Genomic DNA, 55,348 nt, shown 5'->3' with positions numbered 1-55,348 from the left:
GGGGGCTGGGGGTGTGTAGGGGTGCAGGAGTTAGGGCTGGGGATTTGGGAGGGGAATGCAGGGGTCAGGACAGAGGACTGGATGTGTGTGAGGTAGTGCAGGGGGCTGGGTGTGTGTGGGGGTGCAGGAGTCAGGGCACAGGGCTCAGGGTATGTGAGGGGGTGCAGGGGTTAGGGTGGGCAGGGGATTGGGGGGTGGGCTGGGGCAATGGGGGTGCTCACGCAGGGGGCTGGAGGGGGTATGCCCCAATTCCAGACCCTTCCCCAAGGCCTCACCCTGCCTCGTCTTCTCCTCCTCCCCGGAGTGGTGTGCTGCGGCTCGCTCCTCCTTGCCCCCCTCCTGCCTGCAAGGCTGATCCAACTGACCAGTGGGGGGGGGGGAATGTAGCACGCTAGGGAAAGAGGCGGGTGAGAGGCCTCATCCCTGCCTCTTCTTCTCCTCCTCCTCCCCCCCGGAGCAGCGTGCTGCGGCTCCCTCCTCCCCCCTCCTGCAGGCTAGCAGCTGATCCAGCTGATCGGCGGGGGGCGGGGACGTATGTAGCATGCTGGGGAAAGGGGCGGGGCAGGAACTAGGCTGCCAGCAGAGGCTGCCACGGAGCCACAGCAGCCCGCAGTGTCAAGCTCTGACCCCACAGGAGAGAGTGGGGGGGGGAGAGGAGGCGAAGGAGAGTGTGCCTTTTGACCGTGGGCCCGGTGCCATGGCACCACTGGCGCCGTTATAAATCCGGTATTGCATATAAACACAGATGAGTCACAGTCTTATGTTCCAAAAAGTGACAGAGATGTAGTAGTCTGTCCACTGAATGTCTTTTAGGGCTAACCCAGGCTGATCCTCAAGAACTCTTCTTTTGTTTCTTAGTTCCAGCCTTTGTGAGAGTCCAAACAGCAAAGAGAGAACCATTTCTTCTTGTCAAGTATCAGAGGGGTACCCGTGTTAGTCTGGATCTGTAAAAAGCAACAAAGAGTCCTGTGGCACCTTAAAGACTAACAGATGTATTGGAGCATAAGCTTTCAGACTAACAGATGTATTGGAGCATAAGCTTTCATGGGTGAATGCCCACTTCGTCAGATGCATGTGACATGCGTCTTACGAAGCGGGCATTCACCCACAAAAGCTTATGCTCCAATACATCTGTTAGTCTTTAAGGTGCCACAGGACTCTTTGTTGATTTCTTCTTGTGAGCATCTTTATATGCCCTTCCCCCAGAGTTCAAACTGATGGAACGAGAGCTCCTGCCCATAACTTCATGGGTGGATGGGGCAATCAACAAAAGTTTTTGTTCTACAATTGCTCATTTAGTTTTGATAGTCCTTCTTGATGGGAGGGGGAGAACCACTCTTCCTGCCTAGGTTCATAAGCTCAGAGGAGGCATTTTTACAATTATAAAGCAAAACGTTCATATTACCTTATAGCATGGGATACAGACATTACAAGTAAGATTAATGCATGCAGCAACTTACAAGCATTTTATAGAGTCTACACACATCTTTACGAGTCTAACGCCTAGCTTGAACAATATTAACACAGGTGAGCTGGTCTGGTTTCCAGCTATGAATTTGTCAGTGTTCAGCTAACACCCTGAGCCTTGGCAAGAACTGACTCCTTATTTACCAGAATCACAATATAAATATCAAATTAAGTGCATTTCAATTTCCATTTTTGTTTTGGAATTTGGTTTGGTGTTTCTTTTTTAATCAGTGTTTGGAAAATAGAAAAAATACATACATAAAAAGATTCCTTTATAATTACAAAGGGTATTTAGGACCTATTATCCCAAATTAAAAGATACTAATTTTGCATAGTGTTCAGACTTCATTGTTTTAAATCCTTCTTAACATACATATTGTCCACCATTACTTGGGAAGGTAAGGTAAAGATTAGTACTTCTGTAGCATAATAAATATCCTTCAAGACCAGAAAAACAAAGAAAAAATAATAAATAAGCATATTTGGTTTAGGTATTTTACATATCAGCGTAATTTCAAAGCAACATTGTCAATTTTTTTTTAAACAGGAAATCGTGAAAGTGCATGATTATTAAATAAACATGATTATTACAAAAAAGTACATAACATAGGAAATAAAGTATAAACAGATCAAGATGCAAGACAAAAAACTCAGGAAATGAAAGTAAAATCTTATTTCACATTCTATAAATTTGCACAAAAAGTAGCACTCTTAGCTTGTCTGCAAAGACTTACTAGCAGTGAGTTGCAGCAAACTCAGATTACAAAGATTTTTTTTCATTATAAAATATACTACACTCTGTTTACTGTTTATAGTACTTCACAATATACTAAATGAGAACTTGAATTGGCAAAATAAATCAGCAAGATTAATTTTGCAGTGTCCTCTTCTTTCTTTCTTTTTTTCTTTCTTTCACTTAGGTCCAGATTCAGATACCAATAATCATGTCAAACAGTACCTTGCTCCACAAATAATACCATTGACTCCGGAGTAAACTGTTACCCAACAGCATTAAAGGTATGAGAATTGGGCCCTTATTTTGTAATTTGCAATGGGGATCAGCAAAGATTCTGCTGTATTATATGATATTTAGGGCCTGATCCTGCAAACCCTGTCATCTCTACTTGGCTTCAATACCAATAATCAGGCAAAAAATGTTTTCAGGTTCTGCCCCTCAGGCCCTGATCCCACAATCATTTCTGTGATTTGTGTCAATCAAGGGCAATGGAACAACTCAAATGAACAAATGTTCCCAGGACAAGTTTTTTAGTTTATACCCTTTTCCTCAATAATGTTATTATTATGTTTTAGTTTGGTTTTATTTTCTTTCTATTATCTGCTTAAAGGAAAAGGAGGGGGAAATACAGGGAGCTGTTGAAATGATTAATACTGTGAGCCTGCTGTTTTCAAGATTTAATGTGTTCTAAGAACAGTTCCCAGATACCTACAAATGTATTTATTTTCATTGCTTTGTAAACAGCAGTCTGCTTTTTCATGTGAGATTACTTCTGTCAGTGCGGAGCTCACTCATTTTCTGAGAGTTTTAATTTATTTTTAATGTCTGAGTAAGATTAATTTGGCTCTCACAAATGATGCTGGAAACACTCTGGCCCCATTGTGAAACACTGAGGCGGCAAGTACACTGCTGGCATGGCAAACTTGATGGTTCCCATTACAAAACATTTATTTAAAAATGCTATATACCTTGCGGGTAAAATACTTAGTCTCACACATCACTAGCGGGCCTGATTCAGCTCCACAGAAACAAATGGGAATACTTAAATTTTCTGATGTAAGTTTGAATCAGGCCCTTCATCCAGGGCCGGCTCCAGGGTTTTGGCTGCCCCAAGCAGCCAAAAAAACCCCCCCAAAAAACGTGATTGCGATCTGCGATGGCAATTCGGCGGAAGGTCCTTTGCTCCGAGCCGGAGTGAGGGACCGTCCGCCGAATTGCTGGACATGCCGCCCCTCTCTGGTGTGATCGCCCCAAGCACCTGCTTGACAAGCTGGTGCCTGGAGCCGGCCCTACCTTCATCTGCTCTTGGGTAAGAGCAGCACCAGCATTTAAATTACTCCCATTGCAATATAAATGGTGTCTATATCAATTCTGCAATAATTGACTGTATTAGCTTTAGATATGTCTTGGACTACACAGAGAGTCAGGTCCCAAGCAGTGATGGAATAGTATCTTTGGAAATACAAACACTGTATACCCACCTCTTGAAATATATTAAATAAGGGAGGGGAAGATAATGATGGCTGCTTGGGTCTCAGTGGAGTCCAGTAATCTATACAAATTGTGTTTAGACAAACATCTTGTGTTTTTATTTTTCATAGTTTTTCTACCTTCGTTGATCCTGGAATCAGCAGTTCTTAAGGCAACATTTTCCATTTGTGGATGCCCACACTGGAGACATTTTAGTCTGAACCAAACCTATAAGAAGTTTGCAATAAGGTGTTAAGGGGTTGGCCACAGATCTCCTCTTACTCCATAGACACAGGGAGTGAGCTGCATTTGCACTCTGGACTCTGAGGGGATGGGATCTGTGCTGCATTAATTGTTCTATGCGCCTTCCCTTTTAGTGTGTGTGTGTGTGGTCTGAGGCTGCGTTAAGTGTTCTGTGCTCCTTCCCTTTTACAGAGAGTGTGTGTGCGCGCACGTGCACACTGCAGGGAAAGCCATCCTGCCAGAGAGGAGGAGGATTCAGAGGGGCGGGGAACTCACCATCAAACTAAACAATCTGGGAAAAACTCTGCAACCAAGCCTCCACATGGATTCTTCCATGGGCTAAGCACAACACACAAAGCAATATTCAAAAGACAAATGTTTATTAGATACACTGAACTTAATTTTTAAAAAAAAGAATTATGCAAGAAATACATTTAAATATAACAAGTACATAACATGTTATTGAAATTCTGTGCTACATTACAAAAAGGCATCTTTTTTTCCACTGCCAACATAAAGTGAAGATCTCTAAAACTGGCTTTGTGCAAGGTAATATTCAGCTGATTCTGGTACATGTTAAGTGGTCTGCACTTTTGTTCAGATCTGATTTGTGCTGTACCAATTTGTTCCTGAAAATGACATTAGCTCTTGGTGGAACAAAATGTTTTAATGTTCTGTACATAAGGAAACTGGCCAACACCTTCCCCTCCCCCCCAAAACAAAACCCAACAACAACAATGAACTGCTTCCAAAAAGGAAAACACAAAACATAACCCCAGGTGAGGAAAGTCTATCTGTTGTTCAGTGGGTGTATTCTCTTTCGCTGGAGAGGTAACGCCTATTAATGTGACTCAAAGTTATTATGTGGGTGTGCACTGAAAGGAGAATAGACCCTTGTGTCATGTGCTCACCCATATGAAATGAATACCAAATACATTGTATTCAAGTCTCTTAGTCTCACTTATTGCCAGGCTGCATTATACAGTTGCTTCATATTATGTACTTCAGGGTGGGAGGGGTGGGAAGGGGGCGGAGAGGGAAATGTATTGTCCTAAACAAAATATTTCTGACAGAAATTTCAGACAATGTCCTGAACTAAGATACTAACAAAAAATGCACTGTACACATTAAGGACAGTTGGCTAAAAACGGCAACATTACTCTCCTTTGTCACAGTGGGAGTTCTGGAAACAGAAAATAGAGAATGGAAAAAGCACACTATTACATCCCCCCATCAATTAAATCCCCCATCACTTTAATCCCCCCCAATTTACATATTCTTCATAAATTGATTTAATTGTGCTTTAAATTAATGAATGTAGAGATTACTGTCATTGACAAGGACATTATTGTTCTGGGCAGTAAAACTGACCTTCACAAAATATTTGGGAGGAACAATACAAGCTCATACTGAAAGTAGATGAAATATTAGTGAGTTCAAGGCACACATATTTTGGCAACTTTAAACACATTCTTTTCTTTGGAACCAGTGGTACAAAAGAAGCTGCAATTACACATCTGCCACCATCACTTAAGTACAGCTACCTACATGCTGCACACAGTGGCTTTACCTATTTATCATTTTTGTAAACGATCGTCATAAGCACTATCATAAAATTATCAGAAAATCTAATCACACACACATAATACATACACACAAATAATTAAAAATATTGACTGAAGCATTATGATATGATTAAGAGGAGAATTTCCTGTAAATAAAACTCTCAGGCAACATTATCTATGGATACACACTCCTAAGTTACCTGGACTCTTGTACATAACATCAGTTATGAAAAACTGCTGCCATGTGTTGTCAGTGCCTTGAGAACTCATGACTGACAAATCTGGCCTGGAGGGACAATGGAAGGCTGGCTTCTATTTTCGCAATAGTATTGATTGAATCTAGACGTTCAGAAAAAGCTAAGATTGCAGTGGATTTTTACTGAGGCTACCTGAAGGCTAGATTATGTGAAAAAACAAACAAACAAACAAACTTCTATGCAAGATATGTGAATATAAATATTTGGCTCCATTCCAGATATCAAACTTCTACCTGAAATTATACCTTGCCTAACAGATTCTCTTTCAGTACTTAGGACAGAGACTTTTTAATCAGGCACATTAACCAATTTAATTTGTACCTTCTCATGTGCAAAAGAATAAGTTCAAATGAAAACATCTGCTTTGCTTCTGAGTGACAAAGTCTAGCAATTTTTATAATCTGCTTGAATTGGCGATTGCCACCTTCAACAGTAAAAAAAACGTTGTCCAAATTGAGCAAGTAAGAAAACTGAACCCTCCTGTCTTTCCTGAGCTTCATCACTAGAAGGACTACAAGCATATCAACATGTGCATCTTTTTCTCTGAAGCTGAAGACAATGAATTGCCAAACATGATGTCGTTTTGTTAAATGAGTCAATATCTGAGATCATGAACTGTAAGAGTGTCTAGAAACTCCTGGTTAGAGCAACCTCAACTACCAAATGAATGCACTGGAATTTAACTGCTCCTCTTCCACCCATCTATTCAGATTCTTTCTATTAATTTTCTTCTGAACTGGAATGAGAATTAGTTTATAACTCCATCACCTCCCCTTTATGGTAGGGAACAATGAAGGTCCAGTGCACCATCAACACACTGTGGAGGAGGATAAGAGTCTTAAATAGCAAGAAATTGATTATTTCTCATCTTGTGTCCTGGCATCTTATCAATTTAAGCAGGATAACCTGATTAATCACACAAGATAAGGCAGTGAACTCAGTCTGTCTTATAGAGAATAGCTAACAATCATCAGTGTCTCCTGCTTTCAAGCACAGATGTCCAAAGTTTCCTCTCTGAACTTCTTCTCTGTGAAGATGAACACTTCCTTTTCCTCCATTATCAGCCTTTCCCTGAAGCTTGCAGAGTGTTGAAAATCCTATAAAAATTCTGGGTGAATTAATATAGGAGGAGTCCATATCAACATCTCCTGAATTAAAGGTATCTGCGCCATGGAGTAAGAATATCAAAACAATTTTTAATGCTGTTGTATTAGTGCATGAGTCAAAAATCAGTAATATGTTGAACTCCCACTGTTAGGAGAGAAAACACAGTGCTTAATCCTTGGATCATATAGGATGCATACACTGCAAGATGAACTATCCAATGGTACAAATGGAAGAGGTCCCACAAGTTCAGCCTACTCTGAAGGCATATGGGATATGAGGGAACTGACCAGAAAATGAGCAACTTCTAGACTCTAGGAAACGTAACCTGCTGATGACTATAAAACTGATGTCATGCATGGTGTGTTTAAAAGTAAAAGGTTGTAGACCTCTCTAGGATGCACTACTTAAATTATTTAGATGGTACCTTCTTGACAGTCAAGTTGCAATTAAGTACCAATGTTCTTTTCAGTCAATGCCAAGATTCCGAAGAGTGGAGTGACAAAGCTCATGAACATCAAAACTCAGAAGGAAAACATTTAATCTAGCTTCTTTTAAAGATATGAGATTTAAGGAAATTACTTTTCTCTGTTAGCTAAATATTAGATAAACTCTTAACAGTGAGTTTTTAAATGGGTGGAACACCTAGAACAGATTTTGCTCTGCTTCCCAAACATAGCTATTTTTAAGTTATATCCTTGAGAAGATCTCATTCCCTGGGAGTTAACACAAGTTGTGACTTTTCGTCATGAAGCTCTTTTGATTATACTGAAAGGTACTTCCGTATTTTCTCTCAAGGAATGCAAGTAGATTTTTTTTTTTTGTCCATCAGGGCACGTAAGATCCAATCAAATGGGTTGGCATCATGGTGAATCTTTGAATCCATCTGTCCCTAAATGAAATGTCTTGGAGAACAAGTGACCCAAGAAAGTGGCTCAATATATAATAGATCCCTCTAAACTGTGTTAGATTTTCAATAACAAGTAGTTTTCTTTTACATTCTAAAAATTATTATTTTGACAGAATGGGTGATAACTTCAACTATATATGTACTGAATCAAAAATATTAAATATTTACTGTTCACTTAAAAAGGAATTACTGCATAAATAACTTCTGCCATTTTAGCTATACTCAACACACTAACTCTTCCATTACTGGTACAGGGTCTAAAAAGCTGCATGCAAAAAAGTTTCTTCTACATCTAAATGTCTGCAATTACTGGTACAGTAAATAGCTACTTTCAAAATTAATATGTAACAGTAATAAGATACATGTAAACAGTTAACATAGAAAAAACAACATTCTAGACTATAAACTGAATCTTCAGACACAAGGAAAACAATGTGTTTGTATTTACAGAGTCTTATGAACACAAATCAAAAGTAATCGCCACACAAATAACATTATAATATAGCTACAAAATAAAAAACATTTCAGAATAGCTTACTATAAGAATCAACAGTCAGTATCTTAATACAAAAAGGAAGGAAGTTGGGGGAAATGGAAATCTATCTTAATATCTTATTTCTAATCAGGTGCTCCTTCCATAATTACATTTTCACTTACAATGATGGCAAAAACTATTTACCATGTTACTACAAAACAGTTACTGTGCAACTACCATTGCTGTCAATGGACCTTATTCACGGGTGCTGGAATTATATGTTCAAAGTCAGGCTTGGTGAACAGGGACCCAAGAAATCCAGAAAAGGATTAATTTATCTGATTCACTTTTCTTACACTACTCCATTTCTTCCAATTTAGGTCCACCTGGGTGTATACACTCAGGGACTGATTCACTAGTTACCTCAGTAATATGCATATAATTTTATTTCATCAATATACCTAATATACTGTACCAATGTTTGGTATTTTGCTAGCAATTGAAATCTGCATACATTCCTGAGGTTACAAATGAAAAGGCACAATGCGCAGTTAATGCTCAGTGCTCCTTTATAATGTCATCAGTAACTCAGTACTGAAAACGATGACCCTCTAAATGAGTCATTTCCACACCAAGAGCCAGAATACCTATTTCATGGGAAAACTTGTGGGAAGGAGATGGAGAAGAAATTCCAAGGAGAACAGATTATGTTCCGGACATGTGGTTTGTTCCTATTCCCTACAGACTGAACAAAGAGTTCAGAACCCATATCTCCTGGGTCTGCTGGAGATTATGGTTGTCCTTGAAGAGGCCCTTTGCGTTCATCTGCTCCAGTACTGTCTGCTTTCCTGGATGACAGCTATCCTCAGAATTCCTCATAAAGGGAGTTCAAAGGGAATGGTGTCCCTAGCCTCTGTTTGTCAGAGGGTGGGGATGGATGGTAGGAAAGAGATCACTTGATCATTGACCTTTAGGTTCACTACCTCTGGGGCACCTGGCATTGGCCACTGTCGGCAGACAGGATGCTGGGCTGGATGGACCCTTGTTCTGACCCAGTATGGACATTCTTATGTTCTTAAAGTAAGGAGAGGCTTCATGGGGATAGAGGATATGGTGTCACTCCCTGCCTTCTGGTGGGAAATTGGTGCGGGGAGCGAGCGTCCCTTCCACGTGCAAACTCCAAAGCACTATGTACAGTTGCATGAATTTGTGCCCCAATTATCTGAGCATATAGTTCTGTTACAGAGATCTAAGCAGGAATGGGAGGAATATCTTCAGCACGATTTTCAGTTTCATTGAAAAGCAATGGGCCAAAATTTGGGAGGATACTTTGGAAGTCTCTAAGCCTTCAAAATTAAACAAGTTAAAATATACTCCTCACACAGTCACATGGCTAAATGGACGGGTCCCTGGGTAGTGTTCTGGTGATGTGGGGAAATTTTCAGGTTTACACATGCCCCCTGTAGGGTTTATGGGAGCTCAATAGCACTGGAAAAGGTGATTGTCTGAAGAAATCTGTAGAAACAGAGTTGGCAGATATCCTGGAACTTCGCATAACGAGGTACCGCAAAGATCAATTTATAAAACAGCAGAGTTAGGCCTGTAGTCTCTAGCTCTTTCTATCAACAGAGAGTTTACACTGTGGAATTCATGAAGACCCCCTTGACTAGGGGTCGATTCATGCAGTAGAATGATGAAAGGTACCTTGCAGTTAGCAAAGAATGATACCAGGAACTAGCAGACTTCAGCTCTACAACTTAAGGAGGTCAGAACTGTGATACAAAACTGCTTCACAGAAGTGTGCCTGTGCTGCAAGGATCATTATTTTTCCATATGCATGTAGTCCAGTATTTGTAAGACTTATAATAAATTATTAGCAACACTCAGGTTTGTTACTATGAAAACAATAGTTACTGCAACTTTTTGCAGTAGCTCAGAGAACAACCATGATGCCACTCTATTCCCTATCCATTTACAGAGGAACATTATTTCTCAAAGGTTTTAATATTTATTTCCTATGAAGCATTGCATTTAAAAAAATCTATAGTAGTGGGTGATCATGAAATAAAGTGTATTTGGTACGCCAAGCAATTTTCTGATAAAAGAACATCATACTGACAAGGTGGGTGAGATAATATCTTCTATTGGACCAACTTCTTCTGGTGAGAGAGACAAGCTTTTGAACTTACACAGAACTCTTCTTCAGCTCTATATAATCTCAAAAGCTCTCACCAACAGAAGTTGGCCCAATAAAAGATATTACCCTCACCCACTCTGTCTCCCTAATATCCTGGGACCAGCATGGCTACAACAACACTGCATCATGCCTGTTAATCAGAATGATATGCTCTCTTTTAAACCAACACATTTTTTGTAGGTCAATTTGGTTAAATATTTTCAATTAACTGACTCTGAAATAACTGAAAAAATAATACAGACATCAGTCCTTAAGATATAGGCACAGCTATTTGTGAAGGCACATTCCCTACACAACATCCCAAATTTTAATTACTGATCACAAAGAAGGGGAAAACTATGTAAATATTAGTTCACTGCTATCATGCCAGAAATGGCTGAACGGGTCCTGGATATGTTTGTAGATTTTTTTTTACCTTTTAATTAATTGAAAACATTTTGTTTTAAAAGGCACATGGATATTTAGTTTCATATGGCACTGAGGGAAAAGTCAGTTTCCCATTTTATGAATCTTTGAAATTCTGTCCTGTACCAAGGCACTGCATTCTTTCTTAAGATTTCCTTTCTTTACAGTTTAAAGCCTTTTTCATTGTATCTATGAATAGTCACACAGCCATGATACGATACTGGCCTGGGCATGGCTGCTACTCCCGTGATGATGCCCGTTGCAGGATCATAACAAAGAATAGTGTCTGTGGCTTCTCCATTTTCTCGTCTTCCACCAAGGATATAGATTTTGCCGTTACACACAGACATGCCACAGTTTTCCTGTTTATCAAATACACAAACAAATACATGACTATTTACAAAACCCAAACCCTATTCAAGGTTGGAGAGATAGTCCAGCATTTTGACTACCAAAAGGAGATAGCTTGGTGCTATATTATTTCCTTCTGATGCTGCCCACTGGAGAAAGCAGGATACTGCTCCTCTGGGTCAACCCGGGGGAAGTAGCAGCATGATAATCCTGAAGACTTGAGCTATTCAGGCATCAGGCTACGAGGTGTTGAAGCAGCTAAGTATGGCTGATTCAGACACTATACATGAGATATCCAGCGTTGGGGGATAATACAATTAAGCAGCTAAGATAAGAAAACAGGGGAGAGAATGGAGGGATTGAAAGAAGAGAGAAAAGTGGAAAGACTAAATGTAACAAATGTGGACTGGGAACAGGGAGAGAGGTTAAGGGAACAGAAGTAGGTAACAATTAGTGGTTAGAAAAAAGGAAAGGAAGACAGAGCCAGGGATAGAGTAAATAAGAGACAAAGAAAAGAGATGCTGGGTTCTAGAGGAAAAAAGGGAGGCTAGGAGTTATTTTGTCCTAAAGGAGAGACAGAAAGAGGGAGCCAAAGCGAAAACACTATGCAGAAAATGGTAAAAGGAAGAGATGGAAAGTGGGGAGAAAGGGCAGAAGCAGATCTCTTCGAGGGCATTTTCCCCTCCATTTTATAGTGTTTCATTAGTAGATTTTCAAAAAACATGGTGAAATTTATTGCTATAGGATGACATACAAATAGTATCCCAAGGGGAAGGGCACACACAGAAATTCTGTTCAGAAGGCTCATTCACACATTGCTGTGACACTGCTCTCTGCTGCTTTTAGTTCTACACAGACCAGTTTATTGCTCTGTTTAAAACATTTTCCTACAACATTTTGTAGTTCTAATCAATTTCAAGGAAACAATATTTTGACTAAACAAAAGGATCCAATTGAATTTAGTATAAATCCATGTTTGAATGTGTTACATTGGGGTAGTGGTTTCCAATAAGTAGACTGCCCATTCTAACATATTGGCGCTCACCTGAAGTGTTACTTTTAGATGTTTCATGGTTTGTTTTTGAGTGTCTAGACTATAAAGAGTAAGGAAATGATTTTATCATGGAGGTCATGAATTCTGTGACTTTATCAGACCTCCGTGACTTCCTTGGCTTCAGCCCCCACCAGAGCAGCAGGGCTGAAGCAGCTATCTGGCCCTGCTGCAGGAACCGCGCTAGGGCTGGAGCAGCAGCCAGGGTGGACTTCAGGGCTGGAGCAGCCACAGGGGCTGGAGCAGTGGCTGGGTGTGGAACAGAGGCCAGGACTGGGTCCTGGGCTGAAGCAGTCACCTGGACTGAAGGAGCAGCTGGGGCTGGAGCAGCTGCCCAGACTAGAGCAGTGGCCAGGGCTGGTTCAGCCCCCAGGGGCCAGAGCAGTGGCCGGGGCTGGAGCTGTGGCCGGTGTTGGAAAGTCAAGGTCAGGTTGTGGGCTTCCCTGACTTTTTGTTTATTGCCCACGACCTGTCCATGATTTTTACTAAAAATACCCAAGGCAAAAATCTTAACCTTAATAAATGAAAAGCTAAAACTAGTGGATCTGAGAGATGTACTTTAACAGAGTTTCATATCAAACTCATTTCATATCAAATTATTAATACAAGGAAAATAAAATACATTTTTAGATGTTTCAAGTATTTTTAGTGTTTATTACCTGTCTGCTGAATGTATTCTGTACATGCATCCAATAATCTTCAATTGGATCATAGCAGTAAATTGCCTTGGTGAGCCCTCCCGCGACATAGATTAGATTATTTAGAGATACAGCTGTTATGCATCTCTTTGCAATGGGGATAGTTGCACGGAGCAACCAAGAATTAGTATCGGGATCATATGATTGAACCTGAAAACAAGTAAACACATTTTAGGTTTAACACCACAATTGAACAAAAATCAAACTTATTATCTTAGGTACATACAGAAGTTTTGATTCAAAGAGATTAAAGATAACAGTATCTATTTGTATCAGAGGGGTAGCCATGTTAGTCTGGATCTGTAAAAAGCAACAAAGAGTCCTGTGGCACCTTATAGACTAACAGACGTATTGGAGCATAAGCTTTCGTGGGTGAATACCCACTTTGTCTGACAAGTATGTCCAAATATGGACATTAGATTTCCTGACGAAGTGGGTATTCAATACATCTGTTAGTCTATAAGGTGCCACAGGACTCTTTGTTGCTTTTTACAGTATCTATTTGGAGTGCCTCACAAAAAACCCAAAGTAACTCAAGATATTGCTATGTCAAAAACATACACCTTGTTCCTACTGTACATCTGCAACATTAAAAACAAAAAATATTAAACAGCAGCAACTTACATAATAAATTATATAGTATATTACATTCTTTACTTAAATATGGTGTTTCATTAAGAACTTGTATGGCTCTTAATACACAAAGTGAAAGATGATGCGACTATGACAAAGACTGTATTAATGGCATAACTGTGCTTTATTTAGTTAGCTTTTTCTACTGTGAGATATATACTTTGCATTCAGGCAATAGACTGGGCCAGGAGATTTGTAATTCAGTTGAAAAATCTCTCTGTATAACTTACATTTTTAGCAGTATTATTAAGATACGTAGACAGGAAATAAATATAGTTAACTAACCTTGTCAGAGCACGTGTTGTCATCAGGACCTCCACCAATCACAAACAATTTGCCTACACAGCTGGTTATTGCTGGAGAACTCACTGCTTCTTTAAGTGGAGCTACCTCTGTCCATCGATTGGAAAATGAATCATAACATTCTACACTGCTGAGTCGACTTTGCCCATCATACCCTCCAACTACATACACCTATGCAAAACAAAGAGAAAATAGCATCTTCTTTATCTTTATCTCCAGTTTTAATTAAGCAAGTATAGGATTAAACTCATTCAAAGCTTCAGTGCCTCAGTTCTGATTTGTTATATTTTTGAATGCATAGGTTTTCCCTCCAGAACGCTTCTATGCAGAAGAACAGGAATATTGCCTTTTAAGATTCTGAGCTAAAGAATCTCAAGAGAGCAGCCATACATTGGTATGTGGGGATACTGGAGTCAATGGACGCCTGAACATATGTTACAAATATGGACATTAGATTTCCTTCTTACTTGAACATGCTCTATACGAAATCTCTATGATTATCTTCACTGATATTATAAATTATATTATTATAATATAAATTTATAATAATATAAAATTATATTCAGAAATAAAAAGAAACTCTATTTAACTTAACCCTTTTCTCCTCAACTTTTTACTTCTCTCTTTCCTGTCTAAAATGACATTCTTTACTCTGATTTACTTTTTGGTCACTTATTTTCTTACCTGACTGCCTATCACATAAGTTACAGTTTAAGAAAAAGAGACTCACAAATATATTACCATTAGCATATTGACAGATATACTGTCTCTGCTCAATTTGCTCACCTCAGGTCAATCCCAACTTAAAGCAGGTGCTGTTATCTCTAAGAAGCTACATACTACAGTTCCCTGATAAGTGTATATATTGTCACTCACGCTCATGAATGAAACCTTTGGGGATCCCCGATCTCATTTATTGTATTTGTGTAGAATAATAAAATAGGCCTTTGGAAATGCAGCAAGAATAAGAGTTTCTTTACTGATTTATATTTTGATTTAAATGTTGAATATACATGCAGATTATTAAATAAAATAATCTGCATGTAAATAAAAAGGCCCAGATATTCTGCTAAAGTCACAATCAATTTGAGTTAGTGGCTGCATAAGTGAAGGATTTGCAGATAAAAGATGTCTAAGGCCCAGTTTTATTTTATGTACCAAATCATTGTTGGATACATGCTTAACCTGTGTGTTTATGAAAAGGTGTAATTTGCTGCTCATTTGTACCCATAACATTTATCTCCTTTTAGATCTTCCACAACGTACCAGAATAGCGCTCCATTGCAAAGAAACAAACAAACAAACAAACAAACAAACAAACAAACAAAACCGGTTACTCACCTTCTTATAACTGTTGTTCTTTGAGATGTGCTGTTCATGTCCATTCCAATCAGGTGTGTGTGCGCCATGTTCACTGTCGTCAGAAAGTTTTCCCTTAGCAGCTGACCCTTGGGTCAGTTGTGGAGCCCCCTGGAGTGGCGCCTTCATGGCGCTCAATATATGCCCCCTCCTCGATTCCTGTTTGCCGGCTACTCCGACAGAGGGGTAGGAGGGTGGGTATAGGAATGGACCTGAACAACACATCTTGAAGAACAACAGTTACGAGAAGGTGAGTAACCATTTTTTCTTCTTCGAGTGCTTGTTCATGTCAATTCCAATCAGGTGACTCCCAAGCTCCAACTCAGAGGTGGGGTCGGAGCGCTGATCGGAGCACCGCACTGCTGAACGCTCCACTCTGTCCCTGCAGACCTTGAGAAGTACCTTGTGCATGAGAGGGATCGGGCAAAAGGCATACAACAGGTGGCCTCCCCAGGGAAGCAGAAACGTGTCCGTGATTGAGCCAGGACAGCGATGCTGGAAGAAGCAGAACATTGGACACCTCCTGTTGTTCCTGGTGGTTAACAGGTTGACCTGGGGAAACCCCCACCCTTGGAAGATGGAGTGTATGACATCCGGACAGATGGACTACTCGTGATTTCGGAACGATCTGCTGAGGTGGTCTGCTAGTTTGTTCTGCACTCCTGGGAGATAGGATGCCGCCAGGTAAATGGAGTGGGCTATGCAGAACTCCCATAGCTGGAGGACTTCTCGACATAGGGGGGAGGAACAGGCTCCATCCTGCTTGTTGATGTAAAACATGGCAGTGGTGTTGTCCATCATCACTACCATGTAGCTGGGCCTGCAAGGTTTGGCATGCTAACCATACTGCCCTGAGCTTCTTGTTGTTATATGAAGGGGAAGCTCTTCCTGTGACCATAGGCCCTGTGTTTGTAGGTCTCCCAAATGCGCGCCCCATCCCAGAGCTGATGCATCTGTTACAAAGGAAAAGGAGGGCTGGGGGCTGTTGAATGGAACTCCCTCGCAGACTACTCAGGGTTTGAGCCACCACTGGAGGGACTCAAGTACTTGCCCTGGTACCATGACCACTACATCCAGACTGTTGCGTCCCTGGCGGTAGGCTGAAGTGAGCCACGCCTGGAGTGGCCTGAGCTTCAATCTGGCATGGTGGACCATGTAAGTGTAGGCTGCCATGTGGCTGAGGAGACTCAGGCATCCCCTTGCTGTGGTGGTCGGGAATTGCCTGAGGCCTTGAATAATGTCTGTCATGACCTGGAATCAGGTCTCTGGCAAAAACACTCTTGCCTGTACCGAGTCCAGCAGTGCCCCGATGAACTCTACTCTTTGGGTCAGTGACAAGGTTGACCTGTTCACGTTGAGGATGAGACCCAGTCTGTTGAAAGTATATCTGACTAATTGGACTTGAGACTCCACGTGCTCCCTGGTGCGGCCCCTGAGCAGCCAGTCGTCGAGGTATAGGTATACCTGCACCTGCCTCCTTCGAAGGAAGACTGCTACGATGGACATGAACTTGGTGAACACTCAGGGGCTGTTGACAGGCCGAAGGGGAGGACCGCAAACTGATGTTTTTGGTTGACCACAAACCAGAGAAATCGTCTGTGTGCTGGTCGAATGGCTAAGTGAAAATACACATCTTTCATGTTGAGGGCAGTGTACTAGTCCCCCGGAGACCATGTGGAATTTCAACTTTATCATTAATTTGTTGAGTCCTCGCAGGTCTAGGATGGGTCTGAGACATCCCTTGGCTTTGGGGATTAGGAAATAATGGGAATAGAATCCCTTGCCCCTTAGCTCCTGAGGAACCTCCTCCACTGCCCCTGTTGCAACAAGCATTTGCAACTCCTGGATAAGGAGTTGTTCATGTAAAGGGTCCCGGAAAAGGGACGGGGAAGGGACGTGGGAGGGAGGGGAGGAGCAGAATTGGAGAGAATATCCCACTTCTACCATGCAAAGAACCCAGCAGTCCGATGTTATTTGGGACCATGCACGGTAAAAGTGGGATAGGTGATTCATAAAACAGGGGGAAGGATCCAATGTCATGGTGGGTGCGCAGTCCTCGGGCATCCCTTCAAAAGGCCTTTTTAGAGCCAGATGAAGGTTTGCCTATAGCCATGAGTTCCTCCTCCTGGCTACTCCTGAGGAAAGGGTGCAGGCAGCTGAGCCTGCTGAGTCCAATGAAGTCTGGAGAGAGGTTCGCGCCACTACCTTCCCTTCATCAATGATAGCCAAGAACTCAGCTATGGAGTCTGGTGAATCAGCTCCTTATGCTTCAATATGGAGGCTCACGAGTTGAAGTTGTACCTGCTGAGGATAGCTTGCTGGTTAGCTACCCTCAGCTGCAGGCCCCCAGTTGTGTAGATTTTCCTGCCAAAAAGGTCCATCCTTTTCGACTCCTTGGATTTAGGGGCCGATCCTTGCTGCCCCGTCTCTCTTTCTCATTCACTGCCGATACTACGAGAGCATGGTTGCAGGTGAGAGAACAGGTATTCCTATCCCTTGGAGGGAACGGAGTACTTGTGCTCTACCCCCCTGGCGGTGGGCAAGATTGAGGCAGGAATCTGCCACAGAGTCTTAATATTGCTCTGGATAGTTTTTATTAGTAACAGAGCTACCCTGGACGGTCCCTCTGGTGCAAGGATGTCGACCATGGGGACTTCGGGTTTGACCACCTCCTCCGCCTGTAACCCCATGTTACAGGCAGTCCTTTGTAGAAGGTCCTGGTGGGCCCTGTGGTCAATTGGGAAAGGGTCCGAGGTTGAAGCTCCCGCCACCACTTCATCTGAAGATGAAGATGAGGAGATCAGAGGTGGTACAGGGTCTTCCTGACCCTCTGACTCCCTGATCTCCTCCTGTTCAGCCTCTGGGGCCTTTGTGGCAACCGTAGCTTGGCCTTGCAATGGGTTGTGCCTCAGAGTTGCCTTGGTGGCGACCTGCGCCAGCTGTGGGGCTTGTGCCAAGGTCGCCTCGGAACCACAGGGCATAGGCTGATCTTTGGCTGGGGTGATCGGTGCTCCAAGGCCACCGAACGGGAGCCCTGGGCCTGATGGTAAGCCCAGGGGGTCCAAAAAGGCCATTGCACCAGAGGCTGCCACTGGGGTTGCCATGCCATTGGTGCCTCCCTCCGTTGTTTGTCGGATCTATGCCTGCTGCGACAGGAATAGTACGAGTCACCATCTGAGTTCGAAGACATGGATCTCGACTGAGATGACCATGGTGGTGCCGCATGATACTGCGCCGAGAACCTGTGCCGATGATGCAGGGGACAGATGTCGAGATGCCCGGGCCAGGGACCGATACCGGGAATCTGGCGTCAGGGACCGGTGTCGAGGGTCCAGTGCCAAGGGACTGGTGCCGAGAGTCGGTTCCAGTTCTCTCTTGGAGCCAGGGATTGCTGCTGCTCACTCGTCGGTGCCGGGCAGGAGAGGGAGACCCCCACATCATGGCCAGCTTGCCTCTAGATGGCGATGGTTGCGGCGACGCCAGGGGCTTATCTCTGATCACCGGGGGCTGAGGAGTCATCATCGCTGTTAAGTCTCTGGTGACTTCAAACGTGTCCGGGGTGGAGGGTAACTCCAACTCCTCCACCTGGCACTGCCCATCCCGGGAGTCGCTGTACACCAGACTCAACAGTCCCATCGTGGGAACTGAAATTGACTGCACCCACTCTTGCTGCCTGGATGCCGAGGGCTCCTTCATGGGACGTCCTGGTACCGCGCCTGCAGATCCCGTTGTTTTCTGCACGGGGAATGCCCCCTGTCGGCTTTTCTATGCTGCTTGTACGGCACTGGTGAATGTGAGCGGTGCCGGGTTGTCTTTGCATCCTGCAGTGCCAGAGAGCGCTGGTGCCGAAGGTCTCTTAGGGTACATCTACACTACAGCGAGGAGTTGATTTAAGATACGCAAATTCAGCTACGTGAATAGCGTAGCTGAATTCGACGTATTACAGCCGACTTACCCCGTTGTGAGGACGGCGGCAAAATCGACTTCTGCCGCTTTTTGTCGGCGGCGCTTACTACCACCTCCGCTGGTGGAGTTAGAGCGCCGATTCGGGGATCGATTGTCGCGTCCCGACGGGACGCGATAAATCGATCCCCGAGAGGTCGATTTCTACCCGCCGATTCAGGCGGGTAGTATAGACCAGGCCTTAGACTAGAGTCCTTCCTTGGTACTGTGTCACGTACCGATGCTGGGGCGGTCTGCAGTAGACTGGGGATGAAGAGCGGATTCCATAAGCAACTGCCTCAATCAGAAATCCTTTTTAGTTCTGGGGCGGAAAGCCCTGTAGATCTTGCGCCTTTCTGTCTGGTGTGCCTCCCCCAGACACTTCAGACATGAGTTGTGGGGGCGCTTGCTGGTATCGGCTTGCTGCAGTTTCCACAGGGTTTAAAGCCTTGCGCTCACGGCATGCCCTGGAGCCCAAAGGGGGGTGGGAGGGAAGGGGAGGTTTGGGGATTGGGGAAACCCTGCTCCCAAACCTCACTATATGCAATATATACACTAATAATTAAGACTAACTACAACTAAACTAGGCTGCGCTAACTATATGAAAGAACGCTAAGGGAAGCACTTGCTAAGCAAGCAACTGCAGTTCAAAAGACCGTCACTGGTGATAAGAAGGAACCGAGGAGGGGCCAGGTCGGCAGGGTCATATATTGAGTGCCATGAAGGTGTCACTCCAGGGGGCTCCACAGCCGACCCAATGGGAGCCGCTAAAGGAAAACTTTCCGATGATCGTGCATGCAGCACGCACACACCTGATTGGAATTGACATGACCAAGCACTTAAAGAAGAATCAAAAGTTAGGAAACATCAGTTTAACTTCTATGGACACTGCCAACCTGACTGAGCCCATAATTCATTGGTTATTAAAAGCAATAGGAGTTGATGGGGAATGCAGTCTAACTCTAAATAGTTACACCTGGTTTTACATTTAAGTTTTGCTTATATTTGGGAAATGTATTAGCTACAATAAGTAATGAATTATTTCTCTTACTTTACCAAGAAGGACAGCCATTTTATGACGCCATCTGCCTTTGTTTAGGGAAGCAACTCTGATCCAAATGTTAAGCTGAGAGTTATAAATCCACACATCACGGCTGTTAATTCTTCCACCTTTAAAATTATGAAAAAAGACAGAAAAAAAAACAATGTATCTTTGACTAAGGAAGTTATTAAATAAGAGGTGCTGGATACTGACGTACGCCTCTGCAGTAGACCACGGAAAATGTCACATCCTATACATCTGATGTAGACTCATCTGTGATTATATAAATTTAAGTAGATAGAGGTTTTCAGATGTTCTTGGTCACTGTGTAGAGGAAGTGCATCTCTTATGAAGTATAGTCTCCCAAAACAATAATCTCTTCCAACCGATTCCCCCAAAATACCATCTACCATAATGATCTACACCAGTCTTCTCCCAACCCTCTACAAAGTACAATCTTCCATGATCTATCTCAGATAAGGCACCTATCACTGTGGTATCTTCATGCTGTACAAAAATTGGAGAGATCTGTTTCCTAGATGACAATTTTCAAAGCCTCCTGTTTCTGATGTGCATGTTTGTTTGCTCTTGCCTTCTATTTGCTAGTTGTTGGTTGTTCCTTAGAAGATGTCACTGCTGGAGAAAAGTTTAATCAAAGAGGCAAGGCTTGCATTCTAATCTAAATAACCACTTTCCTCCACTTTAAGACAACAGATCCTTTGTTAATTATAACTTAGATTGAAAGAATTCTAATAAATCTCTCAAAGATAATTAATACTAAAAAGTAACGTTTTTCTCTTAATTGTTAAGTCAGTATTGAGAAGGATATTATTAGCTATTTTTGACAATGGATCTCATTCTGTTGTCTCATAAAACATTACATTTAAACAAGGCAGTTGTTCAGAAGTAGACTGAGAGGTAGACTCAGCAAACATCATTCTCGGATGTATTAGCAGGAGTACTGTAAGCAAGACACAAGAAGTAATTCTTCCACTCTACTCCGCGCTGATTAGACCTCAAATGGGGTATTGTGTCCAGTTCTGGGAGACACATTTCGGGAAAGATGTGGACAAACTGGAGAAAGTTCAGCGAAGAGGAACAAAAATGATTAAAGGTCTAGAAAACACGATCTATGAGGGAAGATTGAAAAAATTGAGTTTGTTTAGTCTGGAAAAGAGAAGACTGAGAGGGGACATGATAATAGTTTTCAAGTACATAAAAGGTTGTTACAAGGAGGAGGGAGAAGAATTGTTCTTCTTAACCTCTGAGGATAGGACAAGAAGCAATGGGCTTAAATTGCAGCAAGGGAGGTTGTAGAATCTCAATCATTGGAGATTTTTAAGAGCAGCTTAGAAAAACACCTGTCAGAGATGATCTAGATCAGGGGTCAGCAACCTTTCAGAAGTGGTGTGCCGAGTCTTCATTTATTCAAGAAGTCGTGCCTGACTAACCTAATTGCCTTCTATGATGAGATGACTGGCTCTGTGGATGAGGGGAAAGCAGTGGATGTGTTATTCCTTGACTTTAGCAAAGCTTTTGATACGGTCTCCCACAGTATTCTTGCCGCCAAGTTAAAGAAGTATGGGCTGGATGAATGGACTGTAAGGTGGATAGAAAGCTGGCTAGATTGTCGGGCTCAACGGGTAGTGATCAATGGCTCCATGTCTAGTTGGCAGCCGGTTTCAAGCGGAGTGCCCTAAGGGTCGGTCTTGGGGCTGATTTTGTTTAATATCTTTATTAATGATCTGGAGGATGGTGTGGACTGCACTCTCAGCAAGTTTGCAGATGACACTAAACTAGGAGGCATGGTAGATACACTAGAGGGTAGGGATCGGATACAGAGGGACCTAGACAAATTAGAGGATTGGGCCAAAAATAACCTGATGAGGTTCAACAAGGACAAGTGCAGAGTCCTGCACTTAGGATGGAAGAATCCCATGCTCTGCTACAGACTAGGGACCGAATGGCTAGGAAGCAGTTCTGCAGAAAAGGACCTAGGGGTCACAGTGGATGAGAAGCTGGATATGAGTCAACAGTGTGCTCTTGTTGCCAAGAAGGCTAACGGCATTTTGGGCTGTATAAGTAGGGGCATTGCCAGCAGATCGAGGAACGTGATCGTTCCCCTTTATTTGACATTGGCGAGGCCTCATCTAGAATACTGTGTCCAGTTTTGGGCCCCACACTACAAGAAGGATGTGGAGAAATTGGGAAGAGTCCAGCGGAGGGCAACAAAAATGATTAGGGGTCTGGAGCACATGACTTATGAAGAGAGGCTGAGGGAACTGGGATTGTTTAGTCTCCAGAAGAGAAGAATGAGGGGGGATTTGATAGCAGCCTTCAACTACCTGAAGGGGGGTTCCAAAGAGGACGGAGCTCAGCTGTTCTCAGTGGTGGCAGATGACAGAACAAGGAGCAATGGTCTCAAGTTGCAGTGGGGGAGGTCCAGGTTGGATATTAGGAAACATTATTTCACTAGGAGGGTGGTGAAGCACTGGAATGCGTTACCTAGGGAGGTGGTGGAGTCTCCTTCCTTGGAGATTTTTAAGGCCTGGCTTGACAAAGCCCTGGCTGGGATGATTTAGTTGGGAATTGGTCCTGCTTTGAGCCGGGGGTTGTACTAGATGACCTCTTGAGGTCCCTTCCAACCCTGATATTCTATGATTCTATGATTCACACTGATTTAAGGTTTCGCGTGGCAGTAAATACATTTTAACATTTTTAGAAGGTCTCTTTCTATAAGTCTACAATATATAACTAAACTATTGTTGTATGTAAAGTAAATAAGGTTTTTAAAATGTTTAAGAAGCTTCATTTAAAATTAAAATTAAAATGCAGAGCCCCCTGGACTGGTGACCAAGACCCAGGCAGTATGAGTGCCACTAGAAATCAGCTCATGTGCCGCCTTCGGCACGTGTGCCATAGGTTGCCTACCCCTGGTCTAGATAATACTTAGTCCTGCCATGAGTGCAGGGGACTGGAGTAGGTGACCTCTTGAGGTCCCTTCTAATTCTATGATTCTAAGAAATGCTAATATTAATTAATATTTTCAAACATGAAAATACACGAGAAATACATCCCATTATGCAAATCTTTCAGAATAACACGCTGAGCAAAATACATACATTTTTGTGATAAGACATTACACTAACAGTTTTTTTAATGTTGGGAAATATTTCAATGACTTTTTCCACACCCTTTAGACTTCTTTGAGCACCACTGCATGGATGAGCCACTGGAAAGGAAATCTCTAAGATTTATATGCTATGAGGCATGTACATAACACAGGCTGTTTTCCTCTACATGGTTCATGCATATGTCCCCCTCTCGGTTCCACTGTCTGTCTGCTGAAATGAGAAAGATATTTTACATTTGGAAAGATAGTCATTTTGAGGCAGGGTGGATAAAAATAAATTATTTAAAAAAATTGGATTTTTTTTATTTAAATCAGATTTTTTTGATAAAATGCTTTTTGAGGAAAAAAACTATCTAAAGATAGTTTTAATTAAGATACATTATAGTTCAAAGATATCTCATCATGAAATAGGGGTTATAAATTCTAATTCTATGAGGGATAGCTCAATGGTTTGAGCATTAGCCTGCTAAACCCAGGGTTATGAGTTCAATCCTTGAGGGGGCCATTTAGGGAACTGGGGTAAAAATTGGTCTGGGGATTAGTCCTGCTTTGAGCTGGGGGTTGGACTAGATGACCTCCTGAGGCCCCTTCCAACCCTGATATTCTATGAAGTGTTTTGTAAATGAGTTCCAATAGTTCAGGGGTCGGCAACGTTCGGCATGCGGCTCGTCAGGGTAAGCACCCTGGTGGGCCGGGCCAGTTTTATTTACCTGCTGACGCAGCAGATTCAGCCGATCGCGCCCCCGGGCCAATGGGGGCGGCGAGAAGCGGCGCGGGCGAGCGATGTGCTGGCCGCAGCTTCTCACCGCCCCCATTGGCCCGGGACGGCGAACCGCGGCCAGTGGGGGCCGCGATCGGCCGAACCTGCCGCGTCAGCAGGTAAATAAAACTGGCCCGGCCCGCCAGGATGCTTACCCTGGCGAGCCATGTGCCGAACGTTGCCGACCCCTGCAATAGTTCATGGATTAGGGACCCAATCTTATGGGGTTCCATGGGCTTCTGTATAGATTATTTTGGTTAATCTTTCTATCTACCCAATAGGACTCAGTGCTCAGTCTAGAAGATACCATCAGAGATGCTTAGTTTTGCAGTTCTCAAACTGTGGATTTGTGTCTCCAGAGATAACATGCTTGTTAACCGCAAAAATGTTTTTAAATAAAATAAATAAATTTTATTTAAATAAATAAAAATAACAGACCTCAACCCTATTGTCCCTCTGCAAATTTGAGTACACAGAGTCAATCCCTTACCTCTCTCTAAAAGGGAAAAGTTTCAAAAAGTTCAATGAATAGAAGATTGTTGGGGGCGGTAAGACAACTCCCACCTGTTTATGCTCTCTGTATGTGTGTATATATATCTCCTCAATATATGTTCCATTCTATATGCATCCGAAGAAGTGGGCTGTAGTCCACGAAAGCTTATGCTCTAATAAATTTGTTAGTCTCTAAGGTGCCACAAGTACTCCTGTTCTTCTTTTTGCGGATACAGACTAACACGGCTGTTACTCTGAAACCTATAGTTTCAGAGTTATCTGCCAATGATAGTGTTTCAGTCACATCATGTATGTCACATAGCCACAGTATATCACCTGTAGCAAAAAGAAAAAAAAACTCCATCATGCAGAAACAACCATACATGAGTTTGTGATAAGAACCAGCAGATTACAAAAAGAGGTAATTGATGAAAAAACTGCCTGGTTTGTTTATGCAACAAACTCTCCTTTCCGTATGATTGAGAACCCACACTTCATTAACATGGTTCAGTCATTAAGACCAGGATACAGTCCACCCAACAGAACAGATGTCGCAGGCAAATTACTGAATAAAGTGTATGAAAGAGAAATTGAACAGTGTGCAAAAGGTCTAGAAAGTGAAATTGTTAACCTGAGTCTTGATGGGTGGAGCAATGTCCACAATGATCCTGTTGTATGTGCTTGTGTGACAACGGAAGAAGGGAATGTCTTCCTTTCAGAACAATTGATACATCAGGAAATGCACACACAGCAGAATACTTACAAGAAGTAGCAGTAAAAGCTAGAACAAACTGAAAAAAAATTCAAATGTCTAGTACACAGCTTTGGTCACAGACAATGCTGCAAATGTATCCAAGAGGAGAAGAAATTCAGAAGAGACTGAAGAGAGTCCCAAGATAATAACATACGGTTGCAGTGCTCATTTGATGCACCTCCTAGCCAAAGACTTCAGTGTTCCAGAAATAAAGGCTCATGTTGTTCCATAACAACCACTTTGCAGCAGCTGCTCTGAAAAAAGTGGGAGGAACCAAGCTAATTCTCCCACAAGACATGCAATGGAACTCAGTAGTGGACTGTTTTGAGCACTATATCAAGAACTGGCCTAATCTGATGACAGTTTGTGAACAAAATAGTGAAAAAATAGATGGCACTGTCACAGCCAAAGTTCTCAACATTAGGCTTAAGAGAAATGTTGAACACGTACTGAGTATCCTGAAGCCTATTTCTGTAGCCTTGAACAAAATGCAGAGAAATAGCTGTTTTATTGCTGGCACTGTTGAAATTTGGAAGGAACTGAGTGAGATCTTAAAAAGAGAAATATGCAATGACAGTTAAATTACAAGCATTAAAAAAACAAATGGGACAAGCACTATCTCCAGCTCATTTTCTTGCAAATATTCTCAATACTCAGTACCACAGTCAAACCTTAACAACTGAACAAGAGGAGTTGGCTATGACATAGACATCCAGCAATCATAATGCCATAATGCCAACTATAATAAACTTCAGAGCTAAGAGTGAACCATTCAAGAAATATATGTTTGTTGATGATGTTTTAAAGAAAGTCACACCAGAGAACTGGTGGAAGTCACTAAAGCACTTGGATTCAGAGACTGTTGAAGTGATAATCTCACTTTTAACAGCAGTAGCTTCTTCTGCCGGTGTAGAAAGAATATTTTCTTCCTTTGGACTAATTCATTCCAAACTGATAAATCGTTTGGGACCTGAAAAAGCAGGAAAGCTTGTTCTTCTTTTCCAGATTATGAACAAACAAGAAAATTAAGATGAAGATGACCGAGTTAGCTGCAGAAGTCAATATTTTAAGTTGCTAACCTGACTGACATAGTCGATTAATTTTTTTTAAAAAATATTTCATTTAACGATTTTAGTTAAACAATTTTAACAAAAACAAACCTGATCTTAAAAAACTTGAATGTTTAACTAAATTCAAAAATTCATATGCTTGTTTTGTTAAAATATTATATGTTTGCTGTTGAAGAAAAAAATCCAGAATACATAACACTGTTGTTTTAGTTAAATGAAACAATTTAAATGTCTGTCTGGTGATGTTCCCCTCCTAATACAGCATGGAAAGAAAATCCTCCAAATATTAATGATTAACCTGTTGAATTGGAGATAGTTCACCTCCCAATGACTTCATAAATATCTGCTTCAATTACCTTTGGTATATGAAATAACCAAACAATCATTCATTTTCTGATATACCTGTAAAACTCATCTGAAAAGTTTTCAAAATAAATCACTTTAAAAATGTATAGTGTGTACCTTCTAAAAATGAAATCTACATCTATCTCTGAGTTGTGAAGAATATGTATTAAGGTTATAACAACCAGGGCCGGCTCCAGGGTTTTGGCCGCCCCAAGCAGCCAAACAAACAAACAAAAAAGCTGCGATCGCGATCTGCGGTGGCAATTCGGCGGGAGGTCCTTCGCTCCGAGCAGCAGTGAGGGACTGTCCGCCGAATTGCTGCCGAACAGCTGGATGTGCCGCCCCTCTCCAAAGTGGCCGCCCCAAGTACCTGCTTGGTAAGCTGGTGCCTGGAGCCGGCCTTGATAACAACAACAAGAATGCACTTTTATGTAGAAATCCATGATTAAATCGAGTCTTCCTGACTAGTGCTTTAAATCATGATTTAAATCAATTTGATTTAAATCAAATCCACCCTGCTTTGAGGTAACAAACAAATGTAATGGGGGAGATAGATAGTTCCAGGACAGGAGTTAGTAACCAGCTAAGTCTGTCACCATTGGTCCAGATGACAGACATGGACCCAAATAACGTTTTTTTTGTCTAAACTTGAGAGGTGCTGAGCAGCTACAGCCACTGACTTCACTAGGAGATGCAGGTGCTCAGCACCTCCAGGTCAGGATTTAAGAAGGGTGAGGTATTTGCCTCTACTCTGCATTTCTATGCTGAAAAAAGGTTTGATCTGTTTTCACTGCAGAACCTGAGCAATAATATTTAAAAGCTGCATACTTAACCGGTATGGAGGAGGACATATTGGATTGTGGGTCAGTTCATACAGTCATTTAGCTCTAAGCTCCACTCATAACAATATTATATCCCCAGACCTCCCTGATGAAATTTCAGCCAGGGCTGTAATTATTAATGATTAAAAACAAAACAATAAGAAAAAAATATTTGTGGCTACCAAATATAGGCATAGGGTTTATGCTCAACACATACTGAGGGAGATGATTTGGTAAGCAACACATAGGCTAGAGGGGGTGAAATTCGTGAAATTTTCATTTCAGCAGCTTCTGGAAGTTCAAAGAGCAACAATCACCTAAAGAACTGTAAATTATCCAAGGATGTTCCTGCTGTCATCACTTAAGCTTAAGCTTCCTGGAATTATTTACCTGAAACAAGAATATCGTTCCGTAAAGCACACACTGCATATTCAGACTTAGTAAATTCTGGGAGCTTAGCCAGTGACTTCCATTCTCCTGTCACAGGATCGTAGCATTCAGTGTATGGCAGGTTAAACCCCCCAACTCGTTCACAGCCTCCGACAATAACTATCACCTCAGAATAACCAGTTGATCTAAAAGAATGAAAACAGAAAGACAAAATAGATGTTTATTAAAGCATATGTAGCAAACAATATCAGCTTGAAAAACCAAGGTCGTACAGTTTTAAAATCTGAAAATCTATTATTTAATGTTATACTGACTTCTACAGCAATAATTATTTCCTTACAAAATGGTTAAGGGTTTCACTGTATTTCCAGCTGTCCCATTGTGTGCCAGGTAACCAGGCCAATAAGTAACCTTTTTTTAAATAAAGGGTGGAGTTATATTGCATGATTGCTCCATGAAAAAAATCAAATTTTTAAAAAGAAAGACCTTAAACTTTAAGGTTGTTTTCCTCCTCTGACTGAAAATGGAGAAATATCAGAGGTAAAGCTGAAGCCATGTGTGAGAAATTTATATATGCAGTTTTGGAAGTTTCATATAAAATCCATCATATTGAAAACAGTCTTCTGCAAAGTTACAAATCTCACAAAGACTCCTGTGACAGTTTGCATCACTTTAATATTTCACAAATTTAGAACTATCTTCCAAGTGTTACAGAAAATTTCTTTTAAAAAAAGTTTAAGACTTATGGATCAGATAAAAACTTTGTTAGGACATATGGTTGCAAATATGTAACAGTAATGTGAAAGAGGGTATGGTGATGGAGGAAAACTTCAAAGAAGATTGAAATAATAAAACCAAGTACCAAAGCCAGCAAATTCAAAGTGGCCCTGAACAAGCCCTGAACAAGCGGCGACTCTACTTTGAGAGCCACTGCTGTACACTATTTTAACTACAAATAACTCCATAAGAGCAGATATCTTATTTACTATGACCCAATCCTGCAAAAAATCACATTACCTTGTGTCTATAACAACTGCATGACCCGTCATCAACTTTGTTTATAAATGATAAAAGTGCTGTAGGCCTTTATTTAAAACCATACTTTTTTCACATTGTGGGACACCACAAGTAAAAACTAGCTGATTATTACTGTTCTCTTGTTAAACAAGTAAGTCCTTTTTACTCTAAGTATTTTAGAAAAAGCAAAGTCTCAGTTACTCTCTCATAGCTAGTCAAAAAACCCAACGAAAATTTCCCTTCAGCTGCTCCAACCTTGAAGTGATGTCAGGTCCTGCTTTTTATCTATTTAATGTTTAATGTTTAGTTATCCCATCTTCTTTTTTGAGGAACTAATCTTGGAAAGATATCTCTCAAGGGAGAGAGGGAAGGAACCTTATGAGTCGACGAAGCACTATTCAGAAAAAGAAATTGGTTTCTTTCAACAGCAAGTACTTTGTCTCTCTTACTTTTTCCCCAACAGGCAAACCCAAGTGTATGTACCAAAGATATCTACAAAGGACAAGGTTTGGCTATTGATATTTTTAAAGGCTACAATCATGGCCTTCTGCCAAATGAGGAGCTTGTTGTGCATGATTAAGGCTACATTTTAGTCACGGATATTTTTAGTAAAAGTCATGGACAGGTCATGGGCAGTAAACAAAAATTCACAGCCCGTGACTGGTCCATGACTTCTACTATATACCCCTGATTAAACCTTTGGGGGGGGGGGCCGGGGGGGGCCGGGAGCACTGGGGGGGAGGAAGGGGGTGGCCTGGGGGCACGGCAGGTGCTGTGTGTGGGGCGGGTGCGGGCAGCAGCGCGCTGCCCAGGACCCTCGTGGGTGCTGGGGAGGGGGTGAGCAGTGGTGTGTGGCCCAGGACCCTGCTGGTGCTAGGAGGGCGCGGGTAACAGCACGCAGCCCAGGACCCCCGCTGGTGCTGGTGTGGGGATGTGTTGGTGGGGTCTGCAGGCTCCCTACCTGGCTCCACACTTCCCAGAGCCTGCCCGCCTCACCCCGTCCCGTGCCCCAACCCCCTGCTCCCCTCCCAAACTCCTCTTGCTGCTGGGGGATGGGAGTGTGGTGGCCCGAGACTGCCCCAGCAGCAGCCGGTACAACTGGCGCAGGGGCACCAACCACTGCAGAAGTCATGGAAGGTCACGGAATCAGTGACTTCTGTGACAAACTCGCAGCCTTATGCATGGTTGCCAATCTTTTTTAAATTAAAGAGATAAATGAGCCAATATCCGTGGATCAAAAATACTGCCTGAGAGTGATGATGCATAGTTTTGCTCTCTCTGAAGGAGAATTAATTTACTAAAATATTTTAAATCCAGAACTGGATTTAAAAATGAACAAACCACACCTCTGGACGGTCACATATGTGGAGATTAAAGCCTGCTCTACACTAGAAAATTAGGTCAACATAACTACGTCACTTAGAGGTATGAAAAATCCACACCCCTGGGTGGCACAGCCAACCTAAGTCCCAGGACTTCTGTACACTTGAAATGCTACGGTGGCAGAGCTGTACCACTGCAGCTTTGCTGCTGCATCATGCTGATGGGAGAACCCCTTCCGTTGGCATAGATAATCCATCTCCCTGAGAGGCAGGACCTAGGTTGATAGAAGAATTCTTCCATCGATCTAGCACTATCTACACTGGGGTTAGTTTGGCTTAACGGTGCTGCTCAGGAGTGTGGATTTTTCACACTCTCGAGCAACGCAGTTAAGCCGACTTAATTATCTAGTGTAGACCAGGCTTTTGTGTAGACAGCACTAGGCTAGGTCGATGGAAGAATTCTTCCGTCGACCTAGCTACCACCTCTCAAAGAGGTAGATTACCTACATCAAAAGGACAATGCCTCCCGTTGGCATATACAGTCTCAACACTGACGTGCTGCAGCTGTGCCACTGTAGCATTTCAAGTGCAGACAAGCCCCAAGAGGCAGTACCTAGGTCGACAGAAGAATCTGTCCATTGACCTAGCGCTGTCTACACTAGGTGTTAGGTCAGCTTAACCACACTACACAGAGGGGTGGATTTTTCACACCCAAATCCACCCCTGAGCTACGTAGTTAAGACAACCTAATTTTCTAGTGTAGACCAGACCTTAGAATTTTTCGCAATTGGGACAGTGTACCGTCAATAAAGATAATAGGGATCAAGCTAAAAAATAAAGAGGCAGGCACAAAATACAAGTAGGCATAGGCTGTTAACAGCAACAGTTAACTACTGAAATAAAATGCAAATGGAGGTCAGCAGAGCTGTGGTTCTCAAACTGTGGCCTATGGAGATGACATGGAAGGTGGTCCATGAGATCTCTCTGTCATTACATGGTCCCCAAAATAGAAAAAATGGAAAATCACATTACTAAAGTGACATTAAATCCAGTACTTTCACAAAAGAAATTAAAAATCAGATTTCTGATGTACTTCACACAGGAAACTATTCAGCTCTCATGACATTATTTGAGAAAGCTGAATGAAACAATATAGACCAACACATGCTGCCTGGGTAGAAGTCCTTTAATCAGTTCAAAGAAAATCTGTTCAAAGAAATTAAAAATTTCCACAGACAGAAATTCTGAGGGCTTTTGAAAAAAAACAATAATTTTGTCTGTAAAAACATCCACCATATTTGGATGCTGCATAAAAAATAATAGCCAGCAGTGCAGTAGTTAAATAAAAAGTAAATCACTTAAGAGGAAAAAATTACTGAATGCTCACATTTTAAAAAAAAGTACTTGAGAAGAACTGGTTGAAATGGATAAATATGATAATAACCAATTAAAAGTATATCTTGATATATTTTCAATAGACTGGTCTAGTGGGTCTGTGCACTGAAATAAGCAACAACTGTAAGCCAGTCTAAAGATATTCAAAGCTTATGGTATGCAATTCATATTTTGTTTTAAATACACAGGAGTCCATCCACTAGAACAAGGGTGGGCAAACTTCTTTGGCCTGAGGGCCGCATCTGGGTATGGAAATTGTATGGCGGGCCATGAATACATGGTTGGGGAGGGGGACTCTATGGGGTGTAGCATGGGGGGAGGCTCTATATGTTACCGAGGTGGGGGAGAAGAGACTCATGGGGTGTGGTGCGTGGGGGGGGCTCTACAGGGGTGGTACTGGGGACTCCTAGGAGCCCTGCCGGCAGCGGCACCAAGATGGCCGTACCAGGTACCGCCATGGGCGGAGGCACCCTAGCTGGGACTGGTGGGACCGTAGGAGACCGGGAGGGAATTTGGCATTCTGCCGCCTGGGGCGGGTTCCGATCCCGGAAACAGCACAGTGAAGTTGCACCTGTGCAGTGTGGCTCTGCGTGCTGGAAGACGGTGCTCATCAAGGGAATTGTGAGCTCCTGGCGGGAGCTTGAGGGCTGTATAAAAACGTCTGATGGGCCAGAAGCAGCCCGAGGGCTGTAGTTTGCCCACCCCTGCACTAGAACAACATGACCACTAGATGTCACTGTGAAGCTTAATGGAGATATGAGAGAGGACCTCAAGATGTCAGTGCAACTGTATTCAGTTATCTGGCTCTCACATCGCCACTTTGTTCTACAATGAAAGCTTAGAGCAAGAACAGTCAATAGGCAGACCACAGGCCAAATCCTGACCATCAGAGGCTTTTGAATGGAATGTACTTATTATTATCATTATTGTAGTTATTTTTATTATTTTTCTTCCCTGGAGTCTGGACCTTAACTATACCTTCACAAAGAAATTTGGACCTTGACAAAAAATAATTGACCACCCCTAGCCTAGGGGCATAAGGGAAAAGAAGGGAGGATCTCAACCCAAGTTTTAAACGTGCAGTGACATCAGACGATTTTTCAGTTGCTTCAAATGAACTCAGACCAGAATCCTACTGTTTTTGAACAGCTAGTCAGAAATCAGTTTAAGTATAGAAACATACTGATACATATGCACACACAATCCCAAGAACAGTTCCCAAGAAAAGTTTCAGTAGAAACATTAATTTTGGTATACAGAACTTTCAGTCGGTTCTATGCTTTTTCCTCACTAACAAAGCTTACATAAAAGCAAAGCAGGAAAAAAAAGAGGCAGCAATACATGGAACATAGGGAGGGAATGGGTAAAGGAGCTACCAAAATCCCATTTTAGAAGAAATGAAAGGGGAAAGCATGGGGGAGGCAGGGAGGAATCTGGTAACTGTTACAAAACTTTATCAATTTTTGCAACAGAATCAAATGACAAGGAACTATCCCTTGAATTTAATAATAGATACAGGGAAAAATCATCACTGGGGGACTAGCCAGCTTCTCTTGTTGCTGCATTCATGATTCAGTGTTTAGTTTCTTCTTAAGTTTAGTAACAAAAACCCTGCTCAGAAAACATCTCTGTTAAACATAAGCAGTGGGGTGAAGGTGGGTGTTTCCTTTTTCAGCTAATTCTCCAGTGCAGCATTACAGCTAGCCAACTAACCTTCTCAAGTACCTATGTTATGTTTGGCAGAATTTCCAGGGTTAAACATCTTAGTTTTCCTTCTTTACCATTCCTTCAAGAATGTAATGTTTTTAGCAATTACCTGGGAAGGAAGGTATATGGTAGAATCTAAAAGAAATCACCATAACCAACAGTTCCCAAAATACCACCCTTGGCATTTTTTCTCATTTCCTACTGTAGCTTACAGTAGCAATGTCCAGTTGTATTATGGGATAATAAGAAGTAATGTTTTAGGATTTTAAAAAACAGGTTACAATATTTAAACTTAAAATATTTTCTGTAGCTACTATGTAATTCTGAAAATATATACATTTGTTTTGTTATTTCATCTCTAAATCTGTTATATAATTCTAGAACTGTATTTTTAGTCCTGTAAAGTGTTTTATGAAACCTGTAAAATGTTTTGTGGTGTAACAGTGGGATTTTCAAAAGCAGTTGTTGTTGCCCTAACTGAAAAATGCCACCCAACTCCTTGATAAGTGTACAATACATTATTATTTTACACTGTAAAAATTAAATAATTATGAAATGTAGTGGATTAATGGCTGCATTGTAATGAGCCGGAATGAAACTGCTGCAAGTGGCTTAATTGGGCAACTAGTGGAAAGAGCTTAGGATCTCATCTTGCCAACATCTGCACCTGTGAGTAACTTACTGACATCAGTGTCCTTCCTATTGAATTCTAGGGGACTACTCATATCAGTAAAGTTACATATATGTGTGAATAAGATTACTCAAAGGCCTACTTAAAGGTAAGCATGTGAGGTGACCAGGCTTTTGTGTGCGGATAAGGCAGTAAAATTGCAGAACTCAGTAACACAAAATAAAAGACACTTTCAAATTTTTCTTCACTATGCTGCAGTTTGGTTACAGTTCATATCTACTAGATAAACAGGTAAAAAAAATAATAATGTTCTTCTAGGGCATATCAGAAAAACAGTAAAAAATCCTCTCACCTGCGTGGTCTAGTTCTTGGGGACATCATTTCATTTCCAAGTATGTGATATCTTCTTGCTTCATGCAGCAGCTGATAACACTCTAGAGAATTCTGAATCAGCTGTTCCACTTCCACTGTCTGTACAAAATAGTTAGGATGTAATAAAGGGAGTCTCACATGTGTTAGAAGTTCCTGTAATACTGGTCTTCTCAGATCAACAGCACGGTAAACCCAGCGCATAACTGCTTCAAAAACCATCTCTTCTTTACTGATCACCAACTCATCACTACAAATATAATCAATGAGCTCATCTTTCCCAAGCTCAAGAAATTCTTCATGCTGAGAAACATCCTCGAATGTCTGCAGTGCAAAATTTCTGCATTTGGTGAATAGTGTCTTTAGTGAGTGTGTATCAGCAAAACGCTGGATTCCCAGGCAGTTACAAGGATCCAGTTGCTCTTCCAGGAACTTGGCACAAGCATCACGCAGAACACTAATTTGAAAGAGACTTGATGTTTCAAAGATATATTGCACATTCTCTGTAGTGATTTTCACCTTGCCAGTGTACACGTACTGTAAAAAGCAATCCATAGCTTCAGCAAAAATGCCATTGATCTCCACCAACATTTCTCTGCTTTCTCTGTGATCATTGCAAAACATAGCTCTGAAGTAGCTACTGCAGGCTGAGAGAACAGCTCGATGACAGGGAAACTCTCTTCCTTCCACACAGATAATTACATCTGTGAACAAGCGGCTGTCTCTAAACTCATTGAAGATCTGGAGTATGCTTTCAGCATGGGATGATCCTGAAGAGAAGTCAAAAAACTCATGACCTGATAAGGACTTCGGGTCCATTTCAAAAACTTTACGTTTGGTTGCAGGGGAATCACGGACCCCGCTATCCTCTCTATTCAGTCTGCGGCCCAGTATTAGTACCATTGTTACATCCGTTGACTATAGAATCATTGAGAAAAGATTTCTGAGTGTCTTCTGTACGGTGCTATGGCTAGAAGAATTAAAACATTTTAGTACCCAACAAATCAATTCTGACAGTTAATGCAATGAAAGAATTATGAAATGTATGAAACTTGCATAATACAAAACAAATAGCCTGATCAGTCTAAAATCTGTGTAACTTACACTACTCTAGTAACTTTGGCAAATGAAATGTGACACCATGCAATGCAATGAAATATATCCTACTGTAATGCATACACACAAAGGACTGAGTTAAGGTTGCTGTGAGAACCATAATTATGAATACCCTAGCCTTTGCTTAATTGGAGTATCACCTTTATATCAAGCTTAAAAATGTCAAAAGGCTAAATCCTAAAGTCCTTACTCAAGCAAATCTCTCAGTTGATATCAGCAGGAGTTTGCCTGAGTAAAGACCTCAGGATTTTGCTATACAGATTTTTAAACTGCTTCTTACTACATGTTTGCACAGCCCCTAGCACAACACAAGTCTGATCTTGTGTTGTGCTCCTGTAATACCACTAATAAAAGTAATATTAAAGAAGAAATTTTTGAACTAGAACAATTGTAGAGGGAGGCTACAAACCACATCTCAGTCTTCAATATACATCAGTACCATAATGCAATCTATGGAGTTTAATGATTTTGTTTATCCCAGTGACCATTCCTGATCAGCAAAAGCAAATGTCTTAACTCTTTCTCCTTATCAGCAAAACAATCAGTTAATCAATATGCTATGATGAAATTAAAAATTAATACAGGTTACTAATGTGCATTTTGGAAAAAATACTTAAAATTCATGTTGAAGCATAATGTAGATACCACAGAAAAAAGGCAACCGCATGAATAAGTATCAAATAAAAAATTATGTATATGTGTGAGAAAACCATTATGCAAGCAAATGAATAAGGAGTCTTTGCATCTGGAAGTAAGAAGTGGGGGCTACCTAATGAGTTAAAGGAGAATTTCTATTTTCTGACAATAGTTAACTCCTATCTAAAATTTAAAAGCAAAGACTATAGTCGAAGGCATTATATCATCATCAATATATACAGCTCTCTCACTCACACACAAAGTATGTTAAAAGAATACTATTAAGATTGCAAAGTCAAACACTCAAAGGTTAGGAAATGAATTAAGGTTGCCTGTGAATATAATATAATTAATTTGCCTAGACATAGCCTGGTGAAGGTATATACGATGATCATCCCTATAAGCATAGCTCAGTTGGTATATCTTTTGATTCCTGATTTTTAAAACCAACTGGATTAAAGCCCTACAAAACCTGGGAAGCACTCCTGCACTAACTTCCATAATTCTAAGTGCATGGATTCATTTTTAAACTTCCAGGAAGATGTGTCTCAAATTATTTTAAAACTTGTGCAAAAGATTCTTTTTAAAAAAAGGATTCTAAGAGATTACGTTCATTTCCTCTCATTCCCCATGTGCAGAGACAGTAAATGCTGTTTCTAATACTAATTTTATTTCCTGACTGCCCAGCATCTTCAGAGCTGCATATTACTGGACCAAAGTCTGGTTACACCATCTCTTAACATAGAATAAAATGAACCATACTTTTTTTTAAACAGGCTTTTTATAAAGCCTCTTTAGAAGGCACTATTCTTGACTGTATTCTGTAGTACAATTTTCTCACTCAGACAATTTTAAAAAGGAACACTATAAATATACCAAACATCATACTGTTGCTTTTTACATAGGGCTCAATTCTATTTCAGACACAATTTAATGAAAACCTCTAGAAATTATTTACAAGGTAGAAAACACTTTTGATAAAGTCATATGAAGGCTACAAAATAATTATCCTTAATTTGGATTAACACATGGATTACATGTCAATTTATTGCCTAAAGAATACTGTTGCATTCAATGTAACATTTTCAATAAAGCCTGCTAAAGCACCCAGTTAATATTGTGTCACTTGATATTCTAATCTGTATCTCTATACTCTATCCAATTGATTTTGCAACAGTTTTATCCAGTAGTGACATCTCCTGGGCCAAATGAAAATATTAAACTCACCAGTTATACTGCTTTCTAAGGAACTCAAATATGAAATTGCAGAACTACTAACTGTGGTATGTAACCTATTGCTTAAATCAGCATCTGTACAAGATGACTGGCGGATAGCTAATGTAACACTGATTTTTTAAAAAGGCTCCAGAGGCAATCCTGGCAATTACAGTCCAATAAGCCTAACTTCAGAACCAGGCAAACTGGTTGAAACTATAATAAAGAACAGAATTATCAGACACATAGATGAAAGCGATTTGTTGTCAGGCAGCCTCCCCTCCCCCCGTTTTAGTCACGGGTATTTTTAGTAAAAGTCATGGACAAGTCACGGACCGTGAATTTTTGCTTACTGCCTGTGACCTGTCCGTGACTTTTACAAAAAATACCCGTGACTAAAACGTAGCCTTATTTAGGGCTTATTACAAAAATCTGTAATCCACTAGCCCCCTTTTGGTCCTATGACTGCAGAGGTTTTAACAGGCCACTGTACCTTGAATGGACCCTTACGATATGTGCTAACTACTTATGCTAAACAATCTTTTCCACCTTACATTTAGTTTGGACACTCGGAATACCTTTCCCAGACCTGAAGAAGAGCTCTGTGTGGCTTGGAAGCTTGTCTCTTTCACCAACAGAAATTGATCCAATAAAAGATATTACTTCACTCATCTTGTCTTTCTAATATCCTGGCACTGACATGGCTACAACTACACTGCATACATGGGTAACCAAATGTCAGATGAAATTGAATGTTGATAAAGTATTGTGAATTGGAAAACATAATCCCAACTATACTTACAAAATGATGGGGCCTAAATAGCTGCTAGCACTCAAGAAAGATCTTGGAATCACTGTGGATAGTTCTCCGAAAAAATCTGCTCAAAGGGCAGCAGCAGGCAAAAAAGCTAAGAGAATATTAGGAACCATTAGGAAAGGGATGGATAATAAGATGAAAAATACCATGATGCCACTATATAAATCCATGGTATGCCCACACCTGGAATACTGAATGCAGTTCTGGTTGCCCTATCTCAAAAAAGATATATTAGAATTGTAAAAATTACAGAGAAGGGCAACAAAAATGATTAGGGATAATGGAACAGCTTTCAGATGAGGAGAGATTAAAAAGACAGTGTTCATCTGAGAAAAGAGATGACTAAAGGGGGGGAACATGATACAAGTCTATAAAATCATGAATAATGTGCAGAAAGTGAGTAAGGAAATGTTATTTACTCCCTCACATAACACAAGAATCGGGGTCACCTGATGAAATTACTAGTCAGCAGGTTTACAACAAACAAAAAGGAAGTACTTGTACACACATCACACAGTCAACTTGTGGAATGTTGTGAAGGTTAACAAAAATTAGATAAATTCATGGAGGATCAATGGTTATTAGCCAAGATAGTCAGGGATGCAACTCTGTAGTCTGAGTGTCCTTAAATCTCTTACTGCCAGAAGCTGGGACTGGAAGACAGGGATGGATCACTTGCTAAATTGCCCTGTTCTGTTCATTGCCTCTGAAGCATCTGGCACCAGCCACTGTCAAATGACAGAATACTGGGCTAAAAGGACCATTGGTCTGATCCAGTATGGTTCTTATATTCTTATATTGAGGCCTAACCCTGCCACATTTACTTATATTGATACTAATTATACAGTAAATTCAGGCTACTCAGCATGAAAAAGTGTGGCAGATTGGGATTTACATCAGCAGTAAAAAAGGAAAGTGCAACTGTGAGAATATAACTATAAACCTAACGGCCTGATTTTGATCTAACTGATGTAAATCAGAAGTAACTTCAATGAAGCTGGTGGAGTTATACCCAGGTAAAACTAGCATGTAAACAGAATTATGGCCTTAGTGTATAGCATAACAGGGCAAAATTCTTTTCATCTTATTCCCATGAGCAATCTTATTGATTTCAATGGGATTATTCACATAAGTAAAGAAAGCAGGATTTGGTTCTTATTAAATTGACAAATTTAAGTTTTAGCATGAAATATACAGTGCAATTCATAATACTTATTAATTGCTTAATAAGGGGCATTGTGTTTTCAAGCCATATACCTAAACCAACAGTTCTAAACCAACCATTGCACCGCGACCCCCTTCTGACAAGAAAAATTACTACATGACCTCAGGAATGGGGACCGAAGCAACCCACTTTGGGGGTCCCAAGCCACAGTTTGAGAACCCCTGACCTAAACTACAAGATCCTTGAGGAAGGAAACGTGTGTCTTCTATACTTTGTACAGGGATGAGGACAAAAGTCAGCAATCAATTAGTAAAATAATAATGTAATAAATAATAAAATACAGCTTCATCGAAGTGCATGGTACTTTAAAGAAATGCTCTCAAGAGCTACCAATCTTCTTTCATTTCTTTAAAGTACCATGCACTTTTATGAAGCTTTAGTTTATTATTTATCACATTATTATTACTAACAAAGTATATCACACAAATGATACCAAAGGGGGGGAAGAAATTAGGGAGGAAAGCAAATTACAACAAACCAATAGTAGAATTTACTGCTTTTAAACGTTTTAGATTGCAATCCTTGTCCTGCTGAATTAAAAGGTTATATTTCCACTAACTGCAATGGGAACAGGAATTACACCTCTATCCCAATATAACACTGTCCTCGGGAACCAAAAAATCTTACCGCGTTATAGGTGAAACCACGTTATATTGAACTTGCTTTCATCTGCCGGAGTGCGCAGTCCCGCCCCCCTCCCCTGGAGCGCTGCTTTACCGCGTTATATCCGAATTCGTGTTATATCGGGTTGCATTATATCAGGGTAGAGGTGTAGTTCCTAGAATTTATACGTACTGTCCTTTCTAAGGCCTTGTTTAGGTAATATCAGAAAAATACTTCCATTGGTGCTACCACCCATTCAGTTGCATCAGTGTTAACAGGGAGAGTGGGGGTGGGCCCTAGGGCTTGTCTACACTTGAAAGTTAACACAGGTAAATTAGGGTGTGAATGTAAAGTGCAACAGCTGTTCCTGACTAACTCCATGTTACTGGATTCAGAGTGGATTAAACGAAACAGGAACAAGGTACTATTGTTCCTGAATAAACCTAGGTCTACACTTAAAATTTAGGGTATGGCTACACTTGCAAATGTAGAGCGCTTTGAGTTAAACCAGCCTTCGTAAAGTGCAGTAGGGAAAGGACTGCAGTCTGTCCACACTGACAGCTGCATGTGCACTGGCGTGTCCACATTTGCAGCACTTGCAGCGGCATTGGGAGCGGTGCATTGTGGGCAGCTATCCCACAGAGCACCTCTTCCCATTCTGGCATTGTGGGCAGCTATCCCACAGAGCACCTCTTCCCATTCTGGCTTGTAGGAAGGGGGCGGGGGATTCTGGGCATCATCCCAACACCCCATGATGCATCGGTTCGCATCCCAGCAATCCCTCTGCTTCCGTCCACAATTGGCGCCATCTTTCAATTGGCGCTCTGTCTTCCCTTTCGGTCTGTGGGAATGGAGCCTGAACTGCTGAGGAATATGCTGACGATTTTCGCCAGCACATCACGTTTGGCAGTCGGGTTATTCCTTAAGATCCAAAGTGACAGTGAGGACTCCGACTAGATCGACTCGAGTAATGCATACGACACGAGATTGCTTGTTTCAGAGTAACAGCCGTGTTAGTCTGTATCCGCAAAAAGAAGAACAGGAGTACTTGTGGCACCTTAGAGACTAACAAATTTATTAGAGCATAAGCACATCCGAAGAAGTGGGCTGTAGTCCACAAAAACTTATGCTCTAATAAATTTGTTAGTCTCTAGGGTGCCACGAGATTGCTTGTGGCATTCACGGACATGCTCACCACCGTCAAACGGCATTTTTGAGCTCGGGAAACAAAGCACTGAGTGGTGGGATCACATCATCATGCAAGTCTGGGATGACAAGCAGTGGCTGCGGAACTTTCGCATGAGAAAAGCCACTTTCATGGGACTGTGTGAGGAGCTTGCCCTGACCCTGGGGCGAAAGGACACGAGATTGAGAGCTGCCCTGATAGTGGAGAAGCAGCTAGCTATTGCAATCTGGAAGCTGGCAACTACGGACAGCTAACCAGTGGCTAACCAGTTTTGAGTGGGGAAGTCGACCATTGGAATCGTGTAGATGCAAGTTTGCAGGGCCATTAATCACATCTTCCTCAGAATAACCGTGACTCTGGGTAACGTGCAGGACATTGTGGCTGGCTTTGCACAAATGGGTTTCTCTAACTGTGGAGGGGCGCTAGATGGGACGCATATTCCAATTCTGGCACCAGCCCACCTAGCCTCGGAGGACGTTAATCGGAAGGGCTATTTCTCTATGGTTCTCCAGGCGCTTGTGGAACCCGTGGGCGTTTCATTGACATGAACACAGGCTGGCCCGGAAAGGTGCATGATGCACACATCTTTCAGAACACTGGCCTGTTCAGGAAGCTGCAAGCCGGGACTTTTTTTCCAGACCAGAAGATCACCGTAGGGGAAGTCGAAATGCCCAGTGTGATCCTTGGAGATCCCGCTTACCCTTTAATGCCGTGGCTCATGAAACCCTACACAGGGAGCCTTGACAGCAGCAAGGTGTGGTTCAACAACAGGCTGAGCCAGTGCAGAATGACTGTGGAGTGTGCTTTTGGCTGTTTAAAGGGCCACTGGTGCTCTCTGCATGGGAAGCTGGACCTGGCCGATAACAGCTTCCCCGCGGTTATATCCGTGTGCTGTACCCTCCATAACATTTGTGAAGGGAAGGGTGAAATATTCACTCAGGCCTGGAACTCGGCGGTTCAACACCTGGAGGCTGAATTTGAACAGCCAGAGAGCAGGGCTATAAGAAGGGCCCAGCACGGGGCTGCAAGGATTAGGGATGCCTTGAGGGAGCAATTTGAAGCTGAAAGCCACCAGTAATGTCTGGTGCCCTGCACGGGAGTGAAGTGCAGTGGTTCCAATGTTAGTAGGAATCTGTGTTTGCTACGTATGATACACTGACTTGCGGTGCCTGTTGCTTTCCTGGGCTAAGGTATCTTTTACTTTATGCAATAATAAAGAATGTTTTCAAAGCAAAAAAATCCATTTATTGAAAAGAAAATGCATTTATTGAAAAGAAACACAATTGCTTGAGAAAGAGAAAAGGCAAAGGGGTGGAGTGGGGAACGGGACAATCACAGATTTGCATATGTCCTGTGATCATACTCAGCCTTCCTGTTTGGAGTGCTTTGCAATGAGTGCTGCACTTCAGGATGGCTATACTGTATGGTGATAGGGGTTGAGTGCAGTGGGTAAGGGTCGTAGTTTTCAGGGCTAAGTGGTGAAGCTACAGGTGTTGGAGGCAGCTGGTGGCAATAAGAACCCGGATGTTGGGGAAAGTGGATTGGAGGTGACATGGGGGCACAAGGGAAAGAGCTTTGGGACAAGGGCTGCGGGGGGGGGAGGGAGGGGCAGGCGTGGTAGTGCTCTGCCTGCATGGCTACGAGCGCCTGGATCGAGTCCGCTTGGCCAGTGCAGGGTTAAAGTGAAGGAGCTGCAGAATGCCTACCGCAAAGCCTGCGAGGCAAACAGCCACTCCGGTGCTGCCCCCGTGACCTGCCATTTTTATAAGGGCACTGGCCCCTTTCCATCATGTCCCTTGATATCTGCCCGAAGGTATCATAATTCCTACATCTGGAGCGCAGCTGGGACTGGACAGCTTCCTCCCCCCAAACACTGATGAGGTTCAGCACCTCGCCATTGCTCCATACTGGGGATTGCCTGGCACGTGGAGGCATGGTCACCTGGAAAGATTCGCTGAGAGCACTCCATGCCTGGCTGAGCAAACAGGAAGGGGATTTTCAAAATTCCCAGAGCATTTAAAGGGCGGGTCTAATGGTTGGTCACCTGAGGGCAGGGCAGTAGAGTTCAAACTGATGACCAGAGTGGCTAGAACAGGCATTGTTGGACACTTCTGGAGGCCAATCAGAGCGCCTTAACAGACCAGGGTGTCCACACTGGCGCCGTGGCGCTCCAGCAGGGGCACATCAAATGTTATTCCACTCGCCGAGACAGAGTACCAGGCGCGCTCTAGCCGCGGAGTCAGAGTGCTCTACGGGCCTTGCCAGTGTGGATGCGTTGTGAGTTAGAGCGCGCTGGGCTGCTTTAATGCGCTCTAACTCGCAAGTGTAGCCATGCCCTTAGATCGACCTAGCTACATCGTTCAGGGGTGTGAAAAATTCCCACATCTGAGTGCCAAAGTTAAGATGACCTAACCCCAATGTACGTGCAGCTAGGTCCACTGACCTAGCTACACTGCTCAGAGAGATGGACTAACTGCAGCGACGGTAAAAAAGCCCTTCCATCACTGTAGCGCCAGTAGTGTAGACATGGCTTAAGAGTGACCACACTATTCCTGAATATCTCCATGTGTACACAAACCCTAAGTGTTCAGTTTCAGGTTCTCTGCCACAAATTTAACTAAAGCTAAAGAGAGAGAAATGAAAAATCCCCCAAAGAGTAAAGTTTCTAAGCAACCCCTACATCTCTAAAATGACATAATACATATAAGAAAAATAATGGCAAGACCTTGTGTAAATCTTTATTTACATGGAGAGTCACACTGAGGTAACTGAACTACTTGTGAGAGTAAGGAAGACTTTCATGCGGAAGGTTTGGTGAGACTGGCCCTTAAATCAGCACAAAGAAGGTATGTTCATTTATTTTGTCAGAAAGAACAATCCATTTTTTCCATTGACAAGTTTTGAGGTCACTTTAATATTTAGGCCCTGATCCTGCAATGAGCTATGGGTAGGCAAACCCCTGAGCCAGGCAGAGCTCACTGGAGAACCAAGATCATAAATTTTCACTGTTCTAGTACAGCAGTCTTTCATGTCACTTTTATAATCCCGTGTTATGAGGTGAACTATACATCAACTGTAAAACGCTGCTTTGGTGTATAAGGTTTGTGCAGTGAGTTAATTTTTTTTAAACCAAATTTTTACCCATAATTTGGATACGCTTAAAATTATATGAAAGGAAAAATTTGACAGATGTGACATACCTTTTGTGCTTCTGTAATTAAAATTGGCAAGAAAAGTTGCTCCCTAACATAATCTTAATTTCTTGTATTGCGCAAGGGGATCTAAACCCTTGAAAAACCCAGCTACTTCATAATAAAAAAAGTTTTAATTAAGCTGAGCCAAAGGTTAACTGAAAAAGGCAAAAAGCTGTTCCAACTTGTTTTTATCTATTAATCTTTGGTATTCATATAGTACCAATCACTGTTGTAGCTGGCATTTTTCTGGTGGCCCTACCATTTTCTGTAAAAAATAAATACTGTAAATGTTTACCCTTACAGTTGTGAAGAAAACTTTTGGAATGTGAACCACTGTGCTTCTCTTTTCCTGAGTCTGCAGACAACCTGAAACAATAGATTGGAGAGATGTGAATTTCCCCATTCATCTAAACTCTTTGGGGGCAGGGACCATCTCATACAGCTCCCCCATAAACTTCAATTTCATCACATTAGCACATGTTAAAGTCTATGCTGTCTAAGGGCTATGCTACACATTGCCTGATTTAGGAACAACTGTTCCTGAATAACTCCATGCGGTAGGCCTGATCTATACTACAAATTTACGCCAGCATAATTATATTGGCTAGGAGTGTAAAAAATCATAACCCCTAACCAATATAGCTATGCTGGGAAAAAAAAAACCAGTCCAGTGCAAACCCAATTATTCCGACCGAAGAGTACTTTTGTCAGCACAGCTAATGTTGTTCGGGAAGGTGGTATTAGGGCTAGTCTACACTAGAAAAAGGTTGACCTAGCTACATCATCAGAGTTGTGAAAAATCTGCACCCTCAGAGATGTAGTTAAGACGACCTAAGCCCCAGTGTAGACAGTGCTAGGTCAACAGAAGAACCTGCTTGTTGTTGTAGTAAGTGTCTATAGCTATATATACCCTCCCTAAATGACGTAAGCTACAGCATATGAAGATTCTTTTGCAGGATAAACTGCATCTACATGGGTTTTTTTTGCCAGCATGTTGGCTAGAGGGATGATTTTTTTCATATTCTGACATAAGTTGTATAGGCAAAACTTTGTAGTGTAGACTTGGCCCAAGTGTAGACAAGCCCTAAGGCCAGGTCTACATTATAAAAGGTTTGCCAGATTGACCACTGAAGCCCGACCTGATCTTGGAAACCCTTGTTTAGGAGTTTCTGTATTGTTAATTCATATGTTAAAATAAACTAAGCTGCTTAAGAACAGCTGTTATAAAAGTAGGGGAAACACTATAAAGAATTATTTCAAATAGGCTTTGCTATCAGCAGTAGACCTAGTGAGGCCTAGCAGTTAGCATAAACAGTTGACATAAGTTAGCTTGAGTGTTTGGCTTAGGTTATAAGGATTTTTGCAATATAGATCTTGTAATAAATAAGTAAACTGGAAAAGAACAAAAACCAGGGGGACTTTTAGTATGTGTAAACATGAAGTTAACTGCATTGATGCGTTAGAAATATTAGGAAATGTACCGAGGCATGTGGCTTGTGTCAACAATCAGAACCCCAGTTATGGTTTTCTGGATAGCCCTACATGAACCTTAGGCTGGAAAATAATCTAAATATGGTACCTGGGTGTGTGGGTGCTCAGGGAAAAGGAGTATAAAAAAAGATGTATGCCCAATCTCTGATGTGTGCATCGGGGTGATCAGATGGTGGAAGCCGGGCGCATTACATCCCACTTACGATGTTCTGCACTGACTCTTTCTTCTATCTTCACCAGTCTCTACTATATTGTGAGTATGTCAGCAGGGACTGCTTTATTCTTTATGTGTTTTCTGTGTATTAATGCTTATTAGGGCTGTCAATTAATCGCAGTTAACTCACACAATTAACTCAAAATTTTTTATTAATCGTGATTAATCGCAGTTTTAATCACACTATTAAACAATAGAATACCAATTGAAAATTATTAAGTATTTTGGATGTTTTTCTACATTTTCAAATATTTGATTTCAATTTGCAACACAGAATACAAAGTGTACAGTGCTCACTTTATATTTATTTTTAGTATAAATATTTGCTCTATAAAAATGATAATAAAAAGAAATAGTATTTTTCAATTCACCTCATACAAGTACTGTAGTGCAATCTCTTTATCAGGAAAGTTGAACTTACAAATGTAGAATTATGTACAAAAAAACCCTGCACTCAAAAATAAAACAGTGTAAAATTTTAGAGCCTACAAGTCCACTTAGGCCTAGTTCCAGTTCAGTCAATCACTAATACAAACACGTTTGTTTACATTTGCGGGGGATAATACTGCCCGCTTGTTATTTACAGCACATGAAAAAGAGAACAGATGTTCGCATGGCACTGTGGTAGTCGGCATTGCTAGGTATCTAAGTGTCAGATATGCTAAACATTTGTAAGCGCCTTCATGCTTTGGCCAATATTCCAGAGGACATGCCTCCATGCCGATGATGCTTGTTAAAAGAATAATACACCTCTACCCCAATATAACGCTGTCCTCGGGAGCCAAAAAATCTTACCGCGTTATAGGTGAAACTGCGTTATACTGAACTTGCTTTGATCCGCCAAAGTGTGCAGCCCCGCCCCCACCGGAGCGCTGCTTTACCGCATTATATCCGAATTCATGTTATATCGGGTCATGTTACATTGGGGTAGAGGTGTACGTTAATTAAGTTTGTGACTGAACTCCTTGGGGGGGAATTGTATGTCTCCTGCTCTGTTTTACCTGCATTCTGCCATATATTTCATGTTATGGCAGTCTTGCACGATGACCCAGCACATGTTGTTCGATTTAAGAACACTTTCACTGCAGATTTGACAAAATGCAAAGAAGATACCAATGTGAGATTTCTAAAGATAGCTACAGCACTTGACACAAGGTTTAAGAATCTGAAGTGCCTTCCAAAATCTGAGAGGGACGAGGTATAGAGCATGTTTTCAGAAGACTTAAAAGAGCAACACTCCAATGAGGAAACTACAGAATCCGAACCACCAAAAACGAAAATCAATCTTTTGTTGGTGGCATCTGACTGAGATGATGAAAATGAACATGCGTCGGTCCACACTGCTTTGGATTGCTATTGAGCAGAACCCTTCATCAGCATGGAAGCATGTATTCTGGAATGGTGGCTGAAGCATGAAGGGACATATAAATCTTTACCGCATCTGGCCGGTAAATATCTTTCGACGCTGGCTACAATAGTGCCATGCAAACGCCTGTTCTCACTTTCAGGTGACATTGTAAACAAGAAGCAGGCAGCATTATCTTTTGCAAATGTAAACAAACGTGTTTGTCTGTAGCGATTGGCTGAACAAGAAGTAGGACTGAGTAGACTTGTAGGCTGTAAGTTTTACATTGTTTTATTTTTGAGTGCAGGTTTTTTTTGTACATAATTCTACATTTGTAAATTCAACTTTCCTGATAAAGAGATTGCACTACAGTACTTGTATGAGGTGAATTGAAAAATATTATTTCTTTTATCATTTTTACAGTGCAAATATTTGTACTAAAAATAAAGTGAGCACTGTACACTTTGTATTCTGCGTTGTAATTGAAATCAATATTTGAAAATGTAGAAAAAATCCAAAAATATTTAAATAAATGGTATTCTATTATTAACAGAGCAATTAATCGTGATTTATTTTTCTAATCGCTTGACAGCCCTAACGATTATCCATGGATTTATTTGGATAATTCAAGTTTCTAAGTGTGGCCCACCAATCTCATAATAATTTCAAGTCGCCACCTGACTAAAGAACCTGTGATTAGTGACTTGTGTAATCTGCACCCCAAATTAATGAAAGACTACAGTCAGTATACCTCTACTGGCAAACCCATCTACTGTACATATAGCTTGCCCTGGCAAAAATTGCTTTTGTCAGGATAGCTTATACTGGTTCCCTGAGCAAAATAAGACACATGGGCAAAAGCACTTTTATGCCAGTATAACTGCATCTACACTAGGGCTTTTGCCAGCATAGAAATGTCATAAGAAAAAGATCACACCCTTACCAACATTAATACAGTGGCAAAAGTTGCTAATGTAAACCTGGCCCAGAGCCTTGTCTTTACCAGGAAAACAGGTGTTTTTTTATCACATTACTAACACATGGTAAAAACAAACAAAATCCAAATCCATAGTCTGGCTGCACCCTAGGAGTTTTGGAATGTGTGTAGTACTAGGTGTTATCTACTCTAACAACACACCTTTAATCCTAGTCAAGACAAAGCTATGTGTTTGTATAGCACTGTCCTAGTGCAACGACCTTGGGTCGGCCTCTACTGTAATACAACTAAATAAATACCAGTGTTTATGCTGAAGCCTAATAACTGCATTTTACTTCTCATTCTAATTATTTTAATGATTATTTTAACAAACATATCCAGTGGATGTGCTTTATTCCACATAGTTGGACATCATAAATCAAATACGGAAAAGACTGTTCATCTAGTCCATCCTTCTGACCAAAATAGGATTGTTCCCTACAGTATATTCTCTAACTTTTGTTCAGTCTGCTTTTAAAAAGTGATGTATAAAAGGGGGAAAATGTTTCTTTTTTTGTTTCTGTGTGACATTAGAAAGGTCTAAAAAGTTTCAGGGATTTTTAAGAGTTTTTTTCTGCTTGTTATTTTACACTAGAAATTCGGGTCTTGCATGCTCTTGAAATCTGTGACCGAAGAACTGACGTGCAGTACACTAAAACCACTCCTAATGCCTTAATTCAATGGGATTTCCTTATGTCACGTTTAATTGAAATCAGTGGGAGTTTTGAGCGTGTAACAATGGCAAGATTGGTTTTATACTTACGTTTATACACCTGAATATTTCTTTGTTAAAAAAATCCCATAGAAACACAGAAATAGAAAAAAGATGCATTGTACCATCAAGGCGGTAAAAATCATGGACAAAAGCCAGGAAATTGAAGGCTGATATTGTCTTCAATTTACACTGTTGACTTTTTCCTGTTTACAGCCACTTGAGTCAATGGCAGAGCGTGGGTTACTGGCTTTTGTCTGATTGCATCACAGCCCTAACATTATTTAAATACAGATTTTGCATACGTTATAAATCTATGTCCTGAAACTTGAGTGCTATTTCACCAGGTATTATCAGGAGGATTCTATTTATACTTTGTGCCCTGAGGGCTAACTGCATATTAGCACAGTTATAATCCAAGAGTGTTTCAAGGTTGCTGTTCCCCACCCCCTCTCCCCATACACACACACAAGAGTGAAACGGCAAAAAACTGCTACAAAAGGTTGCAACATAAAGGCCTACTGAGGTCAATGGGAGTTTTGCCTAAGTGAGTTGTGAGGCCCATGTGGCGATATTCCCAGGCTGAGGCAATGTACTCATAACTTGTTTACTCTATGTACTGTTGGTATGAACACTACTACAAAAATAGAAGCCTGGTACCACTCTTCCCAGTGCATGATTTACCAGACTCTAGATTATTTGCAATAGAAACAATATATGGTAAAGAGACACAGTTGTGTTGCTGTGTCACTGTCAACTAAGAAACCCCTCTGTTTCTAATCTCTGTGATTTGGAATTATTTAGGACAATCAGTGTGGGACAGGAAGCACTTAACTTCTTTGAGAAGCATTGCCAAATATCTCATTTTAATACTCGTTTAATCCCACTTTGGACTTGTCTATACTAGAAATTTAAAAAAAAACTGTTTTTAAATAGGCACAGTTGCCTAAGTTTTTAAAAAGGTTTAAATGGCAGTTCAGACCTAACAAATGCATTTCAAAACTAGTTCAGACTAACATGCAATTCAGGGTCTGTCTATACCGGGGAGATTCTGTTCTGCAAAAGAGGGTCAAGGCTTTACTATGGGCACGTCTTCATTGGCAACGTCTTCACCCAGCAGCGCTTAATGTGTAGTCTCGGCACAGCGCTGGTAGCAGCTATTCCCCTCCTGGAGGTGGGTTTTTTATAGCGTGGGAACAGCTTTAACGTTGCTAGTGAAGACGTAGCCCTCCACAAATAGTTGTTCCGGGTAAAAAAAAAAAAAAAAAGAGCCATGTTTGCGGAGTTTCTCGTATTTACATGGAGCTAGCAACTGGCAGCCTGTTACCTGGAATCACAACACAAGGGCGCTTGCAGCCATAGGCGCTGTGCGCGTACCACTGCCAGGGCCACGGGGAGGCACACAAGGGAGCAGCCCTGGCCTCCACACCTGGCACTTCCCGACACGGCCCGCACCGCGCTGAGCCGGGTCGGTCTCTCCCGGAGCCCGCTCTACACAACTACTCTAGGCGGCGGCCTGGACAACAGCCTGGCCCGCCCGTCCCCTTCCCTCGGGCTCCGGCGGGAGACCGTCTGGCGGCGAACCAAGGGGACGCGGGAGGAATGCCTCAGACTGGCGCCAGGGATGATAACCATCCCGACCTCCACGGGCCACCACAAGGTGTGCGCCTGCGCGTTACTACAATGGGCTCCCTCAAGGCACTACCAGCATCATGGGCTGCCACGTGTGCGCACGCGCGCGCCCTCCAGCTCACCTTCACCCGGGGAAGCCTTAGCGACAACCCATCTCCTCGCCCGAATATTTCTGCCCAATCAGACCGAAGCAGAACCAAAATCCCGCCTCCTGCTCCCCTTTTATCCAATCGCCAGTACCCTTAACCCCCCCCCAACACCGTTGTTATTAGGAGGAGGATAAGAAAGGAAGGATCCAAATTACTAAATACCGAGAGGTGCAACGCCACCCCTTCCCTCCGTTGTGGTTTGCCCTAGTCCCCATACTCCAAGGGGGGGAAGAAAGAACGTTACCACCCTCTCTAGGCCCTGTAGTACCCTCGCCGGGCCCGGAGGGGTTACTGTGATGGGGGGGCAGCACCTCTTCCCCCCGAGAAAGGGTCATCCCCTGGGATCGGCTCAACCACAACGTGTCCCGCCGCGACTGACACAGCCGGCACACGGGGGGCCCCGGCGAGGAGCCCGGTTCTCTGAGGCTCCGCGCCTGCGCCTGGGCCAGGCCTGTCCCCCTGCGGCCAAGCCCCGGGCCCCTCAGCAAGCCCAGCCTGCGCCCCCTCCCCGCCAGGCTGGGGACCGCTCCGTACCTAGAGACCGGATGCTCGGGGAGGGGAACTTGACACCCACCTGTGTGTGTGTGGGGGGGCGTTACTAGGCGCCCAGAGACCGGCAGGCTCAGCCTCCTGCTCCCTTGGCCACGAGCTGTGGGGGTAGGGGTCTGTCACAGCAGCGGGTGGGTGAGGCGCTGTGGCCTGCCATGGGCAGGAGGTCAGACAAGATGAGCACGATGGTTCCTTCTGGGCTTAAAGTCTATGGTCCCTGCCCCAGGCTGCTTTACACCCGTCCCCGCTGGCAGCAGACAACCTGGTGTGCTGGGACACGGCTCCTGGCCCCAGCCCCTGGAGCCCCCCAACACACAGGGTGACTGCCGCTGTGATTCGCTGACAGCTACGCACAGACACCCGTTACCTCTCAGTCCTGGCTCCTGCAGATTTGCTGGTGCTGGGAAGTGGGGCTGCTGCTTGTGCTCTGGTTCTGCCTTTTTTGTTTTAGGGCTGTCTCTCTAGCTCCAGCTGAACTCAAAACAAAGGAGACCCTGAGAAACATGTGACCTGCCAAAGCCAAAACACATGATGTCAGTGACACGCCAGCCAGTGGGAGCACAGCGGCAGAAGTACTTGGGAGATGTAGTTCAAAGAGACCACAGCGATGCAAACATCCGTGTCACGTCGTTTGCCTGCCCATTTTAGTCCATGGTCAGAGTTGAAGTTGGTATTTTAAACCATTAGCAACTATCAAGGGCCAACTTCCCAAAAATAATTGCACCACCCATCTAAAATATAGATACACCCAGGCATTTGTTGGCATGTATAATTTACACATGAATTTTCTGAATGGAACTAGAACTGAATAGTCTTAACTGCAGTGAAAATTTAGTCCTTAGCTGTAACTTGAGGTAATATTTTCAGAAGGCCACTTCTAAAAATGAGCCCACAATCTTGGTGAGTGCAACCATCAGTGCTCACAAAAGTTCTGATTTATGCCCTTGACTGTTAGGACATTATATATTGGAAAATTATTCATAAGTGAAATTTTTAAACTAGATTTCTTGTTCGATAGTCAATGTTTCAATTCTGATTTAGTTGAAAGAAGAAAAAACTAGTGAAGAGGAAATTGGAAGCAGAACAGGCAAGAAGAAAATGAGAGGCTCAGTGAAAAATATTCTCCAACACCCACTGATATACAGTATTACAGCCTTACAAATTATCATGTAATTTTAGCAGCCTAAATCCAAAATCTACTCAACTCCCTTTATCAAGATTATAATGAAAAAAACCAACAATTTATATTTTACTCCTCTTACAAAAAAAAAAAAAATGAACCTTCACCCTGAGTGAGTATAATTTTGCAATCTGACAGTACCGTATCTTTCAAATTAAAGCACTGTTTTCTCTTCAATTGTTGCATTTTGTATCTGGTGCTTCTGTGTCCCCCAAAATCTACAAATGTATTTTTGGGGCCTACCCAATATATATTAGGAAAGTACACAACTGACTAATGAATATGACAATGTCTCCTCTCATAAATAGGCCCCCAAATAGGAAATAGTTAAAAAAGAGAGGATCTTTACTTCATCTACTCCAGCTACAATCTCCCCCAATTAATCTCTGTTCTCCAATATACACAGTGTTGTCAGTAGGCACCATTTAATTGTGTTTAACAAAAATGTCAGGATTTTTCCTTCTTGCTCACTTCAGGAAAAGCTGTAATTTTGGCAAGATTGGCTCCAAGGATTGTATGAGAACAACACTGCTCCGATACCGCTGAATTTCTAAGGCACCTGAGTGCATAGCTAGTTCACTGCATGAGGAAAAAAGGGGCCAAGATGTCACTCAGACTCTCCCTCCCACTCTGTAGAGATGGGGAGAAGAGGAAATAGTATAATTCCTGGTTATATTTAGGTAGTAGTTTCTCTGCATGCCCAGCTCTTCACAATCTGCCATGTCCTCACCTGCTACCAGTGCTAGTGAACCAGTAACAGATGAAGGAGGCAGCAGTACAAGGAAATTTAGACCTACAAACAGCTCACTTCTCTGCAGGTTGAAGAAAGCAGTAATGAGTTGGGGTGTTATAATAATTGAGCTTACAAATTTACTTTAATTATGAGCTCAACTGTAAAAGTATTTAAAAGTTCATGAAATGTAACAATAACCTACAATCATAAATGTTGATGGGAAAAGGTACAAAAAGGAGACAGAAAAAATGAATAAGTCTAAACTAAAAGGCCTGCTGATCGGTTCAAAGACTGTTAAAATCATGCTTGATGCAAACAAGATGTGGAACCAGAAATCAGTGAACCAATACTGGTGTCAGAAACAAGGCTTAATTGGTGGACAAAATAATGAGGGAATGGGCTATCCACCAATCATTCCTTTTTTGTGTTCTTAAACAAAGAGACTTGGATGTGTGTGGGAAGTATAAGAAGAACAGACAGAGACTACTGGAGTGAGCTTCCCCATCATGGCTTCCATCCTCACTGTCTCCTGGGACTTTGGACCTTCATCATAATCCTGAGGGATGTCTTGATCAGGTCAGGCCAGAGAGGTATCCAGAGGACAATAGCAGCCCTGGCAGCTCCAGTTGAATCCCAACCACCACCTGAGATGAAATGGGATTAGACTTTAAAAACAGCAGTAACGAGCAGATTCAGCTCATCTCAACTAACTTCTCTCTTCCCCAAAAGGACAGTTATTACCATATTTGACACCATCTAACATACTGTCAAACAAGGATGTTTTTTCCTTCTAAAAACTCTCTGTAGCTAAAGGAAAAGGGAACAAGAAATTTTGTGAAAATTAAAGCCTTACTTAATACTTTATATTTCAATTGCTTTAACTCCTTTTCTTTCTTCTCCATATCTGTAATAAAAGGTTAAAAGGATTTTGAATGGTGTTTGAGCCATGGTATGAAGCAGGCTGAAGTCTCTGTATACCAAATCTTGTTTCAGAGTAGCAGCCGTGTTAGTTTGTATCCGCAAAAAGAACAGGAGTACTTGTGGCACCTTAGAGACTAACAAATTTATTAGAGCATAAGCTTTCGTGGGCTACAGCCCACTTCTTCAGATGCATATAGAGTGGAACATATATAGAGGAGATATACGTTCCACTCTATATGCATCTGAAGAAGTGGGCTGTAGCCCATGAAAGCTTATGCTCTAATAAATTTGTTAGTCTCTAAGGTGCCACAAGTACTCCTGTTCTTTTTGCAAATCTTGTTTAACACTGTTTAATGTTGGACAGTGACTAAATTATGTTAACATCTTTGGCCCACTTATTCCATCTAAATGAATACAACAGGGGAAAGCTTCTTTATTCAGCAAGTGGGAATGGTGCGTGACGGGGGAGTAGTGTTAACCCTGCAACATTAACTATGTTGGTGAGGATGGTATAGGCTAGCTATACCTTGCAGCCAATTAGCAGGATCTTGGACCCTTATCTGGTATCTATCACCACAGGATTAGAAGGGAAAGATAGTATCAGAGGGGTAGCTGTGTTAGTCTGAATCTGTAAAAAGCAACAGAGGGTCCTATGGCACCTTTAAGACTTCTGTTAGTCTGTTGCTTTTTAAGGGAAAGATACTGTATCTCCCTATCCTGAGATGCAAATGGATAAAGAAGCGAGAAGAATAAAGTAAATAGATAACAGCTTTATTTGAAACAGATAACTTAATAAGAGACTACAGTGAGATGTGGTTTGACAGTTTGGGTCTAAAACCCAAGCCCAACCAAATAGGTACTTTGGCAATAAACAAATAAACCTAAAACAAAATACCCCAGATACTGCACTGTTTCTAGGTGTCGATAAGCAGCAGATGGTACAACACTGTTGTCAGAGGTGACTGATTGACCCTGGGTCTCAACCACTTCTTAGTGGGAGATCAATAGCATCTGCTGATGCTGAAGAGAGGCCTGGCTCT

General features: G+C 41.9%; 1 protein-coding gene across 3 annotated transcripts; it reads right to left on the bottom strand.

Moving 5' to 3' along the window:
* Positions 1-4,279: 4,279 nt before the first annotated feature.
* KLHL24 (kelch like family member 24) lies at positions 4,280-51,996 on the bottom strand. Of its 3 annotated transcripts, none has more exons than XM_034780751.1 (8): positions 51,842-51,996; positions 44,702-44,772; positions 34,398-35,384; positions 27,974-28,158; positions 20,218-20,336; positions 13,848-14,036; positions 12,891-13,079; positions 4,280-11,191 (listed from the first exon to the last, which is right to left on the bottom strand). In XM_034780751.1, the coding sequence occupies exons 3-8, from the start codon at positions 35,315-35,317 to the stop codon at positions 10,991-10,993; spliced, it is 1,803 nt and encodes a 600-aa protein (XP_034636642.1). In that variant the 5' UTR covers positions 35,318-35,384; positions 44,702-44,772; positions 51,842-51,996; the 3' UTR covers positions 4,280-10,990. The 3 variants fall into 3 exon arrangements, with proteins under 3 accessions (XP_034636642.1, XP_034636641.1, XP_034636643.1); XM_034780750.1 differs by having other exon boundaries at positions 44,708-44,772; XM_034780752.1 differs by lacking the exon at positions 44,702-44,772 and having other exon boundaries at positions 51,842-51,986.
* Positions 51,997-55,348: the final 3,352 nt, after the last annotated feature.

Source organism: Trachemys scripta, chromosome 9, assembly GCF_013100865.1.
Source record: "Trachemys scripta elegans isolate TJP31775 chromosome 9, CAS_Tse_1.0, whole genome shotgun sequence".
Lineage (NCBI taxonomy): Eukaryota > Metazoa > Chordata > Testudines > Emydidae > Trachemys > Trachemys scripta.
This window is presented reverse-complemented; position numbering and strand designations above follow the sequence as displayed.

Coding starts and splice junctions, on each gene's coding strand:
- KLHL24 (XM_034780751.1), bottom strand. CDS start 35,317: ATGGTACTAATACTGGGCCGCAGACTGAATAGAGAGGATAGCGGGGTC. Junction 13,080..13,847: donor ACAACACGTGCTCTGACAAG/GTTAGTTAACTA, acceptor ACTTGTTTTCAG/GTTCAATCATATGATCCCGA. Junction 11,192..12,890: donor AGAATACATTCAGCAGACAG/GTAATAAACACT, acceptor TTTGATAAACAG/GAAAACTGTGGCATGTCTGT.